Source organism: Lactuca serriola, chromosome 5, assembly GCF_051521515.1.
Source record: "Lactuca serriola cultivar US96UC23 chromosome 5, Lser_US96UC23_V15, whole genome shotgun sequence".
Lineage (NCBI taxonomy): Eukaryota > Viridiplantae > Streptophyta > Magnoliopsida > Asterales > Asteraceae > Lactuca > Lactuca serriola.
The window spans coordinates 282,975,070-283,047,158 of NC_136412.1; the positions used below are offsets into that span (position 1 = coordinate 282,975,070).

The 72,089-nt window shown below is 40.6% G+C and overlaps 1 non-coding gene and 1 pseudogene across 1 annotated transcript; both read left to right on the top strand.

The window, feature by feature from the left end:
• Positions 1-24,881: 24,881 nt before the first annotated feature.
• On the top strand, positions 24,882-25,520 carry LOC145050560 (UDP-glycosyltransferase 88B1 pseudogene; annotated as a pseudogene).
• Positions 25,521-42,192: 16,672 nt separating this feature from the next.
• LOC145055994 (small nucleolar RNA R71) lies at positions 42,193-42,299 on the top strand. Its single transcript, XR_013685536.1, has one exon. It is a non-coding gene; the product is annotated as a small nucleolar RNA R71 (small nucleolar RNA).
• The last annotated feature ends 29,790 nt before the right edge of the window (positions 42,300-72,089 follow it).

Here is a 72,089-nt window from a genome sequence, read left to right on the forward strand (position 1 = left end):
GGACTTAACAAGGTAGGTAAAGGGTGACTTAAGGTTTATTATAGTATCGGTGGAGCATGTGTGGTTTACCGGCACATCGATTGAGTGATAAACTTTAAGGGTACCGAGTGATTTGCATGGTTACTTCATACCTCGTTTTGTGATCCTCGGTATCCCAGTCACAAAACTTGGAGGGCACACTCGAGATTGAAACATGCCTTTGAAAAGTTCATTGAATCTCAAAGAATCTAGGAATTTCTAAGAACCAATCAAAAACCTAATATTTAATATTTCGGTTTTCGTGGTGGAAATTGGTGAATCGTCATTCACCTACCTTTCAAATATGTTATAGCTTGGATTACGGCATACCTCTTCTAAGTTATAATATATTGTGATTGGGTCCTAGCCTTAATATTACATTTGGGTGTTTTATTAAGGACTCTCTTAATATCTAAACTAATCTTGTCCTCTTCCTTTAGATGTCTTCAAACAATGCTGCTTCTGGCTCTAATCCTGATGGCTCCTTTACCCTTATGAACTTGTGTGGGAAAGTCACTTTTGATGGATCCAACTTCAATGAGTGGATCAGAAACATTAGGATGATTACCCGCTACGAGGACAAAGAATATGTCCTTGTCAAGGAGTTTAAGTAGATTGATGAGACCACTGCAACTCCCCAGGAGATCGCTGACTTTTAGGCAAATGAAAGGGATGCTACGAAAGTGGCATGCATCATGATGGCCACGATGACAGCGGAACTCCAAAAGTCTTATGAGGATTTCTACCCTTATGAAATGCACCAAGATCTGATGGAAAGATACCATCAAAGTGCACGACAAGAAAGGTATGAAATCATCTGCTCCATGATAACAACCATGATGAAGGACGGGGAATCCGTCACGAGCCACATGCAGAAAATGCAAAGGTATGTGGATCGATTGCTAAAGCTTAATGTGAACTTCCCTGAGGAGCTTGCAATAGATATAATTTTGCACTCCTTACCATCGTGCAATGATCAATTCCGCATGACATATCACATGAATAAGGAAGAGTTCACACTCAGCAAACTTTAGGGACTTCTCAAGACCGCAGAAACAGGTCTTAAGGGGAAGTCGGTTGTTAACACTCCTACTCCAAATTCTACTCCAGTTTTGGCAATCGGGAAAAGTCGAGGGAAGAAGAGAAAGAGTTCTTCTAAGGGTACCAAGGCTCGGACCCTTGATGGCTCTTCTTCAAGTGGAACCAAGAAAGGTTTCGTCACTCCTTCTGACCCAAAAGAGGCTGAATGCTTCTATTGCCATGAAAAATCACATTGGAAGCGGAACTGCCCAAAATACCAGCAAGATGTGAAGGATGGGAAAGTTAAACCCAACCATGCAGGTATTTACACTATCATTTCTAATAACTCACCCCATTCTAAATCTTGGGTCCTTGATACCGGTTGTGGTATTCACATTTGTTGTGATTTGTAGGGACTAAGAAGAAGTGAGAATGTGGAGCAAGGAAGAATAAACTTAATCATGGGGAATAGGAAAGCTTTACCTGTCACCAAGATTGGAGTTTATACTTTATCAAAAAGTAGTGGGTTTAGTTTAGATTTGAATAAGTGTTGTTATTCGCCAGAAATGGCAAGAAATATTATTTCCTTTCATGCATTGTATAAACAAGGTTTCACCTTTTCATTTGATAATGAAGTTGGTTCGATTAATGCTTTCTTTAATAATGTTCTTTATTTCAAAGCATTACCTTGTGATGGCGTGTATGAAATAGTATCTGTGGTTGATAACTTAAGAAATAATGTATTGTGTATTGATTCTGTTAATAATAATAACTTGGATAAAGCATCATTATGGCATTGTCGTCTTGGACATATAAGCAAGAAACGCATAGGCCAACTCCAAAAGCATGGAGTCTTGGAGTCATTTGACCTAGAGTCAGATGATAGTTGCGAATCATGCTTACTTGGAAAAATGACAAAGTCACCCTTCACAGGCTCGTGTGTGAGGGGTGAAGGTTTGTTGGACCTTGTACACACGGATGTGTGTGGACCATTCAAACATGCCACAAGGGATGCTAATCGTTATTATTTGACTTTTACTGATGATTACAGTAGATATGGATATGTCTACTTGATCAAGCATAAGTCAGAGACTTTCGAAAGGTTTAAGGAATTTAAACAGGAAGTCGAGAATCAATTGGGCAGGAACATTATGATGCTTCGATCTGATCGTGGTGGTGAGTATCTTAGTTCAGAGTTCCTTGACTATCTAAGGGAATATGGGATAGTCTCACAATTGACACCTCCCAGGACACCATAGTTGAATGGTGTGGCTGAGAGGCATAATCGAACCTTGTTGGATATGGTTCGTTCCATGATGAGTCGAGCTTCGCTACCAATCTCATTCTGGGGGTATGCCTTAGAGACTGCCGCCCGTATCCTTAATCTAGTCCCTACAAAGAAAGTTGCCAAAACTCCTCACGAGATGTGGACTGGTAAAGTACCTAAACTAGACCACATCAAGATTTAGGGTTGCGAGGCTTTCGTGAGACGCGAGACTCATGATAAGCTCGAACCCCGAAGCGAGAGGTGTATTTTCATCGGCTACCCACAGCAATCCTTTGGTTACCTCTTCTACAGACCTAGTGAAAATGTGGTCTTTGTAGCTAGGAGGGCTTTCTTTAGAGAGAGAGAGTTCATAAGCCAAGGAAACAGTGGGAGGCAAGTTGATCTTGAAGAAATTCAAGAGTCAAGCGGTGAAGGAACTTCAAACCCTAGCACTCAACTTGAGGAGGAAACTCCTGTTGAGCCAATTGACAAGTCTGTACCTCTGAGGCGATCCACAAGGATTAGGAATGCTCCTGAGCATTACTATGGATTCCACATTACTGCAGAAGGTGATACACTTATCATTGATGAGACATTGATAGGTCTGGATGAACGTAGCAGTTACACGGAAGCCATGGCAGGCCCTGAGTCAGCCAAGTGGAAAGAGGCAATGGACAGTGAAATACAGTCCATGTACGACAATCAAATTTGGAACTTGGTTGAGAATGTACCAGGTCGTAAGACAATGGGGTGCAAATGGGTCTTCAAGAAGAAGACCGACATGGATGGTAAAGTACACACTTATAAGGCTAGACTGGTTGCAAAGGGCTTCTCTCAAATTCCTGGAGTGGACTATGATGAGACCTTTTCTCCAGTAGCCAAGATTAAGTCTATTCGGGTTCTGTTGGCCATAGCTGCATTTCATGACTATGAAATATGGAAATGGATGTCAAAACCGCTTTCCTTAATGGAAAGTTGGCTGAAGATGTTTACATGAGTCAGCCAGAGGGTTTTGTCAGCAACGAGTACCCTAATAGAGTGTGTAAGCTTGAGAAATCCATTTATGGATTGAAGCAAGCACATCGCAGATGGAATCTTTGCTTTGATGAAAAGGTCAAGGAATTTGGCTTTTTTAGGAGTGAAGATGAGTCTTGCGTGTATGTCAAGGCTAGTGGGAGTATAGTTAGCTTTTTGGTATTGTATGTGGATGACATACTACTCATAGGAAATAATGTATTGTGTATTGATTCTGTTAATAATAATAACTTGGATAAAGCATCATTATGGCATTGTCGTCTTGGACATATAAGCAAGAAACACATAGGCCAACTCCAAAAGGATGGAGTCTTGGAGTCATTTGACCTAGAGTCAGATGATAGTTGCGAATCATGCATAATTCGAAAAATGACAAAGTCACGCTTCACAGGCTCGTGTGAGAGGGGTGAAGGTTTGTTGGACCTTGTACACACGGATGTGTGTGGACCATTCAAACATGCCACAAGGGATGCTAATCGTTATTATTTGACTTTTACTGCTGATTACAGTAGATATGGATATGTCTACTTGATCAAGCATAAGTCAGAGACTTTTGAAAGGTTTAAGGAATTTAAACAGGAAGTCGAGAATCAATTGGGCAGGAACATTAAGATGCTTCGATCTGATCGTGGTGGTGAGTATCTTAGTTCAGCGTTCCTTAACTATCTAAGGGAATGTGGGATAGTCTCACAATTGACACCTCCCAGGACACCACAGTTGAATGGTGTGGCTGAGAGGCGTAATCGAACCTTGTTGGATATGGTTCGTTCCATGATGAGTCGAGCTTCGCTACCAATCTCATTCTGGGGGTATGCCTTAGAGACTGTCGCCCGTATCCTTATACTAGTCCCTACAAAGAAAGTTGCCAAAACTCCTCACGAGATGTGGACTGGTAAAGTACCTAAACTAGACCATATCAAGATTTGGGGTTGCGAGGCTTTCATGAGACGCGAGACTCATGATAAGCTCGAACCCCGAAGCGAGAGGTGTATTTTCATCGGCTACCCATAGCAATCCTTTGGTTACCTCTTCTACAGACCTAGTGAAAATGTGGTCTTTGTAGCTAGGAGGGCTTTCTTTAGAGAGAGAGAGTTCATAAGCCAAGGAAACAGTGGGAGGCAAGTTGATCTTGAAGAAATTCAAGAGTCAAGCGGTGAAGGAACTTTAAACCCCAGCACTCAACTTGAGGAGGAAACTCCTGTTGAGCCAATTGACAAGTATGTACCTCTGTGGCGATCCATAAGGATTAGGAATGCTCCTGAGCATTACTATGGATTCCACATTACTGCAGAAGGTGATACACTTATCAGTGATGAGACACTGATAGGTCTGGATGAACCTAGCAGTTACGCAGAAGCCATGGCAGGCCCTGAGTCAGCCAAGTGGAAAGAGGCAATGGACAGTGAAATACAGTCCATGTACGACAATCAAGTTTGGAACTTGGTTGAGAATGTACCAGGTCATAAGATAGTAGGGTGCAAATGGGTCTTCAAGAAGAAGACCGACATGGATGGTAAAGTACACACTTATAAGGCTAGACTGGTTGCAAAGGGCTTCTCTCAAATTCCTGGAGTGGACTATGATGAGACCTTATCGCTAGTAGCCAAGATTAAGTCTATTCGGGTTCTGTTGGCCATAGCTGCATTTCATGACTATGAAATATGGCAAATGGATGTCAAAACCGCTTTCCTTAATGGAAAGTTGGCTGAATATGTTTACATGAGTCAGCCAGAGGGTTTTGTCAGCAACAAGTACCCTAATAGAGTGTGTAAGCTTGAGAAATCCATTTATGGATTGAAGCAAGCACCTCGCATATGGAATCTTTGCTTTGATGAAAAGGTCAAGGAATTTGGCTTTTCTAGGAGTGAAGATGAGTCTTGCGTGTATGTCAAGGCTAGTGGGAGTATAGTTAGCTTTTTGGTATTGTATGTGGATGACATACTACTCATAGGAAATAATGTATTGTGTATTGATTCTGTTAATAATAATAACTTGGATAAAGCATCATTATGGCATTGTCGTCTTGGACATATAAGCAAGAAACGCATAGGCCAACTCCAAAAGGATGGAGTCTTGGAGTCATTTGACCTAGAGTCAGATGATAGTGGCGAATCATGCTTACTTGGAAAAATGACAAAGTCACCCTTCACAGGCTCGTGTGAGAGGGGTGAAGGTTCGTTGGACCTTGTACACACGGATGTGTGTGGACAATTCAAACATGCCACAAGGGATGCTAATCCTTATTATTTGACTTTTACTGATGATTACAGTAGATATGGATATGTCTACTTAATCAAGCATAAGTCAGAGACTTTCGAAAGGTTTAAGGAATTTAAACAGGAAGTCGAGAATCAATTGGGCAGGAACATTAAGATGCTTCGATCTGATCGTGGTGGTGGGTATCTTAGTTCAACGTTCCTTGACTATCTAAGGGAATGTGGGATAGTCTCACAATTGACACCTCCCAGGACACCACAATTGAATGGTGTGGCTGAGAGGCGTAATCGAACCTTGTTGGATATGGTTCGTTCCATGATGAGTCGAGCTTCTCTACCAATCTCATTCTGGGGGTATGCCTTAGAGACTGCCGCCCGTATCCTTAATCTAGTCCCTACTAAGAAAGTTGCCAAAACTCCTCACGAGATGTGGACTGGTAAAGTACCTAAACTAGACCACATCAAGATTTAGGGTTGCGAGGCTTTCGTGAGACGCGAGACTCATGATAAGCTCGAACCCCGAAGCGAGAGGTGTATTTTCATCGGCTACCCACAGCAATCCTTTGGTTACCTCTTCTACAGACCTAGTGAAAATGTGGTCTTTGTAGCTAGGAGGGCTTTCTTTAGAGAGAGAGAGTTCATAAGCCAAGGAAACAGTGGGAGGCAAGTTGATCTTGAAGAAATTCAAGAGTCAAGCGGTGAAGGAACTTCAAACCCTAGCACTCAACTTGAGGAGGAAACTCCTGTTGAGCCAATTGACAAGTCTATACCTCTGAAGCGATCCACAAGGATTAGGAATGCTCCTGAGCATTACTATGGATTCCACATTACTGCAGAAGGTGATACACTTATCAGTGATGAGACACTGATAGGTCTGGATGAACCTAGCAGTTACGCGGAAGCCATGGCAGGCCCTGAGTCAGCCAAGTGGAAAGAGGCAATGGACAGTGAAATACAGTCCATGTACGACAATCAAGTTTGGAACTTGGTTGAGAATGTACCAGGTCATAAGACAGTAGGGTGCAAATGGGTCTTCAAGAAGAAGACCGACATGGATGGTAAAGTACACACTTATAAGGCTAGACTGGTTGCAAAGGGCTTCTCTCAAATTCCTGGAGTGGACTATGATGAGACCTTTTCTCCAGTAGCCAAGATTAAGTCTATTCGGCTTCTGTTGGCCATAGCTGCATTTCATGACTATGAAATATGGAAAATGGATGTCAAAACCGCTTTCCTTAATGGAAAGTTGGCTGAAGATGTTTACATGAGTCAGCCAGAGGGTTTTGTCAGCAACGAGTACCCTAATAGAGTTTGTAAGCTTGAGAAATCCATTTATGGATTGAAGCAAGCACCTCGCAGATGGAATCTTTTCTTTGATGAAAAGGTCAAGGAATTTGGCTTTTCTAGGAGTGAAGATGAGTCTTGCGTGTATGTCAAGGCTAGTGGGAGTATAGTTAGCTTTTTGGTATTGTATTTAGATGACATACTACTCATAGGAAATAATGTATTGTGTATTGATTCTGTTAATAATAATAACTTGGATAAAGCATCATTATGGCATTGTCGTCTTGGACATATAAGCAAGAAACGCATAGGCCAACTCCAAAAGGATGGTGTCTTGGAGTCATTTGACCTAGAGTCAGATGATAGTTGCGAATCATGCTTACTTGGAAAAATGACAAAGTCACCCTTCACAGGCTCGTGTGAGAGGGGTGAAGGTTTGTTGGACCTTGTACACACGGATGTGTGTGGACCATTCAAACATGCCACAAGGGATGCTAATCGTTATTATTTGACTTTTACTGATGATTACAGTAGATATGGATATGTCTACTTGATCAAGCATAAGTCAGAGACTTTCGAAAGGTTTAAGGAATTTAAACAGGAAGTCGAGAATCAATTGGGCAGGAACATTAAGATGCTTCGATCTGATCGTGGTGGTTAGTATCTTAGTTCAACGTTCCTTAACTATCTAAGGGAATGTGGGATAGTCTCACAATTGACACCTCCCAGGACACCACAGTTGAATGGTGTGGCTGAGAAGCGTAATCGAACCTTGTTGGATATGGTTCGTTCCATGATGAGTCGAGCTTCGCTACCAATCTCATTCTGGGGGTATGCCTTAGAGACTGTCGCCCGTATCCTTAATCTAGTCCCTACAAAGAAAGTTGCCAAAACTCCTCACGAGATGTGGACTGGTAAAGTACCTAAACTAGACCACATCAAGATTTGGGGTTGCGAGGCTTTCATGAGACGCGAGACTCATGATAAGCTCGAACCCCGAAGCGAGAGGTGTATTTTCATCGGCTACCCACAGCAATCCTTTGGTTACCTCTTCTACAGACCTAGTGAAAATGTGGTCTTTGTAGCTAGGAGGGCTTTCTTTAGAGAGAGAGAGAGTTCATAAGCCAAGGAAACAGTGGGAGGAAAGTTGATCTTGAAGAAATTCAAGAGTCAAGCGGTGAAGGAACTTCAAACCCTAGCACTCAACTTGAGGAGGAAACTCCTGTTGAGCCAATTGACAAGTCTATACCTCTGAAGCGATCCACAAGGATTAGGAATGCTCCTGAGCATAACTATGGATTCCACATTACTGCAGAAGGTGATACACTTATCAGTGATGAGACACTGATAGGTCTGGATGAACCTAGCAGTTACACGGAAGCCATGGCAGGCCTTGAGTCAGCCAAGTGGAAAGAGGCAATGGACAGTGAAATACAGTCCATGTACGACAATCAAGTTTGGAACTTGGTTGAGAATGTACCAGGTCATAAGACAGTAGGGTGCAAATGGGTCTTCAAGAAGAAGACCGACATGGATGGTAAAGTACACACTTATAAGGCTAGACTGGTTGCAAAGGGCTTCTCTCAAATTCCTGGAGTGGACTATGATGAGACCTTTTCTCTAGTAGCCAAGATTAAGTCTATTCGGGTTCTGTTGGCCATAGCTGCATTTCATGACTATGAAATATGGCAAATGGATGTCAAAACCGCTTTCCTTAATGGAAAGGTTGCTGAAGATGTTTACATGAGTCAGCCAGAGGGTTTTGTCAACAACGAGTACCCTAATAGAGTGTGTAAGCTTGAGAAATCCATTTATGGATTGAAGCAAGCACCTCGCAGATGGAATCTTTGCTTTGATGAAAAGGTCAAGGAATTTGGCTTTTCTAGGAGTGAAGATGAGTCTTGCGTGTATGTCAAGGCTAGTGGGAGTATAGTTAGCTTTTTGGTATTGTATGTGGATGACATACTACTCATAGGAAATAATGTATTGTGTATTGATTTTGTTAATAATAATAACTTGGATAAAGCATCATTATGGCATTGTCGTCTTGGACATATAAGCAAGAAACGCATAAGCCAACTCCAAAAGGATGGAGTCTTGGAGTCATTTGACCTAGAGTCAGATGATTGTTGCGAATCATGCTTACCTGGAAAAATGACAAAGTCACCCTTCACAGGCTCGTGTGAGAGGGGTGAAGGTTTGTTGGACCTTGTACACACGGATGTGTGTGGACCATTCAAACATGCCACAAGGGATGCTAATCGTTATTATTTGACTTTTACTGCTGATTACAGTAGATATGGATATGTCTACTTGATCAAGCATAAGTCAGAGACTTTCGAAAGGTTTAAGAAATTTAAACAGGAAGTCGAGAATCAATTGGGCAGGAACATTAAGATGCTTCGATCTGATCGTGGTGGTGAGTATCTTAGTTCAACGTTCCTTAACTATCTAAGGGAATGTGGGATAGTCTCACAATTGACACCTCCCAGGACACCACAGTTGAATGGTGTGGCTGAGAGGCGTAATCGAACCTTGTTGGATATGGTTCGTTCCATGATGAGTCGAGCTTCGCTACCAATCTCATTCTGCGGGTATGCCTTAGAGACTGTCGCCCGTATCCTTAATCTAGTCCCTACAAAGAAAGTTGCCAAAACTCCTCATGAGATGTGGACTGGTAAAGTACCTAAACTAGACCACATCATGATTTGGGGTTGCGAGGCTTTCATGAGACGCGAGACTCATGATAAGCTCGAACCCCGAAGCGAGAGGTGTATTTTCATCGGCTACCCACATCAATCCTTTGGTTACCTCTTCTACAGACCTAGTGAAAATGTGGTCTTTGTAGCTAGGAGGGCTTTCTTTAGAGAGAGAGAGAGAGTTCATAAGCCAAGGAAACAGTGGGAGGCAAGCTGATCTTGAAGAAATTCAAGAGTCAAGCGGTGAAGGAACTTCAAACCCTAGCACTCAACTTGAGGAGGAAACTCCTGTTGAGCCAATTGACAAGTCTATACCTCTGAAGCGATCCACAAGGATTAGGAATGCTCCTGAGCATTACTATGGATTCCACATTACTGCAGAAGGTGATACACTTATCAGTGATAAGAAACTGATAGGTCTGGATGAACCTAGCAGTTACGCGGAAGCCATGGCAGGCCCTGAGTCAGCCAAGTGGAAAGAGGCAATGGACAGTGAAATACAGTCCATGTACGACAATCAAGTTTGGAACTTGGTTGAGAATGTACCAGGTCATAAGACAGTAGGGTGCAAATGGGTCTTCAAGAAGAAGACCGACATGGATGGTAAAGTACACACTTATAAGGCTAGACTGGTTGCAAAGGGCTTCTCTCAAATTCCTGGAGTGGACTATGATGAGACCTTTTCTCTAGTAGCCAAGATTAAGTCTATTCGGGTTCTGTTGGCCATAGCTGCATTTCATGACTATGAAATATGGCAAATGGATGTCAAAACCGCTTTCCTTAATGGAAAGGTTGCTGAGGATGTTTACATGAGTCAGCCAGAGGGTTTTGTCAACAACGAGTACCCTAATAAAGTGTGTAAGCTTGAGAAATCCATTTATGGATTGAAGCTAGCAACTCGCAGATGGAATCTTTTCTTTGATGAAAAGGTCAAGGAATTTGGCTTTTCTAGGAGTGAAGATGAGTCTTGCGTGTATGTCAAGGCTAGTGGGAGTATAGTTAGCTTTTTGGTATTGTATGTGGATGACATACTACTCATAGGAAATAATGTATTGTGTATTGATTTTGTTAATAATAATAACTTGGATAAAGCATCATTATGGCATTGTCGTCTTGGACATATAAGCAAGAAACGCATAAGCCAACTCCAAAAGGATGGAGTCTTGGAGTCATTTGACCTAGAGTCAGATGATAGTTGCGAATCATGCTTACCTGGAAAAATGACAAAGTCACCCTTCACAGGCTCGTGTGAGAGGGGTGAAGGTTTGTTGGACCTTGTACACACGGATGTGTGTGGACCATTCAAACATGCCACAAGGGATGCTAATCGTTATTATTTGACTTTTACTGCTGATTACAGTAGATATGGATATGTCTACTTGATCAAGCATAAGTCAGAGACTTTCGAAAGGTTTAAGGAATTTAAACAGGAAGTCGAGAATCAATTGGGCAGGAACATTAAGATGCTTCGATCTGATCGTGGTGGTGAGTATCTTAGTTCAACGTTCCTTAACTATCTAAGGGAATGTGGGATAGTCTCACAATTAACACCTCCCAGGACACCACAGTTGAATGGTGTGGCTGAGAGGCGTAATCGAACCTTGTTGGATTTGGTTCGTTCCATGATGAGTCGAGCTTCGCTACCAATCTCATTCTGGGGGTATGCCTTAGAGACTGTCGCCCGTATCCTTAATCTAGTCCCTACAAAGAAAGTTGCCAAAACTCCTCACGAGATGTGGACTGGTAAAGTACCTAAACTAGACCACATCAAGATTTGGGGTTGTGAGGCTTTCATGAGACGCGAGACTCATGATAAGCTCGAACCCCGAAGCGAGAGGTGTATTTTCATCGGCTACCCACATCAATCCTTTGGTTACCTCTTCTACAGACCTAGTGAAAATGTGGTCTTTGTAGCTAGGAGGGCTTTCTTTAGAGAGAGAGAGAGAGTTCATAAGCCAAGGAAACAGTGGGAGGCAAGCTGATCTTGAAGAAATTCAAGAGTCAAGCGGTGAAGGAACTTCAAACCCTAGCACTCAACTTGAGGAGGAAACTCCTGTTGAGCCAATTGACAAGTCTATACCTCTGAAGCGATCCACAAGGATTAGGAATGCTCCTGAGCATTACTATGGATTCCACATTACTGCAGAAGGTGATACACTTATCAGTGATGAGACACTGATAGGTCTGGATGAACCTAGCAGTTACGCAGAAGCCATGGCAGGCCCTGAGTCAGCCAAGTGGAAAGAGGCAATGGACAGTGAAATACAGTCCATGTACGACAATCAAGTTTGGAACTTGGTTGAGAATGTACCAGGTCATAAGACAGTAGGGTGCAAATGGGTCTTCAAGAAGAAGACCGACATGGATGGTAAAGTACACACTTATAAGGCTAGACTGGTTGCAAAGGGCTTCTCTCAAATTCCTGGAGTGGACTATGATGAGACCTTTTCTCTAGTAGCCAAGATTAAGTCTATTCGGGTTCTGTTGGCCATAGCTGCATTTCATGACTATGAAATATGGCAAATGGATGTCAAAACCGCTTTCCTTAATGGAAAGGTTGCTGAGGATGTTTACATGAGTCAGCCAGAGGGTTTTGTCAACAACGAGTACCCTAATAGAGTGTGTAAGCTTGAGAAATCCATTTATGGATTGAAGCTAGCACCTCGCAGATGGAATCTTTTCTTTGATGAAAAGGTCAAGGAATTTGGCTTTTCTAGGAGTGAAGATGAGTCTTGCGTGTATGTCAAGGCTAGTGGGAGTATAGTTAGCTTTTTGGTATTGTATGTGGATGACATACTACTCATAGGAAATAATGTATTGTGTATTGATTTTGTTAATAATAATAACTTGGATAAAGCATCATTATGGCATTGTCGTCTTGGACATATAAGCAAGAAACGCATAAGCCAACTCCAAAAGGATGGAGTCTTGGAGTCATTTGACCTAGAGTCAGATGATAGTTGCGAATCATGCTTACCTGGAAAAATGACAAAGTCACCCTTCACAGGCTCGTGTGAGAGGGGTGAAGGTTTGTTGGACCTTGTACACACGGATGTGTGTGGACCATTCAAACATGCCACAAGGGATGCTAATCGTTATTATTTGACTTTTACTGCTGATTACAGTAGATATGGATATGTCTACTTGATCAAGCATAAGTCAGAGACTTTCGAAAGGTTTAAGGAATTTAAACAGGAAGTCGAGAATCAATTGGGCAGGAACATTAAGATGCTTCGATCTGATCGTGGTGGTGAGTATCTTAGTTCAACGTTCCTTAACTATCTAAGGGAATGTGGGATAGTCTCACAATTAACACCTCCCAGGACACCACAGTTGAATGGTGTGGCTGAGAGGCGTAATCGAACCTTGTTGGATTTGGTTCGTTCCATGATGAGTCGAGCTTCGCTACCAATCTCATTCTGGGGGTATGCCTTAGAGACTGTCGCCCGTATCCTTAATCTAGTCCCTACAAAGAAAGTTGCCAAAACTCCTCACGAGATGTGGACTGGTAAAGTACCTAAACTAGACCACATCAAGATTTGGGGTTGTGAGGCTTTCATGAGACGCGAGACTCATGATAAGCTCGAACCCCGAAGCGAGAGGTGTATTTTCATCGGCTACCCACATCAATCCTTTGGTTACCTCTTCTACAGACCTAGTGAAAATGTGGTCTTTGTAGCTAGGAGGGCTTTCTTTAGAGAGAGAGAGAGAGTTCATAAGCCAAGGAAACAGTGGGAGGCAAGCTGATCTTGAAGAAATTCAAGAGTCAAGCGGTGAAGGAACTTCAAACCCTAGCACTCAACTTGAGGAGGAAACTCCTGTTGAGCCAATTGACAAGTCTATACCTCTGAAGCGATCCACAAGGATTAGGAATGCTCCTGAGCATTACTATGGATTCCACATTACTGCAGAAGGTGATACACTTATCAGTGATGAGACACTGATAGGTCTGGATGAACCTAGCAGTTACGCAGAAGCCATGGCAGGCCCTGAGTCAGCCAAGTGGAAAGAGGCAATGGACAGTGAAATACAGTCCATGTACGACAATCAAGTTTGGAACTTGGTTGAGAATGTACCAGGTCATAAGACAGTAGGGTGCAAATGGGTCTTCAAGAAGAAGACCGACATGGATGGTAAAGTACACACTTATAAGGCTAGACTGGTTGCAAAGGGCTTCTCTCAAATTCCTGGAGTGGACTATGATGAGACCTTTTCTCTAGTAGCCAAGATTAAGTCTATTCGGGTTCTGTTGGCCATAGCTGCATTTCATGACTATGAAATATGGCAAATGGATGTCCAAACCGCTTTCCTTAATGGAAAGGTTGCTGAGGATGTTTACATGAGTCAGCCAGAGGGTTTTGTCAACAACGAGTACCCTAATAGAGTGTGTAAGCTTGAGAAATCCATTTATGGATTGAAGCTAGCACCTCGCAGATGGAATCTTTTCTTTGATGAAAAGGTCAAGGAATTTGGCTTTTCTAGGAGTGAAGATGAGTCTTGCGTGTATGTCAAGGCTAGTGGGAGTATAGTTAGCTTTTTGGTATTGTATGTGGATGACATACTACTCATAGGAAATAATGTATTGTGTATTGATTTTGTTAATAATAATAACTTGGATAAAGCATCATTATGGCATTGTCGTCTTGGACATATAAGCAAGAAACGCATAAGCCAACTCCAAAAGGATGGAGTCTTGGAGTCATTTGACCTAGAGTCAGATGATAGTTGCGAATCATGCTTACCTGGAAAAATGACAAAGTCACCCTTCACAGGCTCGTGTGAGAGGGGTGAAGGTTTGTTGGACCTTGTACACACGGATGTGTGTGGACCATTCAAACATGCCACAAGGGATGCTAATCGTTATTATTTGACTTTTACTGCTGATTACAGTAGATATGGATATGTCTACTTGATCAAGCATAAGTCAGAGACTTTCGAAAGGTTTAAGGAATTTAAACAGGAAGTCGAGAATCAATTGGGCAGGAACATTAAGATGCTTCGATCTGATCGTGGTGGTGAGTATCTTAGTTCAACGTTCCTTAACTATCTAAGGGAATGTGGGATAGTCTCACAATTAACACCTCCCAGGACACCACAGTTGAATGGTGTGGCTGAGAGGCGTAATCGAACCTTGTTGGATTTGGTTCGTTCCATGATGAGTCGAGCTTCGCTACCAATCTCATTCTGGGGGTATGCCTTAGAGACTGTCGCCCGTATCCTTAATCTAGTCCCTACAAAGAAAGTTGCCAAAACTCCTCACGAGATGTGGACTGGTAAAGTACCTAAACTAGACCACATCAAGATTTGGGGTTGTGAGGCTTTCATGAGACGCGAGACTCATGATAAGCTCGAACCCCGAAGCGAGAGGTGTATTTTCATCGGCTACCCACATCAATCCTTTGGTTACCTCTTCTACAGACCTAGTGAAAATGTGGTCTTTGTAGCTAGGAGGGCTTTCTTTAGAGAGAGAGAGAGAGTTCATAAGCCAAGGAAACAGTGGGAGGCAAGCTGATCTTGAAGAAATTCAAGAGTCAAGCGGTGAAGGAACTTCAAACCCTAGCACTCAACTTGAGGAGGAAACTCCTGTTGAGCCAATTGACAAGTCTATACCTCTGAAGCGATCCACAAGGATTAGGAATGCTCCTGAGCATTACTATGGATTCCACATTACTGCAGAAGGTGATACACTTATCAGTGATGAGACACTGATAGGTCTGGATGAACCTAGCAGTTACGCAGAAGCCATGGCAGGCCCTGAGTCAGCCAAGTGGAAAGAGGCAATGGACAGTGAAATACAGTCCATGTACGACAATCAAGTTTGGAACTTGGTTGAGAATGTACCAGGTCATAAGACAGTAGGGTGCAAATGGGTCTTCAAGAAGAAGACCGACATGGATGGTAAAGTACACACTTATAAGGCTAGACTGGTTGCAAAGGGCTTCTCTCAAATTCCTGGAGTGGACTATGATGAGACCTTTTCTCTAGTAGCCAAGATTAAGTCTATTCGGGTTCTGTTGGCCATAGCTGCATTTCATGACTATGAAATATGGCAAATGGATGTCCAAACCGCTTTCCTTAATGGAAAGGTTGCTGAGGATGTTTACATGAGTCAGCCAGAGGGTTTTGTCAACAACGAGTACCCTAATAGAGTGTGTAAGCTTGAGAAATCCATTTATGGATTGAAGCTAGCACCTCGCAGATGGAATCTTTTCTTTGATGAAAAGGTCAAGGAATTTGGCTTTTCTAGGAGTGAAGATGAGTCTTGCGTGTATGTCAAGGCTAGTGGGAGTATAGTTAGCTTTTTGGTATTGTATGTGGATGACATACTACTCATAGGAAATAATGTATTGTGTATTGATTTTGTTAATAATAATAACTTGGATAAAGCATCATTATGGCATTGTCGTCTTGGACATATAAGCAAGAAACGCATAAGCCAACTCCAAAAGGATGGAGTCTTGGAGTCATTTGACCTAGAGTCAGATGATAGTTGCGAATCATGCTTACCTGGAAAAATGACAAAGTCACCCTTCACAGGCTCGTGTGAGAGGGGTGAAGGTTTGTTGGACCTTGTACACACGGATGTGTGTGGACCATTCAAACATGCCACAAGGGATGCTAATCGTTATTATTTGACTTTTACTGCTGATTACAGTAGATATGGATATGTCTACTTGATCAAGCATAAGTCAGAGACTTTCGAAAGGTTTAAGGAATTTAAACAGGAAGTCGAGAATCAATTGGGCAGGAACATTAAGATGCTTCGATCTGATCGTGGTGGTGAGTATCTTAGTTCAACGTTCCTTAACTATCTAAGGGAATGTGGGATAGTCTCACAATTAACACCTCCCAGGACACCACAGTTGAATGGTGTGGCTGAGAGGCGTAATCGAACCTTGTTGGATTTGGTTCGTTCCATGATGAGTCGAGCTTCGCTACCAATCTCATTCTGGGGGTATGCCTTAGAGACTGTCGCCCGTATCCTTAATCTAGTCCCTACAAAGAAAGTTGCCAAAACTCCTCACGAGATGTGGACTGGTAAAGTACCTAAACTAGACCACATCAAGATTTGGGGTTGTGAGGCTTTCATGAGACGCGAGACTCATGATAAGCTCGAACCCCGAAGCGAGAGGTGTATTTTCATCGGCTACCCACATCAATCCTTTGGTTACCTCTTCTACAGACCTAGTGAAAATGTGGTCTTTGTAGCTAGGAGGGCTTTCTTTAGAGAGAGAGAGAGAGTTCATAAGCCAAGGAAACAGTGGGAGGCAAGTTGATCTTGAAGAAATTCAAGAGTCAAGCGGTGAAGGAACTTCAAACCCTAGCACTCAACTTGAGGAGGAAACTCCTGTTGAGCCAATTGACAAGTCTATACCTCTGAAGCGATCCACAAGGATTAGGAATGCTCCTGAGCATTACTATGGATTCCACATTACTGCAGAAGGTGATACACTTATCAGTGATGAGACACTGATAGGTCTGGATGAACCTAGCAGTTACGCAGAAGCCATGGCAGGCCCTGAGTCAGCCAAGTGGAAAGAGGCAATGGACAGTGAAATACAGTCCATGTACGACAATCAAGTTTGGAACTTGGTTGAGAATGTACCAGGTCATAAGACAGTAGGGTGCAAATGGGTCTTCAAGAAGAAGACCGACATGGATGGTAAAGTACACACTTATAAGGCTAGACTGGTTGCAAAGGGCTTCTCTCAAATTCCTGGAGTGGACTATGATGAGACCTTTTCTCTAGTAGCCAAGATTAAGTCTATTCGGGTTCTGTTGGCCATAGCTGCATTTCATGACTATGAAATATGGCAAATGGATGTCAAAACCGCTTTCCTTAATGGAAAGGTTGCTGAGGATGTTTACATGAGTCAGCCAGAGGGTTTTGTCAACAACGAGTACCCTAATAGAGTGTGTAAGCTTGAGAAATCCATTTATGGATTGAAGCTAGCACCTCGCAGATGGAATCTTTTCTTTGATGAAAAGGTCAAGGAATTTGGCTTTTCTAGGAGTGAAGATGAGTCTTGCGTGTATGTCAAGGCTAGTGGGAGTATAGTTAGCTTTTTGGTATTGTATGTGGATGACATACTACTCATAGGAAATAATGTATTGTGTATTGATTTTGTTAATAATATTAACTTGGATAAAGCATCATTATGGCATTGTCGTCTTGGACATATAAGCAAGAAACGCATAAGCCAACTCCAAAAGGATGGAGTCTTGGAGTCATTTGACCTAGAGTCAGATGATAGTTGCGAATCATGCTTACTTGGAAAAATGACAAAGTCACCCTTCACAGGCTCGTGTGAGAGGGGTGAAGGTTTGTTGGACCTTGTACACACGGATGTGTGTGGACCATTCAAACATGCCACAAGGGATGCTAATCGTTATTATTTGACTTTTACTGCTGATTATAGTAGATATGGATATGTCTACTTGATCAAGCATAAGTCAGAGACTTTCGAATGGTTTAAGGAATTTAAACAGGAAGTCGAGAATCAATTGGGCAGGAACATTAAGATGCTTCGATCTGATCGTGATGGTGAGTATCTTAGTTCAACGTTCCTTAACTATCTAAGGGAATGTGGGATAGTCTCACAATTGACACCTCCCAGGACACCACAGTTGAATGGTGTGGCTGAGAGGCGTAATCGAACCTTGTTGGATATGGTTCGTTCCATGATGAGTCGAGCTTCGCTACCAATCTCATTCTGGGGGTATGCCTTAGAGACTGTCGCCCGTATCCTTAATCTAGTCCCTACAAAGAAAGTTGCCAAAACTCCTCACGAGATGTGGACTGGTAAAGTACCTAAACTAGACCACATCAAGATTTGGGGTTGCGAGGCTTTCATGAGACGCGAGACTCATGATAAGCTCGAACCTCGAAGCGAGAGGTGTATTTTCATCGACTACCCACAGCAATCCTTTGGTTACCTCTTCTACAGACCTAGTGAAAATGTGGTCTTTGTAGCTAGGAGGGCTTTCTTTAGAGAGAGAGAGAGAGAGTTCATAAGCCAAGGAAACAGTGGGAGGCAAGTTGATCTTGAAGAAATTCAAGAGTCAAGCGGTGAAGGAACTTCAAACCCTAGCACTCAACTTGAGGAGGAAACTCCTGTTGAGCCAATTGACAAGTCTGTACCTCTGAGGCGATCCACAAGGATTAGGAATGCTCCTGAGCATTACTATGGATTCCACATTACTGCAGAAGGTGATACACTTATCAGTGATGAGACACTGATAGGTCTGGATGAACCTAGCAGTTACGCGGAAGCCATGGCAGGCCCTGAGTCAGCCAAGTGGAAAGAGGCAATGGACAGTGAAATACAGTCCATGTACGACAATCAAGTTTGGAACTTGGTTGAGAATGTACCAGGTCGTAAGACAATAGGGTGCAAATGGGTCTTCAAGAAGAAGACCGACATGGATGGTAAAGTACACACTTATAAGGCTAGACTGGTTGCAAAGGGCTTCTCTCAAATTCCTGGAGTGGACTATGAGGAGACCTTTTCTCCAGTAGCCAAGATTAAGTCTATTCGGGTTCTGTTGGCCATAGCTGCTTTTCATGATTATGAAATATGGCAAATGGATGTCAAAACTGCTTTCCTTAATGGAAAGTTGGCTGAAGATGTTTACATGAGTCAGCCAGAGGGTTTTGTCAGCAACGAGTACCCTAATAGAGTGTGTAAGCTTGAGAAATCCATTTATGGATTGAAGCAAGCACCTCGCAGATGGAATCTTTGCTTTGATGAAAAGGTCACTACAAGAAAAAAGGCCTTTTACGACGCTCATTGCGCGTCGTAAATGGCTCAGACGACGCGCAAATGCATGTCAAGGAAGGCCATGTCATAAAGATAGACGACGCGCATTTGCGCGTCGTCTAGAGACGACGCGCATTTACGACACGCATTTACGACGCGCGGTTACGACACGCAATGCGTATCAAGGAAGGCCCTGTCATAAAGGAAGACGACACGCATTCGCGTGTCTTAACCTTACGACGCGCGTGTTAATGACACGCAATGCGTATCAAGAAAGCCCCTGTCAAGAAAGGCCATGTCATAAATGAAGATGACACACATTTTTGCGTATCGTAATTTTAAATTTAAAAAAAAATTATTTATGGATTTACTTATTTTCATATTAAATTTGCATTTTATGTCACATAATGGAAAATAAAATACCATATACAAATAATACAATGCATTGCACAAAAGTTAATGTTATACAAATAATCATTCGAATAGTAGACAAATGTAAGATTTCAACATTTTTTATATAATTAACTAAATTATTAGCCAAATTTCCTAAAATACCAACATACTTTTCTATGAAGAGCATTAACACTATTCTTTTCCATCAAAAACTTCAAAACCTGCATAATTAATTTAATGTTTAATCAGCTACAGGTCAATAAGGTAGGTTTAAGCAAAAGAGGTTCATAGTAGTAAGATTTTACTTACCACTGTTGTTAATGACATTGAAAGAAGCAGCCTAACAAACACCCCCTCAGAAGGATTATTACTAAATGAAACCACAAACAAAGTTAAAAAGTCAAGTATTTTGTGACAACCCCGGAACCAGGGGCAAGGCTGTTTTTACCCATGGTATGACCTAATACATGATAATAAAGACTTGTTTAACAAAAAGAAAAATGATTTCTCATGTGACATCACTATTAAGAATTGATGAAAGAGGGTACTCCACACTGTTAGGCACAAAAACCACATGCAATACAAAATTACAATAATAAATAAGTTCTAAAACAAAAAAAAAAGATATGAAACCATTTTTACCTAGTATTCATTAACTTCAGGATCGGTGTTCACAACAACACCAACATCATCCATAAGGTTGACTATTCTTTTAGCATTTGTATATGTTGCAAATGTTTTCCCTCCAATCATGATTGTCCTTGGTGTTGTGGCTTTTCGCTCTTCAGGGCTCATTTCCTGTTTCAACATGCATTGCATTGCATTAACAGAATGTTCTAGTATCTTCTTCTATGAAGTTCTGGATTGTCATCAAACTTTTGGAGAGAAAGGATAAGATATAACGTACAATCAGCAGGAGATATGTAAATCCTCATAATAGAGGGCATTTTGGTCATTTTTACATAATAATAGAATGAAAATGAAAGCATCATACCTCCCACAGACACACAAGTAGGTCTAGGTTAGTGACCCACTTGTCTGTTTTTAACCATTTTGTTATGATCTGACTAAGTTCAGGACTACAAAATTTGAACCAACGTCTAGGAGTAATGCCGTTGGTCTTATTTTGAAACTTGTTTGGCCATATTGACACATAATCTACAAATAATTCAGCCTTTAAGATGTCACTGTGGAATTATGCTACACCATTAACCTGCCAAAACAGAGAAAAACAAATGGGCTGAATTGATGGAGCCTAAATTATCCCTAAAAAAAGGCACAAAATATAAGATAAAATTAGTTGGTTTTTCCTATATTTATAGTATTCAAACATCTTACCGTATGCCTAGAAACCACACAGAACTTTGCCATACGGACAACCGACTTATTATGATCTAAAATCCTCATATCAAAATTGATAGTATCCTGGAAAAAAAAAACAAAAATGAACATCAAAGAAGCAAAAAAAAGGAAGGAATTGTGCTTTCTAGTATTCTTACCCTCAAAGCAAATGCTAAAGGTGAATGTATAAATTCAACCATTCCTTTTTGAAATGTGGAGTCAATTTGGTCAAACATTGTTTTGCAGGACATCTCGTAAGCAGGAAGAACAGAAGCTTCCATACTATCTTCAGTGCTTCCTGTAAAAAAGGGTTTAGAATTTAAAAAACAAAATTCATCATTTTATATTTTAGAAAGATCTATTATTGTTGTATCACATACCTGTAAAGCTTGTTTTCCAGATGTTTGAAATTGGACTTGAATTTGCCTTGAAACAGTTGCTTCAAGCTTAGTATTAACTATTTTTTCCAACTGATTTATAACATTATCACCTATGCCTCTCTGCATGCTAATTTAGACTTTAAATTAGTTTTTTTTTAATTTTAAATGAGAAATTGGATGTTAAAATCAGTTACCTGGAAAGCCTCTGAGATAGGTGTGGTGACTGCCTTTTCGATAACTCGAGTAACAGATCGCCCAACAGCAGCTCTTACTGCAGCCATTTCCTTCTTCAAGATTTTCTCGGATGATGTAAGCATTTTCGTAAACCACTATTCCCAAGTGCCATATCTTTCTCCTAAAATTTTTATAATGCAATAGTTAAAAAAATAGAACATATTAATTATGTTAGAAAGATTTTAAAGGATTACCTGCTCAGTGATTTCTTCAAGTTCATGTCCCAGTTTGTTCAAAGCACTGGAAAATGCATGTTGAATATCAAGATTCCCAATGGCATTAGTCAATGCTCGCCTTTGAAGAAACTCCATGGATAAATAGTATGTTTGCTTTGGATCAACTTTGTGATAATGAAGATAGGTCCCATTCCATTGCTGAAGAAGCAGTGAAGAAAAAGGAAGCATGGTTAGCCCTCAAGAACCTCAAAAACAATAGGAGAGACAGCTGCATAATACAAGTCTCTTTGTTGAGAGTTTGGACCAAATACCTATCCATATTAGTGATTGGGAACACCATCAAGCACATTATTTTTATTAAAATATAATAGAGAATGAAAGACTTTTGTTCCTTGAGATACTATGAAAGGTGGTTCTTTGGATATATTTAGAAAGAACAAGAATAAATGATATTAGACAAGACAATTACCTTATCAAACACAAATGATCTATCAATCTGCTTGTTAGCTATATTTTGAACTGCACAAACTACTTTCTTGTTCTCAGTATATGTAATCACTACTGGTGTGTGTGCTTTTGTCTCATGTTTAGAAAACAATCAAGAATTTTTTGTAAAATGTTATACCTCTGATATTAGGCAAATAAGTAAGTTAGGGGTAATATGGGAATTCATTTAATTAAAGGGTATTTTATTAGTAGGAGGGGCATTTTAGGCATTTTATAGTATTTAGCTGTTTTGTCAGATAGTATAAGAAGAGGGTAGTGGGCAGGGAGTGAGGTATCAATCTTTTTTTGAAATCTGGAATGTATTTCTTGGGAGAGTAGCTATCTCGAATCAACTATCCTATCAATTGTTCTTGTAATCTTTTGGTTATATTTAAGGTTATCAATCAATATTTGAAGCTGTTGGTCGTTGTTTATGTTATTGAATCTGTTCTTGTAAGTCCAGTTGATAGCAGCAAATCAGGAAGCACAATGGTCCAATCCCATTCAAGTTTCTTTGGACCTATAAAAAAGATAAGAATACAAAATTCTTGTCATGATGGAAAGATTAAAAGCTAGTAAGATTTAAAATGAAAATGATTATAAAAATAAAAGAAAATTTAAACCAGCAGCCAATTAAAAGATGCATGGACCATTGTATTTGGCAGTAAGTAAGCAGCAACTGATAACCACAACATCAAACTTTTCAAAGAATTCAAACAGATACGAAATAATTTGGTCCAGGAACGTTCCTGGACCAAATGTCATAGTTGTTCCTGATGATTGAACTGAATTCATAACAATCCATAAGTAAGGAATCAAACCAACTAGTTGCTTATAACTCTGTGATACTACATGCATTCAATATAAAATCACCGAAAGCAAAAAGGAAATATTTATCTGTTTTCACAAATCCTGCCACCAAAGCCCTAGGCAACACTGCAATCCATTCATCTCGGGTAAGTTAGTAGTAGTATGCAATAATAATAACTATATGCCATCAAGGAAAGTCAAACTAGAACATACAATTGACTTGAAACTCTTTATGACGGATTCAAAGCTTTAAGGTTTATCTTCTGCAAAACCAGAGACAAAAGTCAGTTCCATAAACAATGTAGAAGAAAAAAGGTCTAGTCAAAAGTCAAATGAAAGAGAACAATGGTTATAACTTACGTATAGATAGAGGGTCTATATGTACAAAGAACTTGCAGCAACTATCAAATAGCAAAACACAAGAATTACTCCCTTGAAGTAATTGGATGTTCCATCCTACAAATATATAAAAGAACCATTTTTAAATGAAAATTTTAATTAATCAAATTTTTGTAAAAATATATGAATATGAGGCTTACTTGCAACATGAAAGCCACTACTAGAACTGTCATAATAAGAGTTGTTGTCTCAAAAAGTTGAAAATTTAGGTCCAAAGGACGCCCCATGATCCACCCAACAACCACACAAATGGAATCTGCAGTTACAAACACAAAAATTTTAAAATAAAAGTTAGTATTTGTTTAAATTATGCTGCTATTTCTTTAAATTAACCTTTCTTTTAATATACAGAGAAAAAAACACGTACAACAAACATAGATATTTGTGTTGAGGAGCCAATCGCGACTCCTAAAGAGATATCCTGCAAAGATTGTAACTAAAAATATTTAAAAAACTAAATAAAATGAATTATGATTCACACTCCCCTAGGAATAGTGAAATACATCAAACAAGGAATTAAATTGTATGTGTGTGTCGAATTGGCTTAAGCCCTTAAGTATGACATGAGGACTTACTTGCAGACACAGGTTGGGATTTTCTATCAATCTGCAATTCTGCATTACAATTGATTTGCTGCTTAAGTTACCATCCCTCTTTAATTCAATACATATAGGTGCACGAGTTGCACCACCTTCACCAGTTGGCTGCTCAACTTAATTTGAAAATTGAAATGACTTGTTTTGTTATCATAATGAATTAGAAAAAACATAAAGTGAATATATATGTCCAGATTGAATATGAAAATAAAGAAAAATGAAGGTCGTACCAGAGCAAGATGCCCAATCAAACTGTTCAAAACTGCTGATTTACCTGTACTCTGAACAATTGGTAGCCCATAATTAGAAATGAACTATTTAAGATCCATAAATTGGTAAACCTGAAAAAGCAAAAGGGTAGGCTAGCAAGATCAGATTGGCTCCATGATTAGCTAAACAGTAGACCCCTAGCAGTTGATGAGTGGAGCTTGATCTAGTAGAAAGCATAATGCAAATTAATACTTCGACATATGGCATTAAGCAACAGTAGATGAGTTTCTGCTGCAAGCAATAGTTTTGAATCACCTATATGCTAAATTGGAATCTAAGCAAAAATAGTTCCCAACTACATTTAGAAAAAGATCCATCAAAAATAGGGATCGCAACAAAAACATATCGAGAGATCCACTGACTTAGTCAATCAACACAAAAGCAAGTAGTCGGATCAAAAGAGCGCATGTAAGACAAACTTACGGTATTGCCAAGAGCAACAAAATTAAGAAATTTGGAAGGGTGTTTTGAAGAAGACGATGAATTTGCATCCCCAATGGCAAACACCTTGGTGGGGTTTGAAGAAAGGGCTGTTGACGCGCTCCGGGAAGGTAAATGCATCCCCAACGGTCCAACTCCGCCTATTTATTTCATCGGACCTTTGATCGTCGGTGGCAATCATGTGGATCCTAGCGAAAACGAGTGCTTAAAATGGTTGAATTCACAACCGAGTAAAAGTGTAGTGTTTTTATGCTCTGGGAGTCAGGGTGTGTTGAAGAAGGAGCAGTTGAAGGAAATAGCTATTGGTTTAGAGAAAAGTGAGCAAAGATTCTTGTGGGTGGTTTGAGATCCGCCACCAGATGACAAAAAAACCGACTCGAATTCCGGTGGTGGTAAAGAAGTCGGTCTGGATGCGATTCTTCCTGACGGGTTTAAGGGCAGGATTGGGGATAAGGGGATGGTGGTGAAGAATTTGGCACCACAGCCGGCGATACTTAGTCATGAGTCGGTGGGTGGATTTGTCAGTCATTGTGGGTGGAACTCGGTGCTTGAAGCGGTGGTAGCTGGGGTGCCACTGGTGGCATGGCCATTGTATGCGGAACAGAAGATGAATCGAGTGTATTTGGTTGAGAGAATAGACACAAGAGAGACAGAGATATTGATTCAGGTACGATTGAGAGGTAAGAACATTTAATCATTTGAAGAAGAAGGAATTTGGATGGTCGAGGTGGGGACGAGGAAAACTTGTTTCCTGTGAGATCCAAAGCACAAAAGCCCTAGTTTTTCCAATTTTGGGATGGCGTGTTTTAACATGTGAGAACGTGGGTGAAGGCGGGGGGACCTAGGGCTTCTTGTTGGAGGCGCTGGAGGTGGGTGAAGGAAGAGGCCCTAGGGCTTCTTGTTGCTAATTCGAAGATCAACATCGATGGTAGAAGGTGGAGGCATCAGTAGAACGAACAAGGTAAAAAGAGAGGAGATCGAACCATTTGGTGTGAGGGTCGATTTGGAAGAAATCTCAAACCCTTAACCTTAATTTACCATCCATTTGTAATTTGGCTGAGGGGTGGAGGCAGTGGATGTGGATGAGGGGTGGAGACGAGGGAGAAGAAGATGGGGGTTTAAAAAATTTGGGGATTTCATTTTCCCTCGGACACGTGCGTTTCTTAAAAAAAATACAAAACGACATTCACAGATGACGCACAAGTGCCTTCCGTGTTTTTAATATTTTCACATGAGACACTAATTTAAAGGCACTCAGTAATGCGCGACATAAATCCTTAAAATTTTTGAAGAGATGATACTTTTTTAATGTCACTCTCTAATGCGTAACATAAATTAAAGAGCGTCGTGTTTTGCGTGTCGTAAAAGGCCTTTTTTCTTGTAGTGGGTCAAGGAATTTGGCTTTTCTAGGAGTGAAGATGAGTCTTGCGTGTATGTCAAGGCTAGTGGGAGTATAGTTAGCTTTTTGGTATTGTATGTGGATGACATACTACTCATAGGAAATAATGTTTTATGTATTGATTATGTTAATAATAATAACTTGGATAAAGCATCATTATGGCATTGTCGTCTTGGACATATAAGCAAGAAACGCATAGGCCAACTCCAAAAGGATGGAGTCTTGGAGTCATTTGACCTAGAGTCAAATGATAGTTGTGAATCATGCTTACTTGGAAAAATGACAAACTCACCCTTCACAGGCTCGTGTGAGAGGGGTGAAGGTTTGTTGGACCTTGTACACACGGATGTGTGTGGACCATTCAAACATGCCACAAGGGATGCTAATCGTTATTATTTGACTTTTACTGATGATTACAGTAGATATGGATATGTCTACTTGATCAAGCATAAGTCAGAGACTTTCGAAAGGTTTAAGGAATTTAAACAGGAAGTCGAGAATCAATTGGACAGGAACATTAAGATGCTTCGATCTGATCGTGGTGGTGAGTATCTTAGTTCAGAGTTCCTTGACTATCTAAGGGAATGTGGGATAGTCTCACAATTGACACCTCCCAGGACACCACAGTTGAATGGTGTCGCTGAGAGGCGTAATCGAACCTTGTTGGATATGGTTCGTTCCATGATGAGTCGAGCTTCGCTACCAATCTCATTCTGGGGGTATGCCATAGAGACTGCCGCCCGTATCCTTAATCTAGTCCCTACAAAGAAAGTTGCCAAAACTCCTCACGAGATGTGGACTGGTAAAGTACCTAAACTAGACCACATCATGATTTGGGGTTGCGAGGCTTTTGTGAGACGCGAGACTCATGATAAGCTCGAACCCCGAAGCAAGAGGTGTATTTTCATCGGCTACCCACAGCAATCCTTTGGTTACCTCTTCTACAGACCTAGTGAAAATGTGGTCTTTGTAGCTAGGAGGGCTTTCTTTAGAGAAAGAGAGAGAGTTCATAAGCCAAGGAAACAGTGGGAGGCAAGTTGATCTTGAAGAAATTCAAGAGTCAAGCGGTGAAGGAACTTCAAACCCTAGCGCTCAACTTGAGGAGGAAACTCCTGTTGAGCCAATTGACAAGTCTGTACCTCTGAGGCGATCCACAAGGATTAGGAATCCTCCTGAGCATTACTATGGATTCCACATTACTGCAGAAGGTGATACAGTTATCAGTGATGAGACACTGATAGGTCTGGATGAACCTAGCAGTTACGCGGAAGCCATGGCAGGCCCTGGTTCAGCCAAGTGGAAAGAGGCAATGGACAGTGAAATACAGTCCATGTACGACAATCAAGTTTGGAACTTGGTTGAGAATGTACCAGGTCGTAAGACAGTAGGGTGCAAATGGGTCTTCAAGAAGAAGACCGACATGGATGGTAAAGTACACACTTATAAGGCTAGACTGGTTGCAAAGGGCTTCTCTCAAATTCCTGGAGTGGACTATGAGGAGACCTTTTCTCCAGTAGCCAAGATTAAGTCTATTCGGGTTCTGTTGGCCATAGCTGCATTTCATGACTATGAAATATGGAAAATGGATGTCAAAACCGCTTTCCTTAATGGAAAGTTGGCTGAAGATGTTTACATGAGTCAGCCAGAGGGTTTTGTCAGCAACGAGTACCCTAATAGAGTTTGTAAGCTTGAGAAATCCATTTATGGATTGAAGCAAGCACCTCGTAGGTGGAATCTTTGCTTTGATGAAAAGGTCAAGGAATTTGGCTTTTCTAGGAGTGAAGATGAGTCTTGCGTGTATGTCAAGGCTAGTGGGAGTATAGTTAGCTTTTTGGTATTGTATGTGGATGACATACTACTCATAGGAAATAATGTATTGTGTATTGATTATGTTAATAATAATAACTTGGATAAAGCATCATTATGGCATTGTCGTCTTGGACATATAAGCAAGAAACGCATAGGCCAACTCCAAAAGGATGGAGTCTTGGAGTCATTTGACCTAGAGTCAGATGATAGTTGCGAATCATGCTTACTTGGAAAAATGACAAAGTCACCCTTCACAGGCTCGTGTGAGAGGGGTGAAGGTTTGTTGGACCTTGTACACACGGATGTGTGTGGACCATTCAAACATGCCACAAGGGATGCTAATCGTTATTATTTGACTTTTACTGATGATTACAGTAGATATGGATATGTCTACTTGATCAATCATAAGTCAGAGACTTTCGAAAGGTTTAAGGAATTTAAACAGGAAGTCGAGAATCAATTGGGCAGGAACATTAAGATGCTTCGATCTGATCGTGGTGGTGAGTGTCTTAGTTCACTGTTCCTTAACTATCTAAGGGAATGTGGGATAGTCTCACAATTGACACCTCCCAGGACACCACAGTTGAATGGTGTGGCTGAGAGGCGTAATCGAACCTTGTTGGATATGGTTCGTTCCATGATGAGTCGAGCTTCGCTACCAATCTCATTCTGGGGGTATGCCTTAGAGACTGTCGCCCGTATCCTTAATCTAGTCCCTACAAAGAAAGTTGCCAAAACTCCTCACGAGATGTGGACTGGTAAAGTACCTAAACTAGACCACATCAAGATTTGGGGTTGCGAGGCTTTCATGAGACGCGAGACTCATGATAAGCTCGAACCCCGAAGCGAGAGGTGTATTTTCATCGGCTACCCACAGCAATCCTTTGGTTACCTCTTCTACAGACCTAGTGAAAATGTGGTCTTTGTAGCTAGGAGGGCTTTCTTTAGAGAGAGAGAGAGTTCATAAGCCAAGGAAACAGTGGGAGGCAAGTTGATCTTGAAGAAATTCAAGAGTCAAGCGGTGAAGGAACTTCAAACCCTAGCACTCAACTTGAGGAGGAAACTCCTGTTGAGCCAATTGACAAGTCTATACCTCTGAGGCGATCCACAAGGATTAGGAATGCTCCTGGGCATTACTATGGATTCCACATTACTGCAGAAGGTGATACACTTATCAGTGATGAGACACTGATAGGTCTGGATGAACCTAGCAGTTACGCGGAAGCCATGGCAGGCCCTGAGTCAGCCAAGTGGAAAGAGGCAATGGACAGTGAAATACAGTCCATGTACGACAATCAAGTTTGTAACTTGGTTGAGAATGTACCAGGTCATAAGACAGTAGGGTGCAAATGGGTCTTCAAGAAGAAGACCGACATGGATGGTAAAGTACACACTTATAAGGCTAGACTGGTTGCAAAGGGCTTCTCTCAAATTCCTGGAGTGGACTATGATGAGACCTTTTCTCTAGTAGCCAAGATTAAGTCTATTCGGGTTCTGTTGGCCATAGCTGCATTTCATGACTATGAAATATGGCAAATGGATGTCAAAACCGCTTTCCTTAATGGAAAGGTTGCTGAGGATGTTTACATGAGTCAGCCAGAGGGTTTTGTCAACAACGAGTACCCTAATAGAGTGTGTAAGCTTGAGAAATCCATTTATGGATTGAAGCTAGCACCTCGCAGATGGAATCTTTTCTTTGATGAAAAGGTCAAGGAATTTGGCTTTTCTAGGAGTGAAGATGAGTCTTACGTGTATGTCAAGGCTAGTGGGAGTATAGTTAGCTTTTTGGTATTGTATGTGGATGACATACTACTCATAGGAAATAATGTATTGTGTATTGATTTTGTTAATAATAATAACTTGGATAAAGCATCATTATGGCATTGTCGTCTTGGACATATAAGCAAGAAACGCATAAGCCAACTCCAAAAGGATGGAGTCTTGGAGTCATTTGACCTAGAGTCAGATGATAGTTGCGAATCATGCTTACTTGGAAAAATGACAAAGTCACCCTTCACAGGCTCGTGTGAGAGGGGTGAAGGTTTGTTGGACCTTGTACACACGGATGTGTGTGGACCATTCAAACATGCCACAAGGGATGCTAATCGTTATTATTTGACTTTTACTGATGATTACAGTAGATATGGATATGTCTACTTGATCAAGCATAAGTCAGAGACTTTCGAAAGGTTTAAGGAATTTAAACAGGAAGTCGAGAATCAATTGGGCAGGAACATTAAGATGCTTCGATCTGATCGTGGTGGTGAGTATCTTAGTTCAGCGTTCCTTAACTATCTAAGGGTATGTGGGATAGTCTCACAATTGACACCTCCCAGGACACCACAGTTGAATGGTGTGGCTGAGAGGCGTAATCGAACCTTGTTGGATATGGTTCGTTCCATGATGAGTCGAGCTTCGCTACCAATCTCATTCTGGGGGTATGCCTTAGAGACTGCCGCCCGTATCCTTAATCTAGTCCCTACAAAGAATGTTGCCAAAACTCCTCACGAGATGTGGACTGGTAAAGTACCTAAACTAGACCACATCAAGATTTGGGGTTGCGAGGCTTTCGTGAGACGCGAGACTCATGATAAGCTCGAACCCCAAAGCGAGAGGTGTATTTTCATCGGCTACCCACAGTAATCCTTTGGTTACCTCTTCTACAGACCTAGTGAAAATGTGGTCTTTGTAGCTAGGAGGGCTTTCTTTAGAGAGAGAGAGTTCATAAGCCAAGGAAACAGTGGGAGGCAAGTTGATCTTGAAGAAATTCAAGAGTCAAGCGGTGAAGGAACTTCAAACCCTAGCACTCAACTTGAGGAGGAAACTCCTGTTGAGCCAATTGACAAGTCTGTACCTCTGAGGCGATCCACAAGGATTAGGAATGCTCCTGAGCATTACTATGGATTCCACATTACTGCAGAAGGTGATACACTTATCAGTGATGAGACACTGATAGGTCTGGATGAACCTAGCAGTTACGCGGAAGCCATGGCAGGCCCTGAGTCAGCCAAGTGGAAAGAGGCAACGGACAGTGAAATAAAGTCCATGTACGACAATCAAGTTTGGAACTTGGTTGAGAATGTACCAGGTCGTAAGACAGTAGGGTGCAAATGGGTCTTCAAGAAGAAGACCGACATGGATGGTAAAGTACACACTTATAAGGCTAGACTGGTTGCAAAGGGCTTCTCTCAAATTCCTGGAGTAGACTATGATGAGACCTTTTCTCCAGTAGCCAAGATTAAGTCTATTCGGGTTCTGTTGGCCATAGTTGCATTTCATGACTATGAAATATGGCAAATGGATGTCAAAACCGCTTTCCTTAATGGAAAGTTGGCTGAAGATGTGTACATGAGTCAGCCAGAGGGTTTTGATAGCAACGAGTACCCTAATAGAGTGTGTAAGCTTGAGAAATCCATTTATGGATTGAAGCAAGCACCTCGCAGATGGAATCTTTGCTTTGATGAAAAGGTCAAGGAATTTGGCTTTTCTAGGAGTGAAGATGAGTCTTGCGTGTATGTCAAGGCTAGTGGGAGTATAGTTAGCTTTTTGGTATTGTATGTGGATGACATACTACTCATAGGAATTGACATCCCAACTCTGCAGGAAGTTAAGTCCTGGCTTGGGAAGTGTTTCTCTATGAAGGACCTAGGAGAAGCTGCCTATATTCTAGGGATAAGGATCTTGAGTGATCGGAGTAAAAGACTAATTGGACTTAGTCAGAGTACCTACTTGGATAAGGTGCTGAAGAGATTCAGCATGCAGGACTCCAAGAAAGGAGAGTTACCCATCCAGAGTAACACCACATTGAGTAAGACACAAAGCCCTAGCACTGAGGCTGAGATAGCAGAAATGAGTCGAATACCTTATGCTTCGGCTGTAGGATCGATCATGTATGCTATGACGTGTACTCGACCTGATGTAGCCTTTGCCCTGAGCATGGTTAGCAGGTATCAGGTGAACCCTGGCAAGGCACACTGGACTGCGGTAAAGAATATCCTCAAGTACCTACGGAGGACTAAGGACTGGGTCCTTACCCTCGGTGGGAGTGATGACTTGAGAGTTGTAGGGTATAGTGATGCTAGCTTGCAGACTGATAGGGATAATTTCCGCTCTCAGTCAGGCTAGGTCTTTACCCTAAATGGAGGAGCAATTTCTTGGAAGAGTTCCAAGCAAGAGACAGAGGCTGATTCAACTTGTGAATCAGAGTATATTGCAGCTAGCGAGGCGGCAAAGGAAGCGATATGGCTGAAGAACTTCATTGGAGACCTTGGAGTTGTACCAGCTATTAAAGAGCCAACGGATATTTTCTGTGATAGTGAAAGTGTTGTTGCCTTAGCTAAGGAACCAAGGGATCACGGGAGATCCAGACACATCGACAGAAAATACCATTTTATCAGAAATCGGATAGAAGAAGGACTCCTCGTGGCAAAGAGGGTATCATCGGATGAGAACCCAGCAAATCCCCTCACGAAGGGATTGACTCGGGTTAAGCATCTCCAACATGCTCGAAGCATAGGGCTGAAGGATGATATTAGATTTAGTAGTTAGATAACCCAAAAATTTGTAAAGTGTAGTTGACATTAGATGATGAATAAAAGGTGTTTTATTTATGAGTAAAGTGTTGCTATCTCTTGTCGATCGTTTACTATATTTCTTTTGCATGTTTTGACTTCCAGAATAATTTTATTTGGTATAACATATTATTCAAACCTCCACTGTCGGTCATATGTCGGAAGTAGGTATGAATCAAGACTGTCATCATTGGTTGCAGAGGTCTAAGGTGTTGGACAAGGCTACAACAATCATGAGTGCTCATAAGTTCTGAGCATTGGACTCAACCCACGCTCACTGGAATCACTTCATGGAATTCTATCTCGAGTGATCGTGAGACGGTAATATAATATAAGTCTTCAAACCTAGAGATATGATTTGTTACTTACAAGTTGGTTATGCATTGATTGTACGAAAACGCATTGGTAACTCGATGTTATAAAACGCGTTTTTGTGTATAATTCAATGAGTGGTAGAACAAACATATGAGTCGAAGTTTATCTATTCCTTCTTGGATTAGAAGCTGATATCTGGGCCCCTCGATGATTTTGTTTTGACCTATGTACCGGGCCCGGTCAGAACTAAGTTGATGTGTTCAATTAAGTTCTTTGTCAAACAAATCGGAAATCGAGAAACAAACTAATGGACAATAAGTAAGACATTGTTCCATGTATTTGTCTGGCTGATATCTAGAACAGAGGATTATATGATCACTTATCTTAAATGGCGTATCAACATCTTCTCAGTTCCGAGAGACCTTGAAAGAGCTACGATTGTCGGTCGGTTCCTGAAGTACTGGAGTTATAGTTATTAGACTTATCCAAGTGGGAGACTGTTGGATAAGGTGTCTAAGTCCATAACTATTTTTGGTTAGTACTTGACCCGACCCGGCATGGTCCATTTGGGTTGCATGGCACCATGCAATTGGATAGACTAAATGAGAGGAATAACACTTGGAGAATATTAATATATTATAAGTTCTAATATATTAATAATATTATTTGATTAGTTTGATCAAAGAATTAATTTGGAATTAATTAAGTGATCAAAAGATAACTAATTAAATATATGGGTTGATTATGTAAATCATTCATATCTTGTATAGTGGGCTAAGAGGCTCCATGGATTATCAAGTTGGGTTCTACCCATAGGATGCTCCATGGATGCTCCATGGGAGTTACAAACCCATGGGTCATGGAAATGAAGAGTCATGACACATTAGGGTTTACATGGTGTAACCCTAGATGTGTCAACACTATATAAGAATCTCATTCTCCGCAAAATCGGCTACACATAAGAAACAAGAGGGCTAGGCCGATTTCAAGAAGTGTGTTTTCTCTCAAAAGTCTTTCCAAGAGCATTTGGTGTTGTGTGAAGCATTTGAGGCATCACACTTGGGGTGCTAGGCTCACAAGGTTTCAAGTAACATAAGCAACAACAAGGTAAGTTATTCTATCTTTCATTCAGTTAGAAATTGTTCCCCATGTATGCTAGATAGGAATATAACCTTGGAATTCAACTTTTCATGATAATTAGACAAACATAGATCCAAGGTTATTAGGGTTACATGTACACTTAGGAAGTGTTAGAGTGCTCAAAACCCATCAGTTGAAACTGCACATTCCTTTTTGCATGTTTTCTTGATGGGAGAGTTTTTAGAAAAATAGTGAGCAAAAACAAACTTTTCTAGACTCTTAGATTTTGGAAATCTGGTATGTCTTTTGTTTTTAGAAAAAAGTTTATCGATTTGTGCCTCGAGATCGAATATCCTCTTTGAAAGCCTTTTTTGATAAAGTTTTAGGAGATCCGCAGTCATTAGTGTTCAACTGCGGTTTCCTGGAAGTCTTTGAAAATTTTTTGACAACGAGGGCTTGACTCATCAGAACTTGAAGATTCAGGGTTTTGAGAGCATTGGCCTACTTCAAAGTTTTCTATAGGTAGTTCATGGTGAATTGGTTGAAGTGTCACAAAACTTTTGATTGTGGACTTTGGTAAGGAAGACTTAGCTACCGTAGCGTAAGTCTGAGTTGTGATTGGAATGGGATTTTTCTGAGAATCATGACTGTAGTAAGAGACACTGCGGTCTGAGGACAAAGGTGGAAAGTCCTGTGAGACTTTGGGACTTTCTATGACAATTTCTTCATCAACAACGGATGAGGTCTGAGAATTTGGGTTGATTGTGCCACAGATAGGAGGTTGATCACACGTGTGATCTGAAACCTCAGGCACAATTTCCTCAATGACACAATTATTACTTAGATTATGAAGTCTACCGAAGTGTGTTCTAATATCTTCATTTCCATTATTAACCAAATTTTCAATAGCTTCACTTTCATTGAACAATTTTTCTGTTAAAATATTTAAGCGTACAAACTCACTCTGAGCTAAATCTCTTTGGCTCAAAGCTATCTCTAGTTGTGCTTCACTCAACATTATTGCATCTGTTTCTAACTCTAAATCTCTTTCTAACATGGCCATTTTGATTCTTTTGTTGTCTAGTCATCCTCTCACATGAAACATCTCTTGGGACGCTATGTTCTTCTCATCATAGGCTTTGTTGTAGTCTGAAAGGACAGCAACACATGTGTCATTAAGATTGTCTATGAAAGGTTGATAGTCATGCATGTTATAGTTTAGAGTTTGGATCATGAGTTTTACCTGTTCGACGATGCTTAGAGTTCCATCCTTTTCCATGTAGTAGTAGTTCCTTTCTAGCTTTATAGACCCATCATCATCAGCAGTTGCTAGCATGCAGATCTTTCCTTTTCCTTTGATATTGCTGGTGGTTTCTTCTTCATCTCCAGATGACCAAACTTCATGGTCTCTTTTGACATGAGCCACACATGCTCTAGCCTTTTCCTTTTCCTCCAGTTCTTGAGCCATTCTAAGGTAGAATGCTCTGCCTTTCACCATGTTAGCTTTGCAATCCTTTGCAAAATGATTCTCTATGTTGCACTTGTGACATATTACAACATATCTTTTGTCTTCTGAAGGGGTACCGGAGTAGAGGTTTGAATGGACTACGGTGCCTCCTTTGGTTGAGTGTTTTGAGATTACGGTTGTGGTGTGAATTTTTAGGATAATGAGAGTGATTGTTTTGTGGGTTGAAGTTACGGTTGAAAGGAGGTTTGTTGAATTGTTGATTTTTGCGAAAGGAGTGAGGTGGTAGCCGGTTGAACTGTTCACTGACAAGAGCAATAGCCTTCTGAAATTCTTCTTCATCATCATACTCTGAGACAGCTTCGTATGACAGCGGTATAGTGTCATACGAGGGAGAGTAAGATTGGTTGTGAGGAGCTTGTGCTACAAGAGCAATGTAACGAAAAAACTTTCAACCAATTTAGAACATTTTACTTCATTCAAAAACCATTAAGTTCATACATCTAGTTTTCAAAATAGTTTAAACGTCAGAATATCCCCCAGAACCATATCACATAAATCATAAAACATGAGGAGCGGTACGATCACGCCTTCGCCTTGCCACGATCTCCTGAAGCACCTGAAACAATAAACCACAACTGTAATCCCGAAAGCTTAGTGAGTTCCCCCAAAGTACCCATACACACATAAACATACGCATACACCAAAGAACAACATACTACGGGTCCAATCAATCTTCCGGTTGGAATACCTCTGGCCCTCAACCATCAGGTTGGAATGCCTACGTACTACAAGCCCAGTCATCCTATCGGGATGGAATACTCTAGGCCCACAACCATCGGGTTGGAATGACCATACACATATATTTGCAACAATAACTACTATGGGTCCAATCATCCCTCAGGATGGAATACCCCAGGCACCTCAAGCTTCGGGTTGGAATGCCAACATACTATGAGTCCAATCATCCTACCGGGATGGAATACTGCTGGCCCACAACCATCAAGTTGGAATGCCCCACCTCCTATACATACAGTAACTACTATTACTACTATAGGTCCAATCATCCCTCAAGATGGAATACCCCAGGCCCTTCAACCATCGGGTTGGAATGCCAAACTACTATGAGTCCAATCATCCTATCTGGATGGAATACTCCTGGCCCACAACCATCGGGTTGGAATGCCCATCTACACTAGCAAAACATGTATACATAACATGCAACCACATGTTACTCTACATATTCAACATACTAGGGCCCTATCATCCTACTGATATGGAATACCCTTTGCTACTGCTAAACATACATAACCCGTAGGTAACCTTCGACCAGCGTACATAAGGCAAGACCAACTATAGTTCTATACTCATAACTGCTACCCAACTACCAGGGTGCTGATCCAACAGAACTAGCCATCACTTAACTATCCATTCCTCTAGGATACTAAGCTAACAAGGCATATCCTCATATCATTATCCTATATACCAGGATACTAGCAAGCATATCATCACACAACATAACAAGCTCTAAACAACAATTCAAAGGGCCAGCCGTGGTGCCTTAGACCCTTAAAGTACAGTGAGGAAAACTCACCTTGCAACTGCCGAAATCCTGCAAATCTCTGACCGCTGACTCACCGGAAATCCCAACTATCACATGAAAATCATCACATTAGAATCCATCATGACTTTCTAGGCCAAGTGCCCACAACACTCATTAAGTCCATTATCCTCTTGTTGGGCCAAGACCAAAAACCAAATCCTCATGCAAAGCCCAATATTGGCCCAATTTACTAAATTGGTCCCACCTTTCCAAACGGGCCTAGATCTATGGTCCATAATAATTATTGGGTCCTATTTACTCCATCCACACTGTTTAGTCATGGCCCAAGCCCAGCTAGCCCATAAACAACCCAATACTTCACGGCCCCAAGTCGAAAACCTAACAGAGGGCATATGTTGGGCGTACTCCTCTAGTATGCGGGGTGTACGCACGTCTGTACCAAAAATCCTTCCATGTGCTTAATGGCTTAAGCACTTAAGCCCATATGCCAAATCTAGTGACAAAAAGGGCCTAGGACTCATAATGTCTCAATCTTTATCCTTTTGGACATCCATAAAGCTCTTAACTCAAGGTATTAACTCATTAAGACCTTCCTACTTCTTACGTGGGACAACCAAAGCCATAGGGACCTCATTTTTCTTACTCAAGACCTCACCAATGGTCTGAAACAACAACTCATCTTAACCAAAACACATCATGCATCATAATGGGGGGTTTTTGGGACAATAATGGTGTCAAAACTTCACCACACTTAGATCTACACAAAATAGATGTCAAGCAAGAAGCTTTATACCTTTAGGAGCTCTTGAACCACCGTAAAACTTCAGATCTACACGCTGGCCTTCTTCCTCTACTCACTAGATGCAACACCTTCTTCTCAAAACACTCCAAATTCACTTCAAAAGCTCACACACTCAAGAAGTTGGCTAGGGTTTGGGGAAAACGGCTCTAAACAGTGGAGGCTAGGGTTAGCGAGGGTGATGAGCTCTTAAAGTTGTTTAAATACCCTCCACACCCGAAATATTAGGGTTTCTGGATGATAGACGTACGTTGGGCGTACATCCAGTACGTTGGGCGTATGTCGAGGGATTCTCGCGTTCATTTACTCCATTACGATGGGCGTACATCCAACTTACGTTGGGCGTACCCAGCCAAACACGTGCATGAATGCTTAGCATGCATGGGACCCCCTTTCCAAACTTTCCCCCTTAGGGACCATTGATGCCAATATCTTTAATTTACAACGTCTCCTTTATCCTAAGTCCGTTCCCGATGAACTTTATATCCACGCAAAGGTGGCGAGAAGCCCCACGCTTCTAGCAACACACCCCGGTCCGAAACCTTCTCGAATGAAACCCATTGCCCATAAAAGACCAAAACGCCCTTACTCTTGATCTTGGGAATCCATAAATAAATACTTTTAGAACGGTCGTTACAAGCAAGTGGTCCTCCAAAGTCAGCACATTCTTTGAGTATAGTGGATTCTTGTGCTTGCAATTCCCCATATAGCTTATAAAGAGACAGAGAATGAATCTTTCTATCTCCTTGAACTATCATCTAAGCAGTAGTCCAATGTCTTCCTAAACCGTTAAGAAATTGAAGGTTTGTTTCATGGTTACTATGGATGGTGCCAGCATTTGATAACTTAGTAACTATCAGATTGAACCTTTTGAAAGAGTCTTCTAAACTTTCACCAGTATGAGCTTTGAAGTTGTTGAATTCATTGAGTGCAGTTGTGAGCTTCTTATCTTGAGCTTGTATTGAGCCTTCATACAAGTTCTTGAGAACATTTCAGATCTCGTTTGCTGATTTACAGTTTATGATAATGACGAAGTTGTCATGAGCAACTCCACAAGAGATTTCATAAAAAACAACAACATCATTTTCCATTTTATCAAGATCATCTTTGGTAGGAAGGATCATGACTGGTTGTCCTCCTCCTAGTCTAGTTGTGGCGCCATCAGTTTGAATAGGTGCAAGAACAGAGACATGTGGTCCTTCTTCAACAGATCGGCATACATCTCTACCAAGTCTCCTTAAGTATCTTTCCATTCTTTGAGACCAGTGATGGTATTCATTTGCCACGAATATTGGAGCTCGATTTGAACTACCAAAATTGTTGGAAACATTTAGAGAAAGTGCTTGTGCCATTTTTCCTTGTTATTTTGTTTTAAGAAATGAGCTTCAGTAGTATAGAAGGCCCTTTGAAAATCAGAGTTCCGTTTTTTCAAAAAGCAACCACTATGGCTCTGATACCAGGGAGTAAGAAAGATATGAGATGTGTAAGAAATACTTGAAGATAATTCAGATATATGGATAAGTGAAGATAGATCTGTATTGATTGAGAAAGAGTGAGCTCTATTTATAGAGACTCAAGAAATACAATTGATTCACTCTCTAAGAGTAGCCATGCAAGGCATACTGGACAATATAGAGGATTACAGAAAGATAGAAAAAAAATAAACTAAGTAAAGTAAGAAGACTGCGGTTTACTAGATGACTTCGGATGTGGGTGCTGATGGAAGCTTGACTGCGGATGCTTGTAGGCTGCGGTAGGCTAAATTAAGAGGGTCACTTCATGTATCAACAATTTGGTCAAATAGGGTTCTGTGTTCTTTAATCTGTGGTCCCGAATATTTCCGGATTTACGTCATGAATCCTAAACGATTCACGTCGTGAATTCAGTCTGGGCTTAAAATTGGGCCATTCAATCTATATCAAAAGCAGACTGGTCTTAAAACTATTGGGCAATTTAATTTAATAGAAAATGGGCTAATTATGGATTAAAGAATACATTTCCCGTTACATTCAGAACTCACATCGTGAATCATAATGATTCACGTCGTGAATACTGTAAAATAATATAATTTTTATTAATTCCAAGTTTGTCTATTAACTAGATTATTAATTATTACCACTTCAGTTTTAGGGACCCCACACTCAGTGTTTAATTATGAATAAAGTGAGTTGGATGAAAGGATCGATGTTTCTAAAACTAAAAATGCACAAACTAAAAAGAAAAAGAAAACGCAAACCAAAACCGGGTTGCCTCCCGAGAAGCGCTTCTTTTTTAGGAGTCTTGAGCTGGACTCCGTGCCTCCTACGTTGACTCGTCAGAAGAGTCCACCACCAGGATCTTTTGCTCCTTGAAATGCCTCTTGTAAGCTTGCACTCGACGAATATATACCTTTTTAGAATTCTCCTTTTTAGCCTTGACTTCATTTCCATCGAGCTTGCATTTGATCCCTTGAATCTTCAAATTTTCATCATTTACAACCTCATAATATCCTCCTCCTCCTTCACCACTAGGCTAGTCACCTTTGATGTAACCTCCTCTTCATCACTAGACATGTCATTACTTTCCTTACTCACCCAAGATGTTGGTGTTTTATAAGCAAACACCCCGAATACAAGTGAAATTAGAGGCTCTTGGCTTGGTGTGCTTGACTTGCTGAAATGTTTGAATTTCTTCTTCCATAAGTTTCTCCAATTATGCAAGCTCATTGTCATCTTCAATATTAAACACTTCACCTTGAACATCATATCCTTGGAAACCATCTTGTAGTCCAAAAGTTTCTTCTTCATCACCGACCCTGAATGTGAGCTTGGATTCTCGAACATCAACAAGAGCCCTAACAGTATTTAGTAAAGGGCGACCAAAATGATGAAGACATTCACATCCTCTTTCATGTCAATCCCTACAAAGTCAACTGGGAAAAAAAATTTCCCAATTTTAACTAGGATGTCTTGTACTATCCCTCTGGGGTGAGTCACTGAATGGTTTGCCGTGTGGATTGTCATCTTCGTAGCCTTCATCTTCTGAATATTTAGCTTTTGATAGAATGAAAATGGAATCATATTTATGCTAGCCCCAGAATCGAATAAAGCATATATCTTCAAATTATTTCCAAACTCACATGGAAGAGTGAGGCATCCAGGATCTCCCATCTTTTTAAGTAACTCTCCCAATATAGACTTGAGCTTTGTTCACTTAGAATGACCTTGGAATTCTTCCTTAATTCTTGACGAGTGTCTATTAAATCTTGGAGGAACTTCTCGTATTCATGAATTTTGGATAATGAATCGATGAAAGGAGTATTAACTGCAATACCCTTTATTTGTTGAATAAACTCCAAATGTTCCCTTTCCAGTTGGCTAAGATGTTCTCAAGACGGGAATGGAAAAGGCGGGTTATAAACCGGAACAGATACGAAATTCTTCTGTTCAGACCGAGCCCACGACGTGAGCATAGCGGGCTCATGACGTGAACTGGATATTCCAGTAGATTCTTCATTTTTTAGTTTTGTCTTCTTAGGCTTTGGTTCAGATGGCTTTGGCTCCACTTCTAAAGCTTCTAGGAATTCAGAAATCGCTTCTTCTTCAGTATCAATGGCCATGACGTGAGATTGTGCCTTCATTTCAGGAACTTGTGGAGACAATCTTTTATTTACCAAAGTAGTAAGTTAACCAAGTTGAACTTCAAGGTTATTGATGGAAGCTTGCTGATTTTTTAATAATGATTGTTGGTCAATCATCATAGCATGATGATTCTTCATCATAGTTCTTTGATCTTCCATTGCAGTGTCAGTAGCATCATGCCTTTTTTCTGAAGCTTCCATAAACTTCATTAACATGGTCTCTAGATCAACTTTCTTCTTAGCTGGTGATTGCTCTCTTTGGTAAAAACCCCGGCTAGTTTGCCTAAATTTCTCTTCTTTTTGCTTCTTGTATTCATCGTAAGGCAGCCACTCCTTCTTTGGTTTTCTCTAATCTTCATCGTATTTGTCCCCACTCGAATAGCAAACTTGATCTTTCTTGTTTCCATATTCATCCATATTGCAATCTTTTGTTAAATGTGGGCCACTACATCTCTCGCAACCAACTCGAATTGCATGAATTGATTGGTCCATTTGGGTTAATCTCCTATCTATTGTGTTAAGCATTGCCATCACAGCAGCCATCTCTTCAGTTTGTGCACCTCCACTGCCTTTTATTTCATCACGCCCTGGGTTGTGATACTCACGAGAGTGCTTTGAAAATTCTTCAATCAGCTCCTTGGCCTGATTTGGGTTCTTTTTCGTTAGTGGTCCTTGTGAATCAAGGAGTTGTCTAGTCATGACATTCACCCCATCATAGAATATCGACATCTCTTGCTGAATGTTGAGGTCATGTTGAGGACAATTCCTTAACAACCCCTTGTAGCGTTCCCATGACTCGTATAATGACTCCCCTAGATTTTGCTCAAAGTTGGCAATCGCCTTCTTGAGTTTAGAGATTTTGGAGGGTGGGCAAAACTGATCTAGAAATTTCTCATGCAATTGGACCCATGTGGTGATTGTACCAGATGGAAGTGCCTTCAACTAGTCTTTTGCAGATCCTCTGAAAGTGACTGGTAACATCCTTAGCAAAGCTATCTCCCTTGGGATATTAGGAGTATTAAAATAATCCGCAATATCATTGACCCCGTCTAAATTCTTGAAATCATCCTCATGATCCTTCCCATAGAATAGGATATCCTTAAGTGCAGTAAGGATATGTCCCTTTAACTCGAATGTGGCATTGGCAGGAATCATAGGATGTACAAAACCCGACCCCACATCATCTCGAATGCTCTTCTTGTAATCCCCCATGGCCATCTCATCAATGTTTTCCATTTCGTTCTCGGGTTCACTCGTATAAAGTCAAAATTCTGTTTCTGATTCGTACTCGGACTCCTGTGGATTAGGAATTTGATCGAAGGCTTTAAAACTGCTCTTTGAGGCTGAACTCAATTCTTCCGTTTTCTTTCCTGACTTCCTTGAAAAGGCTAATTTCAGTTCTTGTAAAGGTGACTTCTTATTATTATTTTTGTGCAGCGTAGACTCCGGATCTTCAAGCGGTGGCACCAAAGGTGTGTTGGATCCTCTGGTCATGAACTACCTGCAAAAAAATAAAAAAAAAACGTAAAACTGAAAAAAAAAATTAAAAAAAAATCCCTACAGACAGTGCACCACGACGTGGTAAAGGCTACCACCTCGTGTTGTCCCAGAAAAACTAACAGAAAAGAAAAACGCAAAAAATCTAAAAAAAAAATGAAAATTCACGATATGAACTTAAGGTTCACGACGTGATCCTAGTACTGAAGAAAAGACTAAGCTGAAAAAGTAACTTTTTGCAGGTTTTACCCCACAAAAAGGATCGATCAATTTAAAGCAAACAAACTAATAATTAACTAAGTCGTTCCTGGGCAGCAGCGCCAAAAACTTGATGTGCACATCAAGTTTTTGGCGCCGTTGTCGGGGAACAACTTAGTTAATTATTAGTTTGTTTGCTTTAAATTGATCGATCCTTTTTGTGGGGTAAAACCTGCAAAAAGTTACTTTTTCAGCTTAGTTTTTATTATTTTATAACCTAACTAACTTAACTAACTAAAATGCACCTAGGCAGTGTACTTAGTCAAATTATAGAATAGTTGGGTAACTTGGGTGTCGATCACAGGGAACGGTGTTAACTAATGAATTTATCTACTACTAAATTAACCTAATTTTAGAGCAAAGTTGGGGTTTTATCTGATTTTACAAGACCATATCAACTTAAGTCACAAAATTCAATCAAGTAATTAAAAACACTCCTGTCAAGTTTGAATCCACTTCTTTATTTATGTTTAGCTAATAAGTATGAATTATCAAGTTGGTCACCAATTATTATGTAATTAGCAATTCAAGTCTAAATTAACTAATCTTTTTACCAATTCATGAACTACCTTGTATGATCACACATAAGCAAAACACATAATTAGTTATGAATTATAGGTGAGCTATGTAAGATTTATCTAAGTAAACACAATTATGGTCATAAATTGTGTCCTCTAGCACAACTAAATTAGTTACTTTTATCACTTATCTAAGATTTTGGTTTATCCTAGCTCTAGCAATTCAATGCTCACCAAATCACTAGGTTTTAAGTTCATGTAAGTTAATGGTCACTAAGCTACACAGAACATGACTTTAAGCAACTAAGAAACTAGAATAACATTCTAGGTAATGATAATCAAACACAAGCAATTTACCAACTAATCAATTCAATAGTCATTAAGCTAAAACATAATTCAGAAGCTTCATCTAGCTAGACAAGAGTTGCTAGATTCAGCTACTCATAGTAACAAGTAAGCAAAAACAAATCAAATTATCAAACATGTTCATAACTATCAACTAATTAACTAAGTATGAACCTTTACTCCTTTTGATGTTGAAAGCCTTTTCCGGAACTCTTTCTCTACTCGAAATCGTCTTCAGTTAACCTTCCAATCAGCCGAAAAACTCCCCAAGTCGTAATGGGCAAGGGAATTTATAGTTTTCTACTTTCCCGAGTTCACGTCGTGAACTATAAAGATTCACGTCGTGAATATGAGATAAGCGTGTTCGGCAAGGACTCTTTCACCTGCATGCATATCTTCTAGAATTCTCCACTCACGTAGTGAATCATATATTATTCACGTCGTGAGTGCGTCTTTTGCTGACTTTTTCGTTCTTCTTTTCTTCAATCTCCAAAGTTCCATATTCTGTTAATTTCAGTCCCTATCTTCGAAAATGCTTCACTTTGGCTGCAAATAACAGTTTAAACTTATAAGTACCATTATTCTATGCAAATAACCAAAATATCAATAGAAATGTAAATAAATATTGCCTAAAAATGTGTATAAATATGGAAATATCAGTAGGCCCTAAAGGCTACATCATAGAATGAGGACATGGAGATCGAGATTCAGTCCATGTATATGAAAACTTGGTAGATCAAGCACTTGACCTTAACCATTAGGTATGAGTGGATCTTCAAGAAGAGATAATGATGGATAGGAACAATTACATAAGCAAACCAAGATAGGTTGTGAAGGATGTGTAGGCTTAATAAGTTCATTTATGGACCAAAATAAGCATCTCGCAAGTGGGATCTTTGTTTCAATGAGAAAGTTCAAGGAGTTTGAATTTCGAGAAATAAAGATGAGTCATACATATGTCAAAACTAGTGGGTGTAATTGGAATCTTTGTCTCAATGAGAAAATTTAAGGAGTTAGAATTTCGAAAAAGATAGATAAACCATTATATGTCAATGCTAGTGGGAGCATTGTAGTCACCCTTGTATTGTACATAGATAGTGTAAGGTTCATTGGAAACTATGTTCCAACTTAGCAAGTGTAAGAGCTTGGCTTGGTATGGGTATTGTTTCGCTATGATTCACATGGGAGGTACAACACACATACATGTTATAAGGATCTATAGATATAGATCAAAGTGGTTCGTTGGATTAAGCCAAGGTACATGAAATGTTGAGGAAACTCGACATGCAGAACTCAAAAGGAGTCCAGGCTAAATAAATATTACATGACATTGAGAGATGCTAATGTCCTAGCTAGTTCTACTATTGAGATAAAGTAAATGAGTCATGCCTCACATGCTTCTGCTATGGGATCGATCATATGTGCCATGACATGTACCAAATCTAATGACTCGTATGCCTTGAGCATGAAAAGGTTGATTAGATCAAGTTGACAAGAATCTACGAATAAATATCAAGAACATTCTTAAGTGTCATATGACAACAGAGGAAAGGATATTGAAAATATGGAAGAGATCATTGTAAAGGTTACATTGATGCTAAGTTCCATATTGATAAATATGATTTTGTTCGCAATCAGAATTCGTGATTTACTGAATAGTGATATATTAGCTTGGAAGAGTACCAAGTAATACACCATAGTGGATTTAATAAACTTAGAGTATATTGCAATTGGTCAAATTGAAAAGTAGAAAATATGACTAAAAGAGATTCATTAGTGACATCCTTGTTGATATTCAATCATTCATGGCCCTTATGAAGGTTCTTGTGACTATGAGGGTGAACCTACCTCAAGTATGGATCCCATGTCACACAATCTTATAAGACACATACTCAGTAAGTACCAACACATTTGATAGTGAGTCAAATGTAAAGACATCATAGTCAATGAGGCATATCAAAAGATAATCGTGTAGATCCATTCCATAAGCTAGTGTCACTGACAAAGTCTGAAAGTCATACAAAGTCAAGAGGCATTATATTTGCTAATGAATTGACTTAAATGCTCTTAGTTTAATTTGTTTTAAACCTGAGAACTTAAACAGTATAAGTGTTAATTCAATTTGGCGATTATTAAGTGGAGATCTTAATATATGATGGAGATTCAGTCATTTCAATTAACTTATCACTATGTTATCCATTTGCATGTTTGGAACCCACTTCCCGAGTATTAATTTACTAAAATGTCCATAGCCGGTCATACTCTTGGAAGTAAGTAGTGATTCAAGACTGTCTTGAGCATTAGTGGATTCTCCATAGTGATTCGACATAGCATAGAGATTGAGCTAACACTCATGAGTACTTAATAGATATTTAAGTATTGGACCAACCCACGCTTAGAGATTACTTTATGGATACAATCACCGGTAATTCTAAGACCATAATATCTTATATTTTTCAAACTTATATACATGTGGGGTTTTGCTCTATGTTTCTATTATGAATTGGTCTACTCCAATGCTATCCGTAACTAGTAGTTATAAAGGGTATGTTCATCTGTGACATCATGAAGTAGACAAAAACTATGTAGTCGAAGTTTATTTGTTCCTTTTGCCTTAACAGGAGAATCGATATCTATGGGCCCCTCGATGATTTGGTGTTGACATCTAAAGTGCTTATCCGAGCCTTGACTGGAATTGATGTGTTCAATTTAGTAGTCCAATGCAGTCATCACAAATCTATATCGGGAAACATAATCTTGAATTTTGAGATTGACCATTATCCATGTCTCAAGTTCATACAAATATCATAGAACGAAGGGATAATTGATCACTTATCTAACGGTCGAATTTTGATTAGATCAAGATTTCGGTAGGTATATTGGATGGCTAACTCTCTGTTGATTATTGGAGAAGTATTGGTCCTCGTATAGTTGATGACTTGTCTAAGTGGGAGACTGTTGGAAATAATGTCCAAGGTCATTAACTATTGGAAATATTTCTAATAATAACAAGGTCCTTTTGGGTTTCCCTGGAGACCCAAATTGAGTAGAATAAATAAAGGATAAATTTGTTTATTAATTATTTTAGTTAATAATTAATTAGAAACTAATTGGAAAAGATTTTGGGAATTATGTAACATCCCAATTTTCAAGACCAAAATTTTTGTTTTAATTAAGTAACTTATAAAACAGTTTACTAAAAAACATCATCGATTCATATCATTTCATAAAACATAGCCACGTGTCTCAAAACCATATCATAAAATAGTAATAATGTAAGGTACCTGCAAACAAAACTAAAAACTGTAAGCACAAAGCTTAGTGAGTTCCCCCATCATACCACATACCATACATAACATATACTGTCTAACATATCTGGGTACTGACTACCCCTTCGGTCTCTTTCAACCGGTGACTTGCCTAGCATATCAGGCTATTAGCCTACCCCTGCGGTCCTGTCGACCGGTACCTAGCCTAGCATATCAGGGTGCTAGCCTACCGCTTCGGTCCTGTTGACCGGTACAGGGGACTATTTCACCCCTACTTCTACCACATATCATCCTAGTGCATATCATATAAATCGTATACTGCCTAGCTTATTCGGGTGCTGGCATACCCCTTTCGGCCCTATCGACTGGTACTTGGGTCTACCCTACCCTCTCTACCAATATCACATATCATCATAGCATACCAGTACATAACATAACACACTGGATAATTATCACAAAGACAATCATCTATCAAACATCTCCTACTAGTGGGCCGTCATTATGGCCTTAGACTCACTTCTATTGGAAGGTAACTCACCTCGATATCGTGCAGTAACTGACGGTACTCGGCATTGGAATCGACTCCACTCAAACTCCTACACATAACAACCTTCCTTAATTCCCATTTCATACTCATAACCCTTCCAAGGGTCAACTTAGGTCAAAGTCAAAGTCAAGGTCAACGCCCTGGTCAAAGTACTTTTGGTCAAAGTCAACATCTGGTTGACTCAACTCGCCGAGTTGGTCCACCAACTTGTCGAGTTCCATAATCTACAAAAATACTAGAACTTCGATCCTACTCGTCGAGTCTTTTAAGAACTCGTCGAGTTCTCCTTTATACAGAATCGGGACCTTTTTTCTCTTCACTCGCCGAGCTCATGCATGAACTCGTCGAGTCCTTATTCATACAAGTTGAAGTATTTTGCCCTTGAGTCGCTGAGTTTTTCTTGAACTCATCGAGTTCTTCTTCATATAAGTTGAGTTCATCCTTGAACTCGTCGTGTTCTTTGATCTTCAAGTCCATATTCAAGTCCATCTTGTTGACTCCTCTTCTAGACTCAACCAGATCGATTAGAAACACAAAAGGTTGGGGAACCATAACCAAACTCGCCGATTCCTATGAGTGACTCGTCGAGTCCCCTAAAGTCCAAGTCTACCAAGTCGATTTCAGTCGGGCTTAATGCATCCAGAACATAGATCTGACCTCTTAGTATCGATATAGCACGTAAAGTTACAAACTTTACGTGCATGCATGGGTTAACTAGCTTATAAGGACCCAAAATGAAGTCTACAAGGTGCATGGGACTCCCATGGACATAAGGTTGGCACCTTTATGCCATGGGAACCCTTAAAGGTCCAAGATCCAAAGTACAACTCCATTGATGCTCATAATCCCGAATATGGATTCACTAAGACTTAGAAAAGGTAGAAAATAGCCCTAAATGGAGATCTAAGAAATGAATAGACAAGCTATCAACTTTATACATCAAATGAGATGGGAATGTGCTAAAACCTTTGGATTTACTCGCTTTTTCTTGATCTCCCAAGCTTCCTTCTTCTTCTCAAGCTTCAAATACACACAAATGGCACAAAAAGCTCAAGAACACTCAATATTCGATTAGGGTTTCGAGGATAGGGTCTGAGGGTGATAGAGGCTGGAGTGGAGGCCAGTTAAAGTGTTTAAATAAGGTGCAAAACCTAAAATTTTGGGTTTCATCCAGAATGATCTACTCGTCGAGTCAGGCTTCCGACTCGGCGAGTAAAATTTTCCACCGGCGTCCAAGATTCACATCTACTCGACGAGTCGGGGCCTCTAACTCATCGAGTACCAGTATAAAAATGAAAAAACTTATAATAACAATACATACCGGGAACCAGGTGTTACAAATCTCCCCCACTTATTTTAGACTTTGTCCTCGAAGTCAGCTGTTGCATCTGGAAAAAGCTCGGGGTAAGTCTCCCTCATCTCGTCCTCTGGCTCCCAAGTCCATTCTGAGCCCTTGCGGTGCTGCCATTGCACCTTCACCAACTCAACCCTCTTGTTCCTCAGATCCTTCGACTTCCTGTTGGGCATAGCTACTGGTCACTCAATGTAGTTCAGGCTGTCATCCACCTGAATATCCTCTAGAGGAACCACTATAGAGTCATTTACCAGGCACTTCTGCGGCTGGGAGACATGAAAGGTACTATGAATATGGCTAAGCTCGGCTGGCAGATCCAGCCTATACGCCTCCTTGCCCACCCGGGCTGCAACCCTGAAAGTACCGATGTACCTGGGGCCTAACTTTCCCTGCTTCCTGAATTGGATGACAGCTTTCCAAGGTGATACCTTCAGGAGAACCATATCCCCGACCTGGAACTCCAGGTCCGAACGGTGCTTGTCGGCATAAGTTTTCTGCCGAATCTGAGCAGTCTGAAGCCTGCTTCGAACCTGCTGGATCCTCTCCGTCGTCTTGAGTAGCACTTCGGTACTTCCCATGACCCTCTACCCAACCTCACCCCAGCATATCGGGGTTTTGAACTTCCTCCCGTATAACTTCTCGAAGGGAGGACAGTCAATAGTCGCGTGATAGCTATTATTGTAGGACAACTTTGCCAAGGGAAGGTAGGTATCTGAGCTACCACCAAAGTCTAAAACACATGTCCGCAACATATCCTCCAAGATCTGGATGGTCCGCTCGCTCAGACCATCCGTCTGCGGGTGAAAAGTAGTGCTAAAGTGTAGGCGAGTACCCAAATCGTCATGGAGTTTCTTTTATAATCTGGAAGTGAGTCGCACGTCTCGATCGGAAATCACAGAAACTGGCACTCCATATCGAGCTACAACCTCTCATACGTGGATATCGGCCAGCTTCTCGCCGACATGCTCTCCTAGATCATTATGAAATGAGCACTCTTGGTCAACCGATCCACGATGACCCAAATCGAATCCACCCCTCGTGCGGCCCTGGGACGCTTTGTGATGAAATCCATAGTAATATCTTCCTATTTCCACATAGGGATATCCAACAGATGCGTCTTGCCATGAGGCCTCTGGTGCTCGGCCCTGACCTTCCTCCAGGTCAGGAATCTCTCGACGTACCAGGCTACATCCTGCTTCATGCACGACCACCAGTAATCAAGACTATGATCTCTGTACATCTTCGTCGCCCTGGGATGAATAGAAAATCGTGATTTGTGCGCCTCCTCCATCAGAACCTGGCGCACACCTCCATGATATGGAACCCACACCCTACGGTGTAGTGTCAACAACCCTCGGCTATCATAGTCGAAGGAGGAAACCTGAACTACAATACACTCGCTCTTCCGATGTTCCTCTTTCTTAGCCTCCTGTTGAGCCTCTTAGATCTGCTCTAGAAGTGGAGTCACTACTGTCATCCATAGGAAAATATCTCTGATTGGGGCCGCCATGCGGCAAAGAGCATCGGCCACCACATTGGCCTTCCCTGAGTGGTAGAGGATCTCACAGTCGTAATCCTTCACCACATCTAGCCACCGACGTTGCCTTATGTTCAGATTTTGCTGATCCATGAGGTACCTCAGACTCTTGTGATCCGTGTAAATGGTACAACAGACCCTATAGAGGTAATGCCGCTAAATCTTGAGGGCGAAGACGACCGCCCCCAACTCGAAGTCATGCGTTGGGTAGTTCTCCTCATGAGGCTTCAGCTGGCTCGAGGCGTAGGCGATGACGTGCCCTATCTACATCAGTACTACGCCCAACCCTAAAATAGATGCATTGCAGTATACTACAAAATCCTCCAGGCCCTCTGGTAGGGCTATGATCGGCACCTTGCAAATTCTCTGCCTCAATGTCTCAAACGCTGCCTGCTGCTCAGGCCCCTAACGAAATACACCGACTTTCTTCGTCATTCGGGTCAAGGGTATCGCTATCTTGGAGAAGTCCTAAATGATCTCTGGTAATAGCATGCCAATCCCAAGAAACTCCGAATCTCAGATGGAGACTTTGGAACCTCCCATCTCATCACGGCATCCACGTTGGCCGGGTCAACCAAAATAATGTTCTGGTTGACAAGGTGCTTTATAAACTGCACCTCGTGCAAACAAAACTCGCACTTGGAGAACTTGGCGTACAAGTTCTTCCTCCTCAAGGTATCTAGCACCTCTCGCAAGTGCTTCTCATGCTGCTCCTGCATCTTGGAAAAAACCATGTAATCAATGAAAACTATCACAGACCGATCCAACATCGGTCTGCATACGCGGTTCATGAGATCTATGAACGCGGTAGGAGCATTGGTGAGCCCGAAGGGAATCACCACGAACTTGTAGTGGCCTTGGAAAACCAAGATTCCCCATGTAGCTGGTCGAAGAGATAATCAATCCTTAGGAGTGGGTAACGTTTCTTCACTGTTACCTTGTTCAACTCCCGGTAATCTATACATATTTGATGCGACCCATCCTTCTTCTTCACAAATAGGATCGGGGATCCCCAAGGCGAACTGCTCGGCCGGATAAATCCCTTGTCTAACAGCTCCTGTAGCTGTGTAGACAACTCCTGCATCTCAGGAGGAGCCAATCGATATGGTGCCTTGGCTATCGTAGCTGCACCAGGGACTAGGTCGATCCGAAAGTCCACATGCCTCTCCGGAGGTATCCCAGGCAGCTCCTTTGGGAATACGTCTGAGTACTCTGGCACCACTTGCACATCTCTCACGGTCGCCTTTCCCGCTTCCCAGGTATCCATAGCATAGGCGACGTACCCTGTGCAACCCTAATAAAGATAACGCCTAGCCCTCACTGCTGAGCACAAAGTTGGTCCTCGTTGAGGCCTCTCGCCCTGAATCACCAGCTCTCCCCCACTTGGGGTCCTGATACACACCAGTTGTTGCGCACAGTCGATCACCACCCCATTAGGGCTCAACCAATCCATGCCTATAATAACCTTGTTCCCACGTAACGAAATGGGAACTAAATCTATGAGGTAACGCTCTTCATATAACCTCAACACACAGTCTCTGAAAATCTCTGATGCTATGATGGATCAGTCGTCAACATTCTCGACCTCTGAAAAACATCATCGATTCATATCCTTTCATAAAACATAGTCACATGTCTCAAAACTGTATCATAAAATAGTAATAACGTTAGAGTACAATCCCAAGAATCTCGTAATGCGAAAATCGTGGGTATGTGAGATGCGCTGCTACCGTGCCGGCTCCTTCCCCTTCGAAGAAGAGGTACCTGCAAACAAAACTAAAAACTGTAAGCACAAAGCTTAGTGAGTTCCCTCATCATACCACATACCATACATAACATATAATATCTAACATATTTGGGTACTGACTACTCCTTCGGTATCTTTCAGCCAATGACTTTCCTAGCATATCAGGGTGCTGGCCTACCCTTTCGGTCCTGTCGACCGGTACCTAGCCTAGCATATCTGGGTGCTAGCCTACCCCTTCGGTCCTGTCGACCGGTACCGGGGACTATTTCACCCTCTACTTCTACCACATAGCATCCTAGTGCATATCATATAAATCATATACTTCCTAGCTTATTCGGGTGTTGGCATATCCCTTCGGCCCTATCAACCGGTACTAGGGTCTACCCCACCCTTTCTACGATTATGACATATCATCATAGCATACCAGTACATAACATAACACACCAGATAATTATCACAAAGACAATCATCTATCAAACATCTCTTACTAGTGGGCCGACATTGTGGCCTTAGACCCACTTCTACTGGAAGGTAACTCACCTCGATGTCGTGCAGTAACTAACGGTACTCGGTGTTGGAATCGACTCCACTCAAACTCCTACACATAACAACCTTCCTTAATTACCATTTCATACTCATATCCCTTCCAAGGGTCAACTCAGGTCAATGTCAAAGTCAAGGTCAACGCCCTGGTCAAAGTCAACATTTGGTTGACTTAACTCACTGAGTTGGTCCATCAACTCGTTGAGTTCCATAATCCACAAAAATATTGGAACTTTGATCCTACTCGTCGAGTCTTTTTGCTCTTCACTCGCCGAGCTCGTCCATGAACTCGTTGAGTCCTTATTCATACAAGTTGAAGTGTTTAGCCCTTGAATCGTCGAGTTCTTCTTCATATAAGTTGGGACACAACCTTAAACTCGACGAGTTCGTCCTTGAACTCGTCGAGTTCTTTGATCTTCAAGTCCATATTCACGTCCATATTGTTGAGTCCTCTTCTAGACTCAACCAGATCGATCAGAAACAGAAAAGGTTGGGGAACCATAACCCAACTCGTTGAGTCCTATGAGCAACTTGCCAAGTTCCCCAAAGTCCAAGTCTACCAAGTCGATTTCAGTCGGGCTTAATGCATCCAGAACATAGATATGACCTCCTAGGATCGATATAGCATGTAAAGTTACAAACTTTATGTTCATGCATGGGTTAACTAGCTCATAATGAACCAAAATGAAGTCTAAAAGGTGTATTAGACTCCCATGCCCATAAATTTGGCACCTTTATGCCATGGGAACCCTTAAAGGTCCAAGATCTGAAGTACAACTCCATTGATACTGATAATCCCGAACATGGCTACAATAAGACTTAGAAAAGGTAGAAAATAACCCTAAATGGAGACCTAAGAAATGAATAGTCAAGGTATAAGCTTTATACCTCAAATGAGTTGGGAATGTGCTAAAACCTCTGGATCAACTTGCTTTCTCTTGATCTCCCAAGCTTCCTTCTTCTTCTCAAGCTTCAAATACACACAAATGGCACAAAAATCTCAAGAACACTCAATATTCGATTAGGGTTTCGAGGATAGGGTCTGAGGGTGATGGAGGCTGGATTGGAGGCCAGCAAAAGTGTTAAAATAGGGTGCAAACCCTAAAATTTGGGGTTTCATCCAGACTAATCTACCCGTCGAGTCGGGCTTTCGACTCGGCGAGTAAACTTTTCCACCCGCGTCCAAGATTCACATCTACTCGATGAGTCGGGGTCTCCAACTCGTCGAGTCCCAGTGTAAAAATGCAAAAACTTATAATAACAATACGTACCGGGGACTGGATGTTACAAATTAATTAATAGTTTTAATAATCAAAGGGTTGAATATTCTTTAATCGATAGTTGGTTAATCAGGCATGTTCCAAAACACTTATGGAATTAGGGTTGGACAAAAATACTCCACCCCACATAGGAAAGGATCGAATTTCGCAGTTAGGCTCCCATACCACGTGGGATGGAGTACAAAACCTAGGAAGGGATCCAAAGCTGTAAATAGGGCCTTATGGATTTCATTCTTCCTTGCACCATGGCTTGAAGTTTCGCCAACCTTCTTCCCTCTCTTAGGGACGATTTCTAACCCTCTGAGGGTTCGTGAAATTGACCCTTATCCTCGTTTTTTTATTCCACTCTTTGGTGTCATTGGGTGTGATACCATTAGAGGGATTCTAGTTTCGGCCCTCTCATCCAAGCAACTTCGTGGAAGACGAGATCACAAGCATGAAGATCAAGGGCTACATAAGAGGTATGTTTTTCTTCTTTGTATTTTGTTTTCTAGGGAAGATGTAATTAGCATGAAACCATAGATCCATAGGTTGCATGTACACTTAGGTATATCATAGTTTTGATTTTTCCGCTACCTAGTTTAGAGTGTATTTGATGTGTAGAAAACCCAACAATATGAATTTGTTAGAAACTCACGACTATGGTTGGGATATAAATTGTTTTTATTTTTATGAGTTAATAGAATTCCACAAATTTTTAGAAATAACTCTGGTAATACCATCAGATTAGATACTAGAAACTCTGAGTCATTACAGTCTGCCTGCCACATAAAGAGATTTAAGTTTCCAGTTTGAAGATTTTTAGTAAGCTTATTGATAACTGTTTTCCAATTATACACCATATAGATATTGGAGCCAACTATCTGACCAAGACACTTGAAGGGACTATTAGTGGAAACGCACCCAACTAGATTTTCCATATTAGCTTAATCGTCCCAATTTCACCACTAAAAGTTTTCATTTTTATTAAGGTAAAACTTTCCAATTTATTAATCAATTATTTACAAAAAAGACATTTATTCCAAATTACATTTATTAAAAATCAGAGTATCGTAGAAGATGCGGAATCTTCAATGTTGCTAATGAGTGTGTACATTCCCGCCTTCGCCTTCCTGCAATCACCAATGATACCCGAAACCATAAACAACTTTGTAAGCATAAAGCTTAGATATTTTCCCCCAAAATACCCCATACAATAAACATACAAGCATGCAGAATTACGGCTCTTCAACCTTCAGTCTATCTAGACCGGAATACCAAGGTTTGTTGGCCTACCGCCTCACCCCAACCACTCCTCCCGAACCTCCATGCCTTCGACTTATAGCCAGCCCGAATAGGGTATGTTGGCCTACAACATAAAGAAGGACTGCCTCAACCCGCCACCACCACATGTCGACATATAAACAAACAAGGATCAAGCAGGCACATAATACACAAAACAAAAATCATACAACTCACTCTTGCCCATTAGTCCTCTCACAACACACAATTCCACTACCAGATAACCTCCATGAAATACGTAACCAAACTAGGCAGAGGTGAGATAGCCACCTGAACAGATGATCCTACTCAAGAGCCACAACCAAAAGAGGAACATGCAAGAGAGCTTAGGCGAAGAGTTCTTAGGCTATCCTACATAATCACAGATAGTCCTTAGAGAACTCCACCAGATGATAACCAGTAAGTAAAGATAACATATAGATCCCACAGTGCACTATAACATAGCAACATCCTACATACCAGGATACCAATTTAACATATCACTAAAATACAATAAGATACTCAATACTAGAATACAGATATATCAGATCACTATATCATAACAACATACTCGATACCAGAATACAGATCTAACAGATCACCACAACCTATAAGCATACTCGATGCAATAATGTAGATCTAATAGGTCACCATAGCCTATCAGCATACTCGATACCAGAATACATAACAGATCACTACAGCACAGTGTCATACTAAGTAACAACAATCTAAGAAATATCTAAATGTATATAATCAGGGGTGAGATAGCCACCCGGACAGATGATCCTACCCTAAAACCACTACTAAACAAGGAATAGGTAAGAGAGCCAAGATCAACAGTAGTCTATCCTACATGAATATACACAGTCCTTATGGCATCCCTCTACTAACAGATAACCAAAAACTAATGGACCGGAATTGGTGCCTTCGACCCATAGTACAATGAGGCGAAACTCACCTGAAATGAAGAAACTCGAGAATACCATGATTCGTTCCCTGCTACACTGCTTTCTCCCTCAGATCCACTAACAGTAGAAACTTATAAAATCTTAATCACCAATCCAACCCTCAATTTTGACCTAAAGTCAAACTTGGTCAAAATTCAACGAAGTCAACAAAAGTCAAAATCCAACGTCAAACTAATCAAAAAATCCATAAGTCAACTGAGTAAACCCAGCCAAGTCAACCTAGTCGAGTCAAATCAACCGAGTTGACACATAATACGTATGCAGGGCGTACTCCCAGGGTACACATGGCGTACTCCATCGTTGACTGCCATTGGGGGCTTTGACCATGTACGTGCTGCGTACTCAGATTACGCAGGGCGTACGCCATAATCTCCCAAACTTCATTAAGTGCTTAATGCCATAAGTCCTTAGATCCAACTTCCAGATCCAAGGCTAAAATACCCTCTAGAGTTATAAAGTTTCCAACTTTATGACTTTTGATGTCTGTTAAGAGCTTAACTTAGCATCTTAATCCATTACGACCCTCTAAATGACGCATGGAGCAAAACCAACCACTTATAACCCATTTTTATGACTTAAGACCCCTCTTAAGGTCTGAAAGGACAACTTAATGGGTCAAGAACATGCTATGTTCATGAATCACATTTGGGACAAAAAGGAACCAAAAACGAACCCAAAACAAGATCTGAATGAAACTTCACCAGGTTTAGAACTTTATACCTCCAAATGATGCCAAAAGGTGGTGAGATTCTGGATCTAAAGAGCTTCACCCCTCCAAGATGGTCTCCACTCCTTTGCTTCTTATTCAAAGGCACAAAACACCCACACTCAAGCTTAGAAATGTTTCACAATATGGAATAGGATTGCAAGAACGTTCCAAAAGGATGGAGGCTGATGAGGTGAGGGGAAATAAAGCTATAATAGGGTTTAAATATGAGCCAACCCCTAAAAATTAGGGTTTGCATGATTGGCATGTACGCCCTACATCCAGATGTATGCCCAACGTACTAGGGCACGCCCTAGTATGCTCAGTATACACACGTAAGCATGGCGTACTCCCCCGAAACCCAAAATTATGGAAATGCCACTAGGGCCCTTATTGCACTTTTTGTCTACTTCGGGTCTAACTTGTAGTAAAATAAATCTTAGGATAAAAATTAAAATTATCTCATCATCTACAATTCTTCCCCACTTGACCTAAACTTCATCCTCATAGTCAGAAGCGGCAGATAATCAGGATAAAGCTCCCTCCTCTATCCATTGGCATCCCAAACAGAAAGAATCGGTGGCTACGATGAGCTCCCTGACCATCTACTTCCTGCTACGAGAAAACTCGCGTATTTTCCGAACACAACCACCCGATAACCACTGAGGATCAGGACACCTGACCAATCACTACTAGAAAACCCTTCATCCGAGAATAAGGCAGCTTCCTAATAAGAGCCTCATCAAAAAGAAAATCACTTAAACAATTACATATCTTGCCAGCATATTCCACAACTTCCTAATTAGTGAATCGAACTTCTCGTGAGAACCACAGAGTTGGAGATTCTCGAAACCAGAAACACCTAGTCAATTTCCATCAATATGTTTACCGAGGCCGGAAACCCATCAGATCTAGACTACATAATCCAATTTCCAGGACTGATACTCCCATAAACACTTAACCGCTCACTTTATCCATACCAGCTGGTTCATGAGTCTCCCGACTTCCAAACATGCACCAACCCCATATGAACCCCTGGCAGAAGGGATAATCAATCATGGTCATCCCTGCACCGTCAATCAACCAACATGTAGTTGACTTAAACTCAAATATTTTCCGGAATTACAACAACTGTCGACTCCTTTGGTGCGAAACGTAAAAATTCAGAAACTACACTGGAGCCTTGCACTTGGAGAAATCCGACTGGGAACCGAACCTTTCCACAGGGTCTTCCTAATGCTAGGTTCCACCCCCCCCCCCCCCCCCACTTAAAATATGCTAGAACCTGACAACTTGATCCCAACCACGGTATCCAAACACATGGAGAATCTGAACCCGTATGACATTCATAAACCCCAATACACACACAATCTGATCACAAAGACAATTAACTCATTCACACAAGCAATTAATTAACCAAGGCCAACTAAGTGTCGGATAAGGTGTCTAAGTCCATAACTTTATTTGGTATATACTTGACCTGACCCGGCATGGTCCATTTGGGTTGCACTTCACCTGAACTATTTGTATGGTTAAACCATTAGGAATTGTATGTTTATGATTTGTAAATATATAATAAGTTATAATATATTAATATGAAATCATATTATTTAATTAGTAATTAATCATAAATTAATTTAGAATTAATTTGGTGATAAAAAAAGGTGACTAATTAAATATGGGCTCTTGTATTTATATAAGTGTGGGCTAATACTCATTTGGAATGGGCTTGGCATGCATGGGAGTCCATGGATAGTCCATGAAGCTTTTAACCCATGGATCTTTGGAAAGGAAGAGTCATGGGTATTAGGGTTTATATGGATGTAACCCTAATTCCCCACACTATATAAAGGAGCTTATGATGCTTGAAATGGAACTAGTTGTGTGTGTGTGAAAGAAGGTGACCGATTTCTACAAGCAATCATACACTCTCATGGTTTTTCCAAGTTTATGGTGATTTTTGATTTCCATTTGAGGCATCCACATTATTGGTTCTTGGCTCTCAAACTCCTAGGAATCAACTCACTATTGAAAAGGTATGTAATTCATCTAGCCTTTATCTTTAAATTTCCCCATGTCATGCTAGATAGGTTATGAGCCTTGGAAAAACAAATTTGCATGTATTCATAGTAAAACATAGATCTAAGATTTCTAGGGTTGCATGTACACCATAGGAGTGTTAGGATGTTCGAAACCCAACAGTGGTATCAGAGCCTAGGATTGCTTTCTTGAATACTTGATGCAAACTGTTGAAAAATCGAAAAATTAAGCTGTCTGGGCAGTGGACTCGCCGAGTCCATGGGGGGACTCGATGAGTCCAAGTGAAAATTCATCCTACTCGTCGAGTAGGTTCCTGCACTCGACGAGTAGGAGGCTCTAATTGCAGTTTTACGACTTTTGTTGCTGGAAAAGGACTAGAAACAATACCCTAAACTGTTTTGATGTTTTAAAACCTGTTTTAGGTGGTGTAATGGTTATGCTAATCCATTTACAATGGCCAATATCAAAATTCCATGTTTTATATGTGTTCATATGATTCTTGAAATTTTGATATGATATTCATGTTCTTATGCGTTATTAATAGATCATAGGAATTACTTGCTAAAATTTTTAATGATTAATTCTTGATCAATTATGTGTTTTAATGGAATCCATAATTTGTCCTCAAGTTATGGATTTCCAAAGGTGACTTTCTTCAATGAACATTTAAAACACATAAGTTACATAAAAATGAAGAGTCTTCACTTTTATGAACCATTAACTCATAAGTTATGAAATGAAAAGTTTTGAATAGTTTCAAAACTTGCCCTCAAGTTTTGGAATTTGTAAAGTTACACACACATTAAAATACTTTAATTCCAACCCTTAGGATTTTAAAAGTTAAAATTCAACCCTTATACTATTATAAGATTAATGGTTAATATTTATGTATATGTATAAGATCAAGTTGTTTTACCGTTAGTAGGCCCCATTCACGAAGACGGTCTATAAGGGGGTATAAGGTTGTTGCCTATAAAATGGCAGCTTAATGGGTGTCCACTCTCACCCACCGCTTCCTTGACTGGTGGAGGGTTGTTAGCCGAACGGGTAGGACAATGACTTTAATCGTCATTAAAAGTATAATGATTATTATAAAGTAACTAAATGTTTTTATAAATTCCCAATCTTAGTTACTTTAGGAAAATGTGAAAATGGTGCTAACCCATGGAATTCACACTTTGTACCTTACCAAGTCGTTGGCGGAGCGTGTGTGGTTAACCGACACACTAACTTGGACTAGTAAGGATAATAAAGGGTGAATTAATGTTTATCATAGATCAGTGGAGCGTGTGTGGTTAACCGGCACATCGATTAGGTGATAACATTAAGGGTACCAAGTGAATTTGTATAGTTATTCACACCTTGTTTTGTGATCCTCGGCATCCCATTCACAAAACTTGAAGGGCACAATCGAGATTGAAACATGCCATTGAAAAACTTAAATGAATCTCAAAAGAATCTAGGAATTTCAAAACCAATAAAACCTAATAAGTCATTTCGTTTTCATGGTGGACATTGGTGAATCGTCATTCACCTACCTTCAAATATGTTATAGCTTAGATTACGGCATCCCTCTTCTAAGTTATAATATATTGTCTTGGATCTTAGCCTTAATATTACATTTGGTTGTCTTATTAAGGAATCTATATATCTAATCTAAACTTGTATTTCTTCTTTTCAGATGTCTTCCAACAATGCTTCAGGTTCTAACCCTACCAGCTCCTTCTCTCTCATGAACCTTTGTGGGAGAGTCATCTTCGATGGTTCCAACTTTATGGATTGGATCCAAAACATCAGGATGGTCACTCGTTATGAGGACAAGGAATATGTCCTTGACAAGGAGCTTAAGAAACTCGATGAGACTACTGCTACTCTTGAGGAGATCGTTGAATATAGGACATATGAGAGAGATGCCACCAAAATGGCATGCATCATGATGGCCACGATGACAGACGAGCTCCAAAAGTCCTATGAGGACTACTATCCTTTTGAGATGCACCAGGATTTGATGGACTGCTACCATCAGAGTGCCCGTCAAGAGCGATATGAGATCATCTCCTCCATGATAACAACCAGGATGAAGGATGGTGAACCCATCACGGTCCACATGCAAAAAACGCAAAGGTATGTGGACCGTTTGCTGAAATTGAATGTGAACTTCCCAGAGGAGTTGGCAATTGATATCATTTTGCACTCTCTACCTTTGTGTTATGATCAATTCCGCATGACATACCACATGAACAAGGAGGAAGTTACACTCAGCAAACTTCAAGGACTTCTAAATACCGTATAAAGTGGTCTTAAAGGTAACTCGTTTGTTACTAATCCTACTCCTATTGCGGCCCCTGTCTTGGCAATCGGGCAAGGCAATGGAAATAAGAGGAAGATCCCTTCGAAGGGTACCAAGGAAAAGTCCCTTGATGGCTCCTCTTCAAGTGGAACCAAAGGTGGTTCTGCCACTCCTTCTGCCATCCCTAAGGATGTTGATTGCTTCTATTGCCAGAATAAGGGGCACTGGAAGCGAAACTGCCCAAAGTACTTGTAGGATGTCAAGGATGGGAAAGTGAAACCATCCCATGCAGGTATTTACACTATATTGTCTAATAACTCACCATATTCTAACTTTTGGGTCCTTCATACAGGTTGTGGTATTCATATATGTTCTAATTTGCATGGCCTAAGAAGAAGTGAGGATGTGGAGCACAGGAAGATAAACTTAATCATGGGGAATAGGAAGGTTTCACCTGTTACCAAGATTGGAGTTTATACTTTGTTGCTAAGTAGTGGGTTAAAGTTAGATTTGAATAAATGTGGTTACTCGTCTGAAATGGCGAGGAATATTATTTCATTTCATGGTTTGTACAAACAAGCGTTTACCTTTTTCTTTTGATAATGAAGTTGGTGGTATTAAGGCTTTCTTTAATAATGTTCTTTATTTTAAAGCATTACCTTGTGATGGTGTGTATGAAACTGTGTCAGTGGTAGATAACCTAGGAAATAATGTGTTGTGTATTGATTCCTCTACTAGCTTGGATAAAGAATCATTGTGGCATTGTCGTCTTGGACATGTAAGTAAGAAACGCATAGGCCAACTCCAAAAGGATCGAGTCTTGGAGTCATTTGACCAAAAGTTAGATGACAGTTGTGAATCTTTTTTGCTTGGGAAAATGACAAAATCACCCTTCACTGGTACTTGTGAAAGGGGTGAAGGTTTGTTGGACCGTATACATACCGATGTATGTGGACCCTTAAAAACCACCACAAGGGATGCTAATCGCTATTATCTGACATTTACTGATGATTATAGTAGATATGGTTATGTCTACTTAATCAAGCATAACTCAGAGACTTTTGAAAGGTTTAAAGAGTTTAAACAGGAAGTAGAAAATCAATTGGGTAGGAACATTAAGAGGCTTCGATCTGATCGAGGTGGTGAGTATCTTAGTACAGAGTTCCTCGACTATCTTAAGGAGTGTGGGATTGTCTCACAATTGCACCTCCCAGGACAACACAGCTGAATCTTGTGGCTGAGAGACGTAATCAGACCTTGTTGTACATGGTTCATTCCATGATGAGTCTGGCTTCGCTACCAATCTCTTTTTCGAGGTATGCCTTAGAGACTGTCGCTCATATCCTTAATCTAGTCCCTACAAAGAACGTTGACAAAACACCTCATGAGATGTGGACTGGGAAAGTTCCCAACTTGGACTGCATCAAGATTTGGGGTTGTGAGGATTTTGTGAGTCACGAGACTCACGATAAGCTTGAATCTCGAAGTGAGAGGTGTGTTTTCATCGGCTACCCACATAAATCCTTTGGTTATCTCTTCAACGGACCCAGTGAGAATGTGGTCTTTGTAGCAAGAAGAGGAGTCTTTCGAGAGAGAGAGAATTCATATGCCAAGGAAACAGTGGGAGGCAAATTGACCTTGAAGAAATTGAAGAGTCAAGTGGCAAAGGAACCTCAAACCCTAGCAATCAACCTGAGGAGGAAACTCATGTTGATCTGACAGAAGAGTCTGTACCTCTGAGGCGTTCCAAGAGAGTAAGGAATGCACCTGAGCATTACTATGGTTTCCATATTACTGCTGAAGGTGATACTCTTATCATTGATAGTACACTGGTAAATCTAGATGAACCTAACAGCTACACGGAAGCCATGGTAGGCCCTGAGGCTGCTAAATGGAAAGAGGCTATGGACAGCGAGATACAGTCCATGTATGACAATCAAGTTTGGAACATGGTGGACAATTTACCAGGTCGTAAGACATTCGGGTGCAAATGGATCTTCAAGAAGAATACTGACATGGATGGTAATGTAAACACTTATAAGGCGCGACTTTTTGCAAAGGGCTTCTCTCAAACTCCGGGAGTTGATTATGATGAGACCTTTTTACCGGTAGCAAAGATTAAGTCTATTAGGGTTATGTTAGCCATTGCTGCATTTCATTACTATGAAATATGGAAAATGGATGTCAAAACTGCTTTCCTTAATGGGAAGCTGGCTGAGGATGTTTACATGAGTCAGCCAGATGGTTTTGTCAGCACAGAGTAACCTAATAGAGTGTGTAAGCTTGAGAAATCCATCTATGGATTGAAACAAGCGCCTCGCAGATGGAATCTTTGCTTTGATGAGAAAGTCAAAGAGTTTGGCTTTTCGAGAAGTGGAGATGAATCTTGTGTATATGTCAGATCTAGTGGGGGTATAGTTAGCTTCTTGGTGCTGTATGTGGATGACATACTGCTCATAGGAAATGACATCCCAACTTTGCAGGAGGTGAAGTCCTGGCTTGGGAAGTGTTTTGCTATGAAGGACCTTGGAGAGGCTGCCTATATCCTAGGGATAAGGATACTAAGATATAGGAGTAAAAGACTAACTGGATTTAGTCAAATTACTTACTTGGATAAGGTGTTAAAATGGTTCAACATGCAGAATTCCAAGAAAAGAGAATTACCAATCCAAAGCAATGCCAAACTAAGCAAGGCTCAGAACCCGAGTACAGAGGCTAAGATAGATGAGATGAGTCGATTACCATATGATTATGTTGTTGGCTCGATCATGTATGGTATGACTTGTACCCACCATGATGTGGCCTTCTCTTTGAGCATGGTCAGCAGATATCAGGGGAACCCTGGCAAGGCTCACTGGACTGTGGTAAAGAATACTCTCAAGTACCTGAGGAGGACTAAGGATTAGATCCTTAGCCTTGGTGGGAGTGATGATTTGAGAGTAGTAAGGTATAGTGATGCTAGCTTTCAGACTGATAGGGATAACTTCCGCTCTCAGTCGGGCTGGGTCTTTACTCTAAATGGAGGGGCAATCACATGGAAGAGTTCCAAGCAAGAGACGGTAGTTGATTCGACTGGTGAATTAGAGTACCTAGCAGCGAGTGAAGCGGTAAAGGAGGCGATATGGCTGAATAACTTCATCGGAGACCTTGGAGTTGTACTAGCTATTAAGGAGCCTATGGAGATTTTCTATGACAACAATAGTGCGGTTGCCTTAGCCAAGGAACCGAGAGATCATGGCAGATCCAGACACATTGATAGAAAATATCACTTTATAAGACATAAGATAGAAGAAGCTCTGCTCGTGGCAAAGAGGGTATCATCAAAAGAGAATCCTGCAGATCCCCTCACGAAGGGACTGACGAGGGTTAGACATTTACAGCATGCGAGGCACATCGGGCTGAAGGATGATATTAGTTTTACATATTACATAGCTATTTCTGAAACTTGTAATATGTAATCGACATTTGACGATGAATAAAAGATGTGTTTTTTTATGAGTAAAGTTTTATTGTCTTTTGTCAATTATTTACTAATGTTTCAGCTTTGCATGTTTTGACTTCCAGAATAAATTACTTTATTCAAACTTCCACAGTCGGTCATACATCGGAAGTAGGTATGAATTAATACTTTCATGAATTGGGCTTGTAGATGACTAAAGTTGTTTAGCCATAGCAATGGTTGCTACAAAATTCATGAGTGCTCATAAGTTTTGAGTATTGGAATAAACTCACGCTCACTTGCATCACTTCATGGAATTTATCTCAAGTGATCGTGAGACGGTAATATCATATAAGTCTTCAAACCTAGATATATGGGTTGTTTCCTATGAGTTGGTTGTGCATTGATTGCACAAAAACGCATCAGTAACTTGATGTTATAAAACTTGCCTTTGTGTATAATTCAACAAGTAGTAGAACAAGTATATGAGTCGAAGTTTATTTGTTCCTTCTAGTCCTTGGAGGATTAGAAGTGATATCTGGGCCCCTTGATGATTTTGTTTTGACCTATGTACCGGGCCCGGTCAAAACCTAATTGATATGTTCAATTTTGTTCTATGTCAAACGAATCGGAAATCGGGAAACAAACTGTTTGACAATAAGCACGACGTTGTTCCATGTATTTGTCCGAATGATATCTTGAGAACAGAGGATTATATGTTCACTTATCTAAAATGACGCTTCATAGTTCAACAGAGTTTTAAGAGCTACGATTTTCGGTTGGTTCCTAAAGTAATATATGCAACTATAGTTATTAGACTTATCCAAGTGGGAGACAGTTGGATAAGGTGTCTAAGTCCATAACTTCATTTGGTATATACTTGACCCGACCCGGCATGGTCCATTTGGGTTGCACTTCACCCGAACTATTTATATGGTTAAACCTTTGGAAATTGTATGTTTATGATTTGTTATTATATTAATATGAAATCATATTATTTAATTAGTATTTAATCATAAATTAATTTAGAATTAATTTGGTGATCAAAAAGATGACTAATTAAATATGGGCTCTTGTATTTATATAAGTGTGGGCTAATACTCATTTGGAATGGGCTTGGCATGCATGGGGGTCTATGGATAGTCCATGGAGATTTTAACCCATGGATCCTTGGAAAGGAAGAGTCATGGGTATTAGGGTTTACATGGATGTAACCCTAATTCCCCACACTATATAAAGTAGCTTATGTTGCTTGAAATGGCACTAGTTGTGTGTATACAAGAAGGTGGCCGATTTCTACAAGCAACCATACACTCTCATAGTTTTTCCAAGTTTGTGGTGATTTGTGATTTCCATTTGAGGCATCCACATTATTTGTGCTTGGCTCTCAAACTCCTAGGAATCAACTCACTATTGAAAAGGTATGTAATTCATCTAGCCATTATGTTTAAAGTTCCCCATGCCATGCTAGATAGGTTATGAACTGTGGAAAAACAAATTTTCATGTATTCATAGTACAACATAGATCCAAGGTTTCTAGGGTTGCACGTACACCATAGGAGTGTTAGGATGCTCAAAACCCAACACTAAGATACTTCCATTTAACTGATCATCCGAGATTAGAACTGAAATTTAAAACTTTAATAACAATTACAGATGAATACCAATACCACCCTAATTGCTAAAAAGAAAAACTGCCAACTCATCTCTCGGTCCCTGGTACTCTGGTTGTCCCATGACGACCGTCGGCCAGCTACCAAGCTAAGGGTGTAGGAATCAGCACCTTACCGAACGCAAGAAAAGGACAACTAGCTCTGAACTTGCCCTCCTGGCTAATGTGGAAACAAACTCGTGCACCCTTCCAGCAATCTCTTCCCAAATGGCCTTCCCCGCCACACTTGTGACACACATGAGATCTACACCTCCTTCCAAACGATCCCATATTTAGGCTGGCGGGCCTGAACCGCTTCCCCACCGGCTACGACTGCAATGGGGCTTGTCTATGCTCCCTCACTTGGAGTTCCATATCAATCTCCCGCCGCCTAGCAGCCTCCTGCAAATCTACCAGTGAACCATAACGCTGAGTAGACACAAACTGCCGAATGTCCAACTTGAGCATGCCTAAATACCGGGTCATCTGAGCTTTCTCAGAAGCAACAAACTCAGGGAAAAACATAGCTCTCTCTTTGAACTTCTTGGTGATCTCCGTCACCGACTCAAACCCTGTCTCAGATCCAAAAACTCCTGGGCGAGCCTCTCCCGCTCCAGCAATGGAACATATCTTGAGTAGAACATCCCAGAGGACTGCTCCAATGATACTGCAACTCACAACTTTGGGGTGTATGAAGTAGTAACCAGCCTCCACCAATCCTTCACTCTAGAACAAAGAAGGTCCAGGGCGCACTTAACCTTCTGGTCAGCTGGGCAAGAGCAGGTAAAGAAACATCCCTCCACACCTGAAAGCCACCTCATGGCAATGATCGGATCTTGAACTCTGTCAAACATCGTGTGCTTCATATCGTCGATGTCCCGGTACTGGAAATCTCTTTCTCCTCGAACCCCAATGACAGCAACAATCTTAGTAGTTGCAACAACAACAACCTCATAAAGGGTAGCATATCGGGCATCAAAGTACTCGATCATAGAGACCTTGGCAGGTCCAACCAGTTCTGGTATCTGCTCTTGGACAAAAGAAACAAACTCCTCAAAAATGATCTCCCTGACCCGGTCCTCAGTCAATCCTATCCATCCTGGCCGCTTGCTCCGACTCCTAATCCTGAACCTCCAATAGTTGCCATACTAAAATATACCAAGAAAAGATCAGACATCACAATACAGAGTTCAGCACGCCAAGACCTACTCCTATTAGTGACTTAGAAGCCTCAAAATTCCTCATAAATCTCATATGGATCCTGTGCTTTCAGTAGTACAGGCCCATAATACCTTCCATACCTATCCGTAGTCGTTTCAGAATTCTTCCCAAGGTCCTAAGTCACTGCACTAGACCAATCCTAGATATTCTAATACCACTTCTGCTACGAGCTACAACTGACTTCCTAGGATTACCAACGCTCTTGCACCACCGGTTGCTTGTGTGCACGATTGTTCTAGACAACACAAGATAGAATAAACTGTCGAATAATCGACTCTGCCCTAAGTCTATGTAGAGTTTTGATCATTCTAACACTCCTATGGTGTACATACAACCCTAGAAACCTTGGATCCATGTTTTATCTATGATACATGAAAAATTGATTTTCCAAGGCTCATAACCTATCTAGCATATATGGGGGACTTTTCAATGTAAAAGATAGTAAGAAATACATACCTTTAGTTGCTTGGATTTTTTGAGAACCTTATGAGCCTAGCACCTCAAGTGTGATGCCTAACATGTCTCACACAACGACAAATACACTTGGAATGACCTTGAGAGAAATAGAACACTTCTAAAATCGGCTATGCCCTCTTGTTCTCATACTAGTGCCGATTTTGGTCTACAACATGTTGCTCATATAGTGTGTCATAATTAGGGTTACACCATGTAAACCCTAATTGACATAACTCTTCATTTCTTGGATCCATGGGTTCAAAAGCACCATGGAACCTCCATGGAGCATCCTATGGGTTTTAGCCCTACTTGATAATCCATACAGCATTAGCTCACTATATAAGTATGGATGATTTACACAATCAACCCATATATTTAATTAGTCTCCTTTTGACCACTTAATTAATTCCAAATTAATTCTTAATCAATACTAATTAAATAATATTGTTAATATATTAGAACTTATAATATATTAATAATCCTTAAGTGTTATTTCTCTCATTTTAGACTATCCAAATGCATGATGCCATGCAACCCAAATGGACCATGCCAAACCGGGTCAAGTACATACCAGAAATAGTTATGAACTTAGACACCTAAGTTAGCATCCCTTGTGGCGGTTCAGAAGGGTCCACACACATCAGAGTGTACCAGATCCAACAAACCTTCACCCCTAGCACAAGAACCAGTGAAGGGTGATTTTGTCATTTCTCCAAGCAAACAAGATTCACAACTATCATCTGACTTTAGGTCAAACGACTCCAAGACTCCATCCTTTTGGAGTTGGCCTATGCGTTTCTTGTTTACATGTCCAAGTCGACAACGCCATAATGATGCTTTATCCAAGCTAGTGAAAGAATCGATACACAACACATTATTTCCTAGGTTATCTACAACCGACAAAGTTTCATACACACCATCACAAGGTAATGCTTTAAAATAAAGAACATTATTAAAGAAAGCATTAATACCACCACATTCATTATCAAACGAAAAGGTAAAACCTTGTTTGTACAAACCATGAAAGGAAATAATAATTCTTGCCATTTCAGGCGAGTAACAACATTTATTCAAATATAATGTTAACCCACTACTTAGCAACAAAGAATAAACTCCAATCTTAGTGACATGTGTAACTTTCCTATTTCCCATGTTAAAGTTTATCTTCCTATGCTCCACACTCTCACTTTTTCTTAGTCCCTGCAAATCACAACTTATGTGAATACCACAACCTATATCAAGGACCCAAGAATTAGAATAGGGTGAGTTATTAGACAATATAGTGTAAATACCTGCATGGTTGGGTTTTACTTTCCCATCCTTTACATCTTGATGGTACTTTGGGCAGTTTCGCTTCCATTGCGACTTTTCATGGAAATAGAAGCATTCAGGCTCTTTAGGGTTAGCAGAAGGATTGACGAAACCTTTCTTGGTTCCACTTGAAGAGGAGCCATCAGGGGACTTTCCCTTGGTATCCTTCGAAGGGCTCTTCCTCTTCTTTCCTTTGCCTTGCCCGATTGCCAAGACAGGGGCCACGATAGAAGTAAGATTAGTAATAACCGACTTACCTTTAAGACCACTTTCTGCGGTCTTTAGCAGTGCTTGAAGTTTGCTGAGTGTAACTTCCTCCTTGTTCATGTGGTATTTCATGCGTAATTGATCATAACACGAAGGTAGAGAGTGCAAAATGATATCAATTGCCAACTCCTTTGGGAATTTCACATTCAGTTTCAGCAAACGGTCCACATACCTTTACATTTTTTGCATGTGGCCCGTGATGGGTTCACCATCCTTCATCTTGGTTGTTATCATGGAGTAGATGATATCATATCGCTCTTGACGAGCACTCTGATGGTAGCGGTCCATCAAATCCTGGTGCATCTCAAAAGGTTAGTAGTCCTCATAGGACTTTTGGAGCTCGAATGTCATAATGGCCAACATGATGCATGCCACTTTGGTAGCATCTCTTTCATGGGCCCGATATTCAACGATCTCCTCAGGAGTAGCAGACGACTCATCAAGTTCCTTAATCTCCTTGTCAAGGACATATTCCTTGTCCTCATAACCAGTGACCATCCTTATGTTCTTGATCCAATCCATAAAGTTGGATCTATCAAAGATGACTCTACCACAAAGGTTCATGAAAGAGAAGGAGTCGGTAGGGTTTGAGCCACAAGCAACATTGTTGGAAGATATATGAAAAGAGAAAAGTCAAGTTTAGATTAGATATAAAGATTGTCCTTAATAAAACACCCAAATGTAATATTAAGGCTAGGACTCAACACAATATTTTATAACTCAGAAGAGGGATGCCGTAATCCAAGCTATAAAATATTTGAAGGTAGGTGAATGATGATTCACCAATTTCCACCATGGAAAAACGAAATAAATTATTAGGTTTTAAATGGTTTTGAAACTCCTAGATTCTTTGAGATTCATTGAACTTTTCAATGGCATGTTTCAATCTCGAGTGTGCCCTTCAGGTTTTGTGACTGGGATGTCGAGGATCACAAAACAATGTGTGAAGTAACCATGCAAATTACTTGGTACCCTTAATATGTACCACACAATCGATGTATCGGTTAACCACACGTGCTCCATCGATACTATGATAAATATTAAGTTACCATTTGCCTAACTTGTTAAGTCCAGGTTAGTGTGTCGGTTAACCACACACGCTCCACTAACGACTTAATCAAAGTGCAAAGTGTAATTTCATGGTTTAGCACCTTATTCACATTTTTTCTAAAGTAACTAAGATTGGGAATTTATAAAAACATTTAGTTACTTTATTTTTAATCATACTTTTAATGAAGATTTATAAGTCCTTTTCCTACCCATTCGGCTAACGACCTTCTACCAATCAAGGAAGCGGTGGGTGAGAGTGGACACCCATTAAGCTGCCATTTTATAGGCAACAACCTTATACCCCCCTTATAGACCGGCTTCGTGAATGAGGCCTACTAACGGTAAGACGAATTGTTCTTATACATACATATATATATATATATATATATATATATATATATATATATTATTAAATTTATAATATTATAAAGTATAAGGGTTTAAATTTTAACTTTTAAAATTCTAGGGGTTAGAACTAAAGTTTTTAAAGTGACTTTACATGTTCCAAAACTTGAGAGCAAGTTTTGTAACTTTCAAAACTTTTCATCTTTCATAACTTACGAGTTAATGGATTAATAAAATTAGATAGTTTTCAATTTATGTAACCTATGTGTTTACTAATGGACTATAAAAGAGTGGCTTTTGGTAATCCATAACTTGAGGACAAATTATGGATTCCATTAAAACACATAATGATCAAGAATTAAACTAACAAGAAAGTTACAAATAATTCCTATGATCTTCTAAACTCATAAGTTCATGAATGTTCATATCAACAATTTCAAGAATCATAAATAAACCATATAAACCTTGAAATTTTGATCATAGCTATTGAAAATGGATTAGTATAACCATTACACCATCTAAAACAAGTTTTATAACACCAAAACAATTTTGGGTAATGTTTCTAGTCCATTTCCAGCAGCAAAACTCAAAAATCTGCACTCAAGGGCTCCTACTCGTCGAGTGCAAGAACCAACTCCATGAGTAGGATGAGTTTACTCATGGACTCGTCGAGTCCCCCAATGGACTCGGTGAGTTCATGCTACAGAGTGCAGAAAAACGGAGTTTTTTTCATAATTTTGCAT